Raw genomic sequence first — 72,089 nt, forward strand, 5'->3', positions numbered from 1 at the left:
GTGAATGTCTATTTCCGTGATTCTTCATACAAATACTGACTTGTTTCTTCAGAGTTTAATCATCAGAACTTCCATCAGAACTTGTCCTCAAAATTTATGCAAATGACCCTTAACTGTTTGTCTGAAATAACTTAATCACCATAATAATTTTCATCATTCATATGGAGTGAAAGTGTGTGCATTAGCAAGATATCAGATAAAGATTAAAGTCTGTTTGTGCTCATTTTATGATCTTTTGAAATTCTTTGTCACAGTGGCTCCTCAGTGTAAATGAGTCACAACTGCTATCAGAATTTATGCTATTATCAGTGTATTTCTCCAGTAATCAGAGAATGTGAAAAGTCACCAAGAAAAATTTATTTGCTTTTCTAATGCATATAACTTAATACCAGCAATGCACTTGGGTCTTCCCTTTCACATATTTACTCTAGATCTCAAAGGAGTACCTGACTTTAATTTTCTTTTCTTTTCTTCAGATAAGTGAGGCTTATCAGCATTTAGTTCATCCTTAAGATTTACTGACATCATAATTTGATAGATGAGAAGCAAGAATCTAGTTTTTGACTTAGTAATAAGATACACAAAGTAAATTTGACTATGCTCAATATCAGAATTTGCTTGTGTTAATGAATTTCCACATAAACAACTAATTGAAACATGGGATTTCTAGTATGTTAAAGACTACTAGGTCAGCATCTAGCACAGTAATCCTCATTGGATTGAATAGTCACAGAACATTCAAAACACTAAAAAAGTTTATAGAGTCACATCAGATAACAATCAGTATTTAATTAATATCATAGATTAAGCACAGATTACATAGAGATAATACAATCTGTAAACACTGATCATAAAGTCTGATGCTTGAGAATAAAAACTGAGCAGATTTTGAGAAAGAACCTGAAACCATTCCAAGTTCATTTACCAGTCTTGTAAAAGTAGCTTCATATAGTGATTTTGTGAAGATATCTGCTAGTTGTTGATCTATTGGAACAAAATGCAAATCCACTGTACCTTCCATCATATGTTCCCTTATAAAATGGTACCTAATGCTGATGTGCTTTGTCATTGAGTGTTGAACTGGATTACCTGTCATAGCAATAGCACTTTGATTATCACAGTAAATAGGTATTTTAGAAAATTCTAACCCATAGTCCAGTAACTGATTCTTCATCCAAAGAATCTGTGCACAATAGCTTCCTGCAGTAATATATTCTGCTTCTACAGTTGATGTGGAAATTGATTTCTGTTTCTTGCTAAACCAAAACCAATATGCCTCCAAGAAATTGGCAGCTTCCACTTGTGCTTTTCCTGTCTATTTTGCATCCTAAAAAATCTGCATCTGAGTAACCTATAAGCTTAAAGTCTGATTCTCTAGGATACCACAATCCTAGATCAGTTGTACCCTTGTAGTACTTGAGAATTCTTTTCACAGCTATTAGATGAGGTTCTCTTGGATGAGCCTGAAATCTTGCACAGAGACAGGTAACATACATGATATCAGGTCTACTTGCAGTTAAATAGAGTAAAGAGCCAATCATACCTCTGTAGTTAGTAATATCTACTGATGAACCAGTATCTTTATCTAACTTGGTTGCAGTGGCCATGGGAGTGGATGCAGTTGAACAATCTTGCATTCCAAATTTCTTGAGTAAATTTTTGGTGTACTTAGATTGACAGATAAAAGTACCTTCTTCATTTTGCTTCACTTGAAGTCCCAGAAAATAGCTGAGTTCTCCCATCATACTCATTTGATATCTTGACTGCATTAGCTTTGCAAACCTTTCACTGAGTTTAGCATTTGTAGGACCAAATATGATATCATCAACATATCTCTAGACCAAAAGTAAGTCCTTTCCATGGTTGAGGTAGAACAGTGTTTTATCAATTGTTCCTCTGTGAAGTCCACTTTCCAGAAGGAATTGAGCTAAAGTATCATACCATGCTCTTGGAGCTTGCTTAAGGCCTTAAAGTGCTTTGTCAAGCCTGTAGACATGATTAGGAAATTTTGAATCTACAAAGCCTGGAGGTTGTTCAATATATACCTCTTCTTCCAATTCTCTATTGAGAAAAACACTTTTCACATCCATTTGAAAGACTTAAAACTTCTTGTGAGCAGCATAAGCCAAAAAGATCCTTATGGCTTCCAATCTAGCAACTGGTGCAAATGTTTCATCATAATCAATTCCCTCATGTTGAGAGTAACCTTTAGCAACCAGCCTTGCTTGTTCCTTGTAATTATGCCATCACTGTCAGTTTTGTTTCTGAACACCCATTTTCTACCAACAACTGATCTGTTCTTTGGTCTTGGCACTAGGGTCCAGACTTTATTTCTTTCAAATTCATTTAACTCTTCTTGCATTACTTGCACCCAATATGTATCTTGAAGAGCTTCTTCCACTTTCTTTGGTTCAGTCTGAGATAGAAAAGAATGATAGAGACATTCATTTGATGTTGTTGTTCTAGTTTTGACACCTGCTTCAGGATCTCCAGTGATTAAGTCAGGTGTGTGTGCTTTAGTCCACTTTCTTGCAGATGGAAGTTGTTCTCTAGAACTGGATTCTCCCCCATGATCCATGTTGTCTCCATCAACATTTTCTGATGCTCCCCCTGTAGTTATGCTCTCTGAGACTTCAGAATTTGAGTTGGATCCTTCAGGATTTGAAGAATCAGAGTTTCCAGAATTATCAGAACTTGGCTCATCAGAACTTGAAGAGCCAGTGACAGGTTCCAATGCTTCTTGAGAGTCTTGAGTTGTGGTAGGATCATTAGCTTGCTCCCCCGGGATATGTGCATTTTCCCTTTCAGTAGTTACCACAGTTTCAATGACATCAGAACTTAACCCGTCAGAACTTACAGGATCAGAGTTTAAGTCATCAAAATTTACAGAATCGGAATTTAAATCTTCATTTTCAAATCTCAGCTGATCATGATCATTGAAATCTTCAAGTCCATTAATCTTCTTATCATCAAAAGATACATTGATAGATTCCATGACAACCCTTGTTCTTAAATTGTAGACTCTGAAGGCTTTTGTGGAAAGTGGATATCCAATAAAATTCCTTCATCAGCTTTTAAATCAAATTTTGACAGCTGTTTAGGATGAGTTTTAAGAACAAAATACTTGCATCCAAATACATGAAAGTATTTCAGATTTGGCTTCTTTTTCTTCACCATCTCATATGGTGTCTTTCCATGCATGTTTATGAGTGTATCATTCTGTGTAAAACAAGTAGTCTGCACAGCTTCAGCCCAAAAATAGGTTGGCAGCTTTGCTTCATCAAGCATAGTTCATGCGGCTTCAATGAGAGTCCTGTTCTTTATTTCTACAACTCCATTTTGTTGTGGAGTCCCAGGTGCCTGCTTAATTCCATGCTCTTTGTAGAACTCTTCCATGATTGAATTCTTGAATTCAGTGCCATTATCACTTCTTATAATTTTCAAAGAGTCTTTGACCAATTTATCCAGCTGTCTGACATGACCAATTAAAGTAGATGCAGTTTCACTCTTCTTGTGTAAGAAATACACCCAAGTGTACCTTGTGAATTCATCCACTATAACCATAGCATACTTCTTCCTTGCAATATACATGACATTGACTGGACCAAATAGATCAACATGCAGTAGGTGATAAGGTTCAAGAATTGAAGATTCAGTTTTGCTCTTGAATAAAGATTTTCTTTGTTTTGCCTTTTGACAAGAATCACAAAGACCATCAGGAGCAAATACTGATTTTGGCAGTCCTCTCCCAAGATCTTTCTTTACAAGCTCATTTATGTTGTTGAAATTTAAATGAGAGAGTTTCTTGTGCCAATCCCAGCTTTCTTCAATTGATGCTCTACTTAACAGACAGATTGCAGAACCATCAGAACTTGTTGAAAGTCTGGCTTCATATATGTTACCATCCCTGTATCCTTTTAGAACCACTTTTCCTGTAGAATTGCTTACAACTTCACTGTGTTCTTCAAAGAAATCCACATGATAACCTCTATCACAGATTTGACTCACACTTAGCAGATTGTGTTTAAGTCCTGAGACAAGAGCTACTGTTTCAATGATGACAGTCCCAAGATTGATATTGCCATATCCCAGAGTTTTCCCCATGTTTCCATCTCCATAAGAAACTCCTGGGCCAGCTTTCTCCACAAAGTCTGATAACAGGGCTTTATTTCCAGTCATATGTCCTGAACATCCACTGTCCAGAACTAGGATGTTTTTCCTGTTGCCCTGCAATCACAAAGACCACTATTGGTTAGTTTTAAGGACCCAGACTTGCTTGGATCCTTTATCCTTTTTAAGTTTGTTAGCATTTGCAGCGGATTTAATTTCAGAGTTTATGCTAACATGCTGTTTATCAGAATTTATATCAGACTTTACACTAGAAGGAATAATACTAACTTTCTTCGAAGAAGGTTTTATTTAATAATAATCATAATACAAACTATGATATTCCTTACAAGTATAAATGGAATGCCATAAATTACCACAATGAAAACAAGGATTTTGTGGCTTAAACCTAACAGACTGACTCTTAACTCCTGATTTAGGAGGTAAAGAGTTTATATCTTTATTCTTCTTGCAAAAAGAAGCAAGATGGTTAGAGTTTCCACAGTTATAACATTTCTTTCTAGGAGCATTAGGAACAGGCATATAATTATTGCTTTTATTCACACTTTCCTTTCCATTCCTATTTTTCCTAGCTTCCTTAACCTTGTTGACATTTCTAATCTCTTTCCGCTTATGCTTAAGCTGTTTCTTAGTCATTAAGCCTATGTTAACTTCAGCTGGTTTATCCTGTTTTAATCTGTCAGAAGTTGATTCTTCTTTTACTTCTGTCTTAGAATCTTTCATCTTTTCAGAATCAGACTTTACAGTTTTTGCTACAAACTTAACATGATTTACCTTTGGCTTAGCAGTCTGTTGAACAACAGTTGGCTCAATTTGAACGGTTTCTTTCTCACTTTTATCATCTCCATAACCTAAGCCCTCTTTCCAGTTTCCACTATTTAGTAAATTCTCAGTTGTTCTGCCAGAGTTAGTCCAAGTTTTGATAATCTCTCTTTCCTTTTCTAACTCAGTTTTTAAAGATTCATTCAATTTTAGCACTTCATCTCTAACATAAAAATCATCATCTCTTTCTTTCTGAGTTTGATGGAACATAACTAACTCTTTTTCTAAACAGTCATTCCTTTTCTTAAAAGAAAGATTTTTAGAAGTTAATCTTTCGCATGTTAAAGTCTGATCTCTATAACTAATGAACATGGTTTTAAGATATAATCTCAATTCAGTAATATCATCAGTATGAAAAGCATAAGTTGTTTGAGGTACCTTTAATTCAGCAGCATCAGAACTGGTATCAGCATTTGCCATCAAGGCATAGTTCACCTAATCTTCAGAATCTGAAGTGTCTGTCCAGCTTTTCTTCTTTGTGACAAGTGCCTTGACTTTATTACCTTTTCCTTTCTTGTAGTCAGGATATATGTGGTCTTTCTCACCACAATTGTAGCATTTGACATTTGGGTTATCTCCTATGTTAGACTTTCCCCCTTTGCCTTCAGACTTTCTGAAACCCTTCTTATCAGAACTTCCACCTTTCCTGGGAAACTTCTTGCCTTTTCTGAATTTCCTGTAGGCAATCTTTGTGATACCCTTCACCATAAGAGCACACAGTTTCATCATCTCTTCATCAGCATCCATTTCAGGTTGACTTTCAGTTTCTGAATCATCATCATCAGAATATGATGACTCTGAATCAGACTTTATGATGAGAGCCTTTCCTTTGCCCCTCTTTGAGGCATCCAATTTAGGAGATTCCTCCTCAGCTTTAAGAGCAACTGTCCTTGACTTTCTCCCATGCCTCTTGCTCCTTTGATCCATCTCAAGTTCACGAGTCTTGAGCATACCATAGATTTCATCAAGAGTAGTCTCAGAAAGGTCATAGTTGTCCCTTATGGTAGTTGACTTCAAATAACAATTTTCAGGAAGAGCTAAAAGGAATTTCAGATTTGAATCTTCAAGATCATATTCCTTGTCCACCAGTGACAGATCATTCAAAAGTTTGACAAACCTGTCATATAGACCGGTTAATGACTCATCAGCTTTTAAGTCAAAGTGCTTATACTCTTGTGTGAGTATTGTCCTCATGTTCTTCTTGATCGCATCAGTTCCCTGGAATCTTATTTCCAAATCATCCCATATCTCCTTTGCAGTTTTGCAGTGAATTACCCTGTTTGACATGACATTATCAATGGCACTATGCAGCAAATACCTTACCCTTGCATCCTTGGAAATAGATGAGATGTCTTCAACTGTGTAATCACCTTTCTCCTTTGGTATGGACTTTGCTGGTTAATCAGCAACTGTAACAGAGAGCTTGGTAGGCTTGTATGGTCCTTCATTAATTCTGTCAAGGTATTCTGGGTCTGTAGCTTCCAGAAACATAGCCATCTTTACTTTCCATATGGGATACTCAGAAGGTCTCAGTATGGGAACCCTAATAGTCTCATATTGATTGTGGGTTTGAGTGTTTTGAGTTTCTTGAGTCTTGGTGGGCTTAGTTGGGGTTTGTGTTTCTTCAGACATGATTGTTTGGATCTTTACTATATGTGTGTTAACAGAAAAGCTCTGATACAAATTGTTAGGTGATAAGTGGCATTTTATACCACTTAGAACGTCTTATAATGGCTTGAATTGACGTCTTTAAATCAGGTATTTTGTGTATTTGATACGTTTTTCTAGTGTTTGTGCATTTTAGGGTATAACTTGCATTTGTGGGGAGATTTTATTAGGAATAAGCCTAGGGGAGTGCTTGGCATTGGATGTGGGAAGTTAGGAGCAGAACGCAGTAGAATCGGGAGCAGAATAAGGAATTTTCTAGTAACCTGCTGGGCGCTCGCTCAGGAAAGCTGGGCGCCCGCTCAAGATGCTGGGCGCCCGCTCAGGATTGTTGGGCTGCCGCTCAGGGGCAAGAAATTTAATATTAATTTTTTATAATCCTTGTTCTGTTGGACTTCTGAGACGGCTGGTTCTTGTGGGCTTCTATATAAGTAGTTTTCAGAGACGTTTCACAATGTGTGGTATCAAGCAAGGAGCGAGGAGAGAAGGAAGAAGACCGTTTTAGCACATAGCAACGAAGAAGAGGAAGCATACGTTTTCTTGTGATTCTTTTATTCTTTGTATCAGTGGTGCTAGTTTTCTTTACTTTAAACCTTATTACTCTTGTGACGTACTCTGGTTTTAATAAGTATTTTTATTACTTTATCTTGCGTGTTATCATCATGTTTTCATATGAACCCATGGTGATGATGAGTTCTATCATGGGCTAATCATGATCATGGGATCGTAACGGATTTACTATGGAATTCTTTAGTTAGTTGTTTAATACCTTAGTGTGTGATGATTGTATGATATCTAGCATAGGTTGCGCTTATTCGTCTTATGTGTGTCGCGAACATGTAAGATAGGCTGTTAATCTCTTGTGAAGCGACAGTGGATCTTGAGGTTTAGAACTTTCCATGCTAGCATAGGTTCATGTGTGTGTATGTATGATTAGTGGGTAACTCTAACTGTTTTACTTGCCCTGTGTAATCATAAAGAATAACTTGTGCTTAAATTGTTATATTGTCAAATTCTGTAGACATATAGGGTCTCAACATAATTGATGCCTATTCAACTTCTATCTTAATTGTGGATGTTTGGTAGAATGGTATTGGTACAATGAAAGTTGGCTTTTATCAGTTTTGTGTTGTTCAATTAATATCATCATCGTTACATGCTAAGGGTAATAACAATAACTATTGAAGGAAGTAGTAATGAAGTTATGATCTCATGTGTGTTTAATATTGTTAATTCAAGTGTCAATTAAGTGTTTAATTCTCGTAGTTAATTATAATTAATAATTAGTTAATCAAATCTAAGTGTTATTGTCTTGACATTGAGAAGTAATCATACATTGGTGAGTAAGTGTTAATTGAACATAATTAGTCTGAGTCTCTGTGGGAACGAACTAGAAATTATTCTATATTACTTGCGAACGCGTATACTTGCGTGAATTATTAGCGCTTGTTTTGTGCCTAACAACTTTTTGGCGCCGCTGTCGGGGACTCGGCGTATTTGTTTAGTTTATGTACTTACCATCAGTGGTTATTAGGACTCATTGATTAAGACATGTTACTTATTGTTTTCGGTTGTGTTTCAGGTACTTTAGCGAGCGTTTATGCAAACACATTCTCGTACTCGCAAGAGGACTTTAGATACGACTGAGGAGACAGACTCGGTTCTTGATATTCCGGAGAAGATAGATTTTGAAGATTCGGATAAAGAGAGTGAGTAGAAAGAACCAATAATCATGGGTGATCGTATAGTTCCGACAGATCCAGCTCTTATGGACTTTTCTCGGCCTAAAATTGATGACATTCAGTCAAGCATCCTTCATCCGGCTATTCAGGCTAACACTTTTGAAATCAAGCCGGGCACTATTCAGATGGTGTAGAATTCTGTTTCTTTCGGAGGTGCTGCGACTGAAGACCCCAACATGCATATCAGGAATTTTGTCGAGATCTGTAGTACTTTCAAATATAATGGTGTGACTGATGAGGCTATCAAGCTGAGGCTTTTCCCATTCTCTCTGAGGGATAAAGCTGAGGACTGGTTATATTCTGAACCAGATGGGTCCATCACTACTTGGAAAGATCTTGCGCAAAAGTTTATGGTGAAGTTCTATCCAATGGTGAAGAATGCAGCTATGAGGAGTGCTCTTACTCAGTTTGCGCAGCAACCAACAAAATCTATGTGCGAAGCTTGGGAGCACTACAAGGAGATGTTGAGAAAGTGTCCACATCATGGTATGCCTGACTGGATGGTGATCGTTGGTTTCTATAATGGTTTGGGGGCCCAATCTCGGCCCATGCTCGATGCAGCAGCTGGAGGTGCCTTGTGGGCCAAAAGCTATACTGAGGCTTATAATCTTATTGAAACTATGGCTGCAAATGAGCATCAAAACCCAACTCAAAGGATGATGCCTGGGAAGGTAGCAGGTATTCTGGAAGTTGATGCAGCTACAACTATTGCAGCGCAGCTCCAAGCGCTGTCTTTGAAGGTTGATTCTTTATCCAACTATGGAGTCAATCAGATAGCTATAGTCTGTGAGCTTTGTGCGGATTCTCATGCTACGGAGCAGTGTTCTCTTATAAATGAAACTGTGCAATATGTGAACAATTATCAGCGACCGCATCAGCCTGTGCCAGCTACTTATCATCCTAACAATAGAAATCATCCCAATTTCAGCTGGAGCAATAATCAGAATGCTATTCAGCAACCATATCAGCAAGGCATAAGTAAATATTTTAATCCACCTAGATTCCAGCAACCACATCATTACATTCGAAGGAAATCATATCCTCAACAAGGAGGTGCTGCTCCACCTTCTAGTGCTGATTTCGAGGAGCTCAAGCTGTTGTGCAAAAGTCAGGCTATTTTCATTAAGACCTTGGAAAATCAAATCGATCAAATAGCCAATGCAGTGCTCAATCGTTAACCTGGCACACTTCCCAGCGATACTAAAGTGCCAGGCAGGAAGGAAGCTAAAGAGCAAGTCAAAGCTATTACCTTAAGATCTGGAAAAGTTGTTGATGCTGAAAAAGTGAAAGACGGAGAAGCTGAAGTTGTTGATGAAGAAGAGAAGCAAAAGGAGAAAGCGGCGGAATCAAGGAAGACTATTGTTGAACACACTCTGCCTGAGGGTAATACAGGGGAGAAACAACTCTATCCTCCACCAGCTTTCCCTAAGAGATTGCAACAACAAAAGCTCGATAAGCAGTTCGGTAAGTTTCTGGATGTGTTCAAGAAACTTCACATCAACATACCTTTCGCTGAGGCTCTGGAGTAAATGCCTAGTTATGCAAAATTCATGAAGAGTATTCTTTCAAGGAAGGTGAAACTGGATGACCTTGAGATCGTTGCTCTAACGGAAGAGTGCAGTGTTGTGCTGCAACAAAAATTACCTCCAAAGCTTAAAGATCCAGGTAGCTTCACCATTCCTTGCACCATCGGCAAGTTGTCTTTCGACAAATGCCTGTGCGATTTGGGAGCAAGCATCAATCTGATGCCATTGTCTATCTTCAAAAAGTTGAATTTGCCTGATCCAAAACCCACCTACATGTCTCTACAATTGGCTGATCATTCTATTACATACCCACGAGGCATCGTGGAGGACGTGTTAGTAAAGGTGGATAAGCTCTTCTTCCCTGCAGACTTTGTCATTTTGGATTTCGAGGAAGATAAGAAGATTCCCATAATCTTAGGAATACCTTTTTTGGCTACAGGCCGTACCTTGATAGATGTGCAGAAAGGTGAACTTACTATGAGGGTGCAGGATGAGGATGTGACATTCAATGTATTCAAAGCAATAAAATTCCCTAGAGAAGACGAGGAGTGCTTAAAGGTGGATTTGATTGATTCTGCGGTAACTTCAGAATTTGATCATATGCTAATATCTGATGCCTTAGAGAAAGCCTTGGTGGGGGACTTTGACAGTGACGATGAGGATGGCAATGAGCAACTACAATATCTAAATGTTTCTCCTTGGAGGCGAAAGCTAGACATGCCATTTGAATCTCTTGGTACTACTGATCTCAAAAATACTGAAGGAAAGCTCAAACCATCTATTGAGGAAGCACCTACTTTGGAGCTTAAACCATTGCCTGAACACTTGAGGTATGCTTTTTTAGGTGATGTATCTACTTTACCTATTATTATTGCATCTGACCTTTCAGGTAGTGAGGAGGACAAGCTCTTGAGGATCTTGAGAGAATTCAAATCGGTGATCGGATGGACTATAGCAGATTTTAAAGGGATCAGCCCTTCGTATTACATGCATAAAATTCTGCTAGAGGAAGGTAGTAAGCCGACTGTTGAGCAACAACGATGACTTAATCCTATCCTGAAAGAAGTGGTGAAGAAAGAAATTCTGAAGTGGCTGGATGCAGGAATCATATATCCTATTTCTGACAGTTCTTGGGTGAGCCCCGTGCAATGTGTACCTAAGAAAGGAGGTATAACTGTGGTAGCAAATGAGAAGAACGAGCTCATCCCCACTCGAACAATCACAGGATGGAGGGTATGCATGGATTATAGAAAGTTGAACAAAGCCACAGGAAAGGATCACTTCCCTCTTCCATTTATTGATCAGATGCTTGACAGGTTGGCTGGTCATGAGTATTATTGTCTTCTGGATGGCTATTCGGGGTATAATCAGATTTGCATTGCACCAAAAGATCAAGAAAAGACTACCTTCACTTATCCATTTGGCACGTTTACTTTTCGCAGAGTATCGTTGGCTTCTATGGTGCACCTGCCGCTTTTCAGAGATGTATGATGGCTATATTCTCTGATATGATTGGAAACAATATTGAAGTGTTCATGGACGACTTCTCCGTCTTTGGACATTCGTATGATGAATGTTTAAATAATCTTCGTCTGGTGCTCAAAAAGTGTGTGGAAACTAATTTGGTGCTCAATTGGGAGAAATGTCACTTTATGGTGCGTGAAGGCATTATTCTTGGGCATAAAGTCTCTAGCAAGGGTCTTGAGGTGGATAAAGCCAAGGTGGAAGTCATTGAAAATCTTCCACCACCTATTTCTGTGAAAGGAATACGTAGTTTTCTTGGTCATGCGGGTTTTTATCGGCGTTTCATTAAGGACTTCTCGAAGATATATAAGCCGTTGTGCAACTTGCTCGAGAAAGATGTGCCTTTCAAATTTGATGATGAATGTTTGGCGACATTCGAGACTCTCAAGAAGAGTTTGATAACTGCACCAGTTATTACGACACCTGATTGGGCAGAACCTTTTGAGATGATGTGTGATGCGAGTGATTATGCAGTGGGAGCAGTTCTTGGGCAGCGCAAGAATAATCTTTTTCATGTGGTCTACTATGCTAGTAAGACTCTAAATGGAGCTCAAATGAACTACACCACTACTGAGAAGGAGCTCTTAGCTATAGTCTTTGGTTTTGAAAAATTTTGATCTTATCTACTTGAGACAAAGGTGACAGTATTCACTAATCATGCTACCATTCGCTATCTAGTCTCAAAGAAGGATTTGAAGCCTAGACTTATTCATTTGGTGCTCTTGCTACAAGAATTTAAGTTCGAGATCAAGGATCGAAAAGGTACTGAGAATCAAGTAACTGACCATCTCTCTAGATTGGACAATCCCGATTCTACTTCACATGATAAGACATTGATCAACGAATCTTTTCCGAATGAGCAGTTGTTCGCAGTTCAGGAGGAAGAGCCATGGTTCGCAGATATTGTGAACTATCTTGTCAGCAATATAATGCCTCCTAATATGAATGCAGCTCAAAAGAAGAAGTTTCTGCATGAGGTGAAGTGGTACATGTGGGATGAACCGTATTTGTTTAGACAAGGAGCTGACCAGATCATCAGGAGATGTATCCCATTCTGTGAGACGGAGGGGATATTACGAGACTACCATTCCACGGTTTATGGTGGACATTATGGTGGTGAAAAGACAGAAGCTCGTATTCTGCAAGCAGGTTTTTTCTGGCCTACTTTGTTTAAGGATGCACATCAGTTCGTTTTAAGGTGTGATCGTTGCCAAAGAGTGGGGAATCTTACGAGGAAGGATGAGATGCCGTTAAATGTGATGTTTGAAGTCGAGGTCTTTGATGTTTGGGGAATCGATTTCATGGGACCATTTGTCTCGTCCTGCAATAATCAGTACATCTTGCTGGCAGTCATTTATCTCTCAAAATGGGTAGAAGTCAAGGCTCTACCGACGAATGATGCAAAGGTAGTGTTGAATTTTCTTCATAAGCAGATTTTCACAAGGTTTGGAACGCCACGAGTAATCATAAGTGATGAAGGGTCGCATTTCTGCAACCGTAAGTTCACTTCTATGATACAGCGCTACAACGTGAATCATCGTATTGCTACTGCCTATCATCCGCAAACTAATGGTCAAGCTGAAGTGTCTAATAGAGAGATCAAGCGTATTCTAGAGAAAGTTGTTTGTCTGTTAAGGAAGGATTGGGCTTTAAAGCTCGATGAAGCTGTTTGGGCTTATAGAACAGCATACAAGACTCCACTTGGGATGTCCCCGTTTCAACTTGTTTATGGTAAGGGGTGTCATTTACCTGCGGAGCTTGAGCATAAGGCTTATTGGGCGTTGAAGAAGTTGAACCTTGATCTAGATGCAGCTGGGAAGAAGCGAATGCTTCAGTTAAATGAACTTGATGAATTTCAACTTCAAGCGTGCGAGAACAACAAAATGTACAAGGAAAAAGTGAAAAGGTGGCACGACAGGAAGCTATCTCCTAAGTCATTCGTGCCGGGGAAACAATTTCTGTTATTCAACTGTCGTCTCCGACTTTTTCCGGGGAAGTTGAAATCAAGGTGGTCTGGACCTTTTATTATCAAAAATGTGTTTCCACATGGAGCGGTGGAGATTTTTGAGAATGATCTGGGCCAAGCATTCAAGGTTAATGGTCAGCGATTGAAGCATTACTATGGGGACACAGAAAACCGGGAAGTGGTTAGTGCCGTTTTATTGTCAACTTGATTGAAGTACTCTACGTCAAGCTAATGACGTAAAAGAAGCGCTTCTTGGGAGGCAACCCAAGATTTGTGACTATAGGAACCCTTAGAAGTTAGTAACCTATCCAAAACCACAAAAAAAATGAGAAAAAAATTGGGCAGGAAAAATAGTTTTCCAGAGACCCCTTGGGCGCCCACTCAGGATTGCTGAGCGGCCACTCAGGAGGCTAGGCGCCCGCTCAGCAATGCTGGGCTGTCGCTCAGGACCCGACTGTCAGAAAATTTTTTTGCCTTATAAAGAAATTCAAAAAAATCAGAAAAACCCAGAAACAAAATATAAACCCACAACCCACGATTTCTTTTACATAACCCATATTTTATCTCCCACAAACCCCACTCCCACTCTAATTTTAACCCTAATTTCTACCCTATATATACATACAACTCCTCCATATACACTCCCATATACTTTCAACCTTAAAACTCTCTCCTATACTTAAAACACAACTCTTAAACACTTTTTCTCAGTTTCAATGGCACCTAAGAGATCCCGAACTATTGATAGTAGCAACACCGTTCCTACTGCTGATTCTTTGAGGGGAACTGCTGCGAGACCTCGTTTGATGGATAGGGCTGCTGAGGAGGAGTATACTAGGCTTCTGGCTAAGCCGATTTTGAAGGAGAGGGGATTTTTACCATCGGGGAGGGATGGTGAGTTATTACCGATAATTGCGGAGAAAGGGTAGATTTCTTTTTGTGAGTCGCCGGAGGCAGTTCCAATGAGTGTGGTTCGTGAGTTTTTTGCGAACGCGAAGGCGGACAAGAATGGGTTTACTGTTGTTCGTGGGCTTATAGTTGATTATCAGCCCGCGGCAATTCGTCATGTGATTGGACATCAACAGCGGAAGCCCACGGAGGAGAATTGGAAAGAGAAGACCTCCGAGGATTTTGATTTGGATTTGATTTGTGCTACTCTCTGTCAGCCGGGCACGGTTTGGAAGTTCAAGACGGGAACTAACGAGTATCGTTCTTTTCCGGCGATTGCGATGAATAGGTATGCCCGTGTATGGAATGCCTTTATTTTTGCTAATATTTTACCTACTTCACATGCACATGAGGTTACAGTTGAGCGATCAAGGTTGTTATGGGGGATCTTGAATGAGGAGTATTATGTGGACCTTGGTGAGTTCATCTACCAAGGGATTTTAAAGTTTTTAAGGGGAGCGAAGCACATGAACATCCCTTATGCATCTACTGTCACGAAGTTGTACAGAGCAGTGGGAGTTCATTGGCCTTCTCACGAGCAGCTGCAGATGTCGGCCGCTCCTATTGACTCAGCGACTCTGAATGCGATGCAGAAGTGGACGGGTGGAGAGCCTGAGGAGCATGGTTTGTGATATCGTCTTCCAGGAGGACGTCCAGCAGCTGGTGCTACCATGGCTAGGCCCAATCAGGGTCGTGATGAGGCAGGCTCTTCTAGAGCTCAGGAAGGTGCTGGGATGGCTGATGCCCAGTATAGGAGGCTGTCGAGGAGGATGGATGTGATGTATGAGTCGCAGAGTAGGTTCGCTCAGGAGCTCACCCTTGCGCTTGGGACTACTTTCAGAGGCCTTGGAGCTGACATCCAGTGGCCCATTTTTGGTGAGGACTCTGCTTATCCGCCTCCTGACACTCCACCCTATGAGGGTGATGATGATGATTTCTCCGAGTAGGTATACCCTGTGTTCCTTTCTACTACCTTCACTGGGGACAGTGAAGATTTTAAGTTTGGGGGTGGTAGTTAAGGAATATTTTTTTGTGTGTGTCATGTAGTTGCATATTCATGATAGTTTAGTTCATATAATTGCATATTTTTGTCATATATAGTTTTTTTATATTTTATTTTATAGCTTTATCATGTTATTTAGCTCATGCATATACCATGATCCCTTTTGCGTTACTTTACCGATTGATTTGTGATATTGATGCAAGTGTAGTGATAGCGTTAGAGTGATGATTGAGTCTTGTAGGTTGACATGCATGCTAGAAACACTTGTAATTTCACTAAGTCTTAGAGTATGCTTAAGGTTTAGATGGTTGTCATAGTTTGATGGTTGTTGAGGTTAATCTATTGATTATGCTTAGAATTTGTGATAGGCTCTTAAAGATAAAAGACATGAAAGAAGAAAAATGGAGTAAAATTTGGAATTCATTGTTAATTGTGACTAGGCATCAAATGGCTAGTAGCCGGCTCATATTTTTATGCGAGTAGTCTAGGGTTGAGCAAGATGGAGCGAAACGCACTTGCTCAGAAATTTGAAAAAAAAAGAGAAAAAAAATAGAAAACAAAAGAAAAAAAGAAAAAAAAAAGTAAAGAGTTAATGCATAATTGATCACGAGTGGGCTCTTTGGTATTCGAGTTATTAAGTTCTTAGGGGACTTTGTGCCTAGTGACCTAAGGCTTATATAGTCTGGGATCTGCTAACCTAACGCTCACTAAATGGATGCCATTGCATAAGTCTTTTGTTGACCTCACTCATTGCACGGTCAAATAAGCATTTGTTCTTGTGTTGAATAAAATCATGATTCCGTAATAAGCTTCAGTGAGCTTGAAGTGTTATAAGTCATTTTGTGCCTAGAATTTATTCTTCGTATAATCATGTGATTGCCTTGAGGATAATCGAGTTATGATAATTGATCTAGTTTCGAAGCATATTTGTTAAACATCCGCACACACCATGTTTCTAGTTGTAAGTTAGTCTGCATGATTTGATTGATCTTTATTCGCCTAATTACATTTATTGAGATGTTTTGAGTTGGTTGGTTTAGTCATTGTCAGGGGGATCGCTGCATTTCATGTAGATTGCATTCATGCATGTTTTTTTTACTTTTGAGTCTGTGACGCTTGAGGTCAAGCATTGATTTAAGTTTGGGGGTGAGATAAGTGGCATTTTATACCACTTAGAACGTCTTATAATTGCTTGAATTGACGTCTTGAAATCATGTATTTTGTGTATTTGATGCATTTTTCCAGTGTTTGTGCATTTCAGGGTATAACTTGCGTTTGTGGGGAGATTTCATTAGGAATAAGCCTAGGGGAGTGCTTGACATTGGATGTGGGAAGTTAGGAGCAGAACACAGCAGAAATCGGGAGCAGAATAAGGAATTTTCCAGTAACCTGTTGGGCGCTCGCTCAGGAAAGCTGGGCGGCTGCTCAGGATGCTGGGCGGCCGCTCAGGATTGCTGGGCGGCCGCTCAGGGGCGAGAAATTTAATATTGATTTTTTATAATCCTTATTCTGTTGGACTTCTGAGACGACTGGTTCTTGTGGGTTTCTATATAAGTAGTTTTCAGAGACGTTTCATAGTGTGTGGTATCAAGCAAGGAGCGAGGAGAGAAGGAAGAAGATCGTTTTAGCACATAGCAACGAAGAAGAGGAAGCATACGTTTTCTTGTGATTCTTTTATTCGTTGTATCAGTGGATGCTAGTTTTCTTTACTTTAAACCTTATTACTCTTGTGACGTACTCTGGTTTTAATTAGTATTTTTATTAGTTTATCTTGTGTGTTATCATCATATTTTCATATGAACCCATGGTGACGATGAGTTCTATCATGGGCTAATCGTGATCATGGGATCGTAACAGATTTACTATGGAATTCTTTAGTTAGTTGTTTAATACCTTAGTGTGTGATGATTGCATGATATCTAGCATAGGTTGCGCTTATTCGTCTTATGTGCGTCACGAACATGTAAGATAGGCTGTTAATCTCTTGTGAAGCGACGGTGGATCTTGAGGTTTAGAACTTGCCATGCTAGCATAGGTTCATGTGTGTGTATGCATGATTAGTGGGTAACTCTAACCGTTTTACTTGCCCTGTGTAATCATAAAGAATAACTTGTGCTTAAATCGTTATGTTGTCAAATTTTGTATACATATAGGGTCTCAACATAATTGATGCATATTCAACTTCTATCTTAATTGTGGATGTTTGGTATAATGGTATTGGTACAACGAAAGTTGGCTTTATCAGTTTCGTGTTGGATTAATATCACCATCGTTACATGCTAAGGGTAATAACAATAACTATTGAAGGAAGTAGTAATAAAGTTATGATCTCATGTGTGTTTAATATTGTTAATTCAAGTGTCAATTAAGTGTTTAATTCTCGTAGTTAATTATAGTTAATAATTAGTTAATCAAATCTAAGTGTTATTGTCTTGACATTGAGAAATAATCATACATTGGTGAGTAAGTGTTAATTGAACATAATTAGTCTGAGTCTCTGTGGGAACGAACTAGAAATTATTCTATATTACTTGCGAACGCGTATACTTGCGTGAATTATTAGCGCGTGTTTTGTGCCTAACATTATGTCACATAATACTGTAGAAGGGGGTTGAATACAGTGTTTATACAATCAAATCGATTTAACACAAGTATGTAACAAAGATCAAGTATATTTAATAAACTCTGTTACAATATGAACTGCTGTTCTCTCTCAGTGATGAACAAATATCACTAAGAGCTGCTATGTTACAATGTATAATTTTCTCGATAATGATAAGACATATAGTGTAAATCCTAAGTATGTGTTTATATAGTACACAGTTACAAGATAACTTCTAATTGATATGGAATATAATTATGTCTCCTAAAATATATCAATCAGATATCTTATACAAGTCTTCTAGTCTTCTAACTCTTTCCATGCATATCTTCTCTTGTTTTAGTCCAGATCTTATTTCCTGTAAATCAGCCGCATTCCTTATCTGAAAGTCTTCCCGCACTTAAGTTCTGATATGTATCTTCTGACAACTTAAGTTTTGATATTAAGTTCTGACTTCAGTAAGTTCTGATTTCCAGTAAGTCCTGATTTGTCCTGCTGTTAAGTTCTGAAAAACTAAACACAAATCATATTAGACATGACATCTCAAATATATCTAACATGTATCACATACTGCATAAATCTCTATTCTATCTTACATGCTGAAGCTGGTGATGAAGTTCAGCAGATAGTTCAAGATCCAGTTGCAAAGGAAGAATCTAATGATGGTGAAGAAGCTGATATTTCAAATGCTCTTATAGATCCTGAGGATGATCTTTTCTTCCCTAAAGATATGTCAATATAAAATGAAGGAGTTAGATGCCAGATGTTATGTGTTTGTGCCATTGGTTTTAGAATAAATTGAGATGAAACTGGAAAACGTGAGATACTTGGACTAGAGTTGGTATAACAGATGAAAGAAGTTGTCAAGATTATTTAGAAAAGATTAAGTGTAGCACAGGATCGTCAAAGAAAATATGCAGATCAAGCTAGAAAGAACATGAAGTTTGAAGAAAAAGATTTATTATTGTTAAAAGTGTCACCGTGAAAGGGATTATCCAGGCTCGAAAAGAAAGGAAAGCTGAGTCCTAGATACGTTGGACCTTAGAAATTTTGAAAACTTGTCGTTAAGGTCGCATACGAATTGGCGTTACCCCCGAATATGGAACATATTCTTAATATTTTTCATGTGGCAATGTTTAAAAAGTATAGTCCAGAATTCTAGGCATGTGATAGAATATGAGTCGATAGAACTTCAGGCATAGTGGTCATATGTTGAGAATCCAATAGAGATCATAGAAGAAAGAAGGAGAGAAAATGTTAAGGAATAAAGTTGTAAAGTTAGTAAGAGTATTGTGGAGAAACTTAAAAGTTGAAAAGTCAACTTGGGAGTGAGAAAGTGATATGCGTGAAATAGTACCCTTCGTCATTGCTTAAGTGATTCTGGGGACATAATTCTTTTAAGGGGGAAAGATGTAATATTCGGGATATGACGTGTAATTTTTTTTATCAATAAATAGTTATTATGTGATTATTATATGATTTTTAATGAATTATCTGTTAATTGGTATCTGTGTTTGGATGTTTATATGTGATAAAATTTGAGTATTTCAATTTTTATATGTCCAGAATAAAGTATAGATAATTGTGATATTTTTCTATTAATTTTTATGTTGTAATATGATTTTATAAAGGATTTATGGATTTAATAAATTATTTTTCCGAGTATTTATAAACTATTTTGTATAATCGGGAACCATCCGACTTCAACCGTTTTTATGTTTTTACAACCCGGAAGTCTCGGGAAAACTCATTTCTAATCTAATTTGATTATTTCAAGCATTTTCCGTGTTATAAATTTTTCGATCCGGAGTACGGTTTTACCCGTGCAGGACCCGACGCAAATTATACGATACAATATTCGTTTTGGTAAATCGATAAAGCTCGTTTTTTCGAGAAACATGATATTTTGATTAAACTATTATATTATCTTCTCGTAATTCGTGTAACCAAAGCATTGAGACCAAGACTGTATTTACAAAAAAGCCTGATTTTGATAATTATCCTAAAACCGGTACCGAATTGGATCAGTTTTGTTAATACTTAGCTATTAAGTAATCTATTTTTATATCCGATATAATCCAAAAGGATACCAATATTCTGTAAATATAAATAGCCTAAACAGTATTGTATTTTGTACAGGTAAACATAATAATACAGTAAAATTCGTAATTATCCAGAGAACCGAACCGCGTTCTTCGCGTTCTTGATAATCAAACTCAAATTTGTAGGTGATTCTGGTGTCCAAATCGCAAGTATGAGTAATCAAATTGAAGGCGTTGATTTGTTCTATCTATATCCACCATCAAATCATCCCGAGGATGGGTAAATCTTATTTCAAAATTTTAGGATTCTTATATAAATTAGGGTTTTTAATTTATTGATTATTTACTTGTTTTGATCATTTGTATAGTTTTATAACGTTGTTTACAATAGATTCGTGTATATAATTGAGGTGTTGAGTTCCTAGAATAGCTAAGTCGAGTTCATTATTGTTATCATTTTTAGTGTTCGATTTTCCAGAGTATCCAAGTTATGGCTGCTAGTTTGGATTATATGAATAGTTTGGGTATGATTTAAGCTTCATTTTTACATATAATACGTCGAATTTGGTTGAGTATTCTGGAAAATCGAGTTATCGCCAAAAAACTTGAAACTTTTGGCCGAATTTTTCATGTTGTATTTGATTCCGGCATGGACGGTTGTGGTTGGCGTGTTTTACGGATTTCTGGGAGTTTAAGGAGTGATTTGGAGCAAAAATACGGTTCAAACCGTATCATTTTGTGTTAATATAACCTCAGCCGAAATTATTCCCGGCGATCGGAATCCGGGTTCCCCAAAAACCGGCGACCTTTTCTTGGTCCCGCCGGCCAGCCACCTAACCCAGCCGCCTGTAAAATTCTTTTTAAAATTAATTCAAAAATTATAATTTTTTTAATTACTAAAATTCATTTTTTTAATTTCAAAAATCAATTTTAATTATATATAAATTCAGAAATAAATTCGAATTACTTAATTAATTAATTTAAATTAATAATTAATTATTTACTTGGTCAATTAATTTAAATATTGATTGATTAATTACTTTAATTAGATATTAATTAATTTTAGTTGATTATTTAATTGAATTTAATTATTTCTTTTGATTTAAAAATCTCGAAAAATAGTTTCGAACTTTAAAATATTTTTCTAAATTATGTTCAAGACTCGATAATTATTATTAAATAATTTTAAAGTTAGATTCGGGTATTCGAACCCTGTTATTTATTTATAAATGATTCGGTTACCCATTTTAATTCCGAAAAATATTCAAAAATTCATATTAAATACCAGAAAAATCATTTTAACCCTGAACCTTATTTGAAAAATCATTGTTTATCGAATACCTTGCGTGCTATGTTCTATGTGCTATCTGATTAAAGTGATATAAGCCTATGTGTCTATTATTTGACTGTTTTAGTCATAACTTTTAATACATAAATCGGATTTGGGTGAAACAAAAGATAGATAAAAGTTTATGACGTTTATGTGACGATTAGAATAATATAATATTGAATATTGATATATACTTATGATGCCTAATAGAGTAAATGAGACATAGAAAAGGAAAGCAGGTGATCAGAAAATAGAACCTATGTGTAAAAAAGAAAGCAAGTGATCAGTGAATAGAGGCAAAGCATAGAAAAGGTAGACAAATGGTTGTTAAATAGAATCGTTAGACGAGTGCAAGTGAAGTTGAAATCATTTGTGATAAGGCAAGTACTTCTGAACCTTTCTCGAGATATATTGCAAGTATTTTTGAACTTTCTCGTAACATGTTGCTAGAATTCAAAATAGTTTTGTTTTATATTGTAACTGCTTCAAAACATACAATTTTGAACCCTGATCACACCATTTGATCTCTGGGCTGTAAGTCGTATTCCTTGTAAACCACCGACTATTGATTTCCCAGATATTATACCAAACAAATACGATACCACCCCACAAATACATATACACTATATATCAAACACTGGAACAAAATTACTTGAAAAATACCTAAATTTATATATCTTATCATACCTTGGAATATTAAAGATCACATCTTATATAATCACCCATTCACCATTGTATATGATATTCGTCAATAATCACCCCTTATATGTGATAACCACCCATTCATAATGTTATTTCATATATGTGATAACCACCCATTCATAATGTTATTTGATTCTAAATTACGATGCAAGTTTATATTCAATTGTATGTTGGGAGGAATTGAACCCGAGTATACAGGTTCACAAGCACATCACCTGTACCACTACGCCACACTGTTACTTAAGTTTTTTATCATACACATAATATGTGAGTGTCGTAAATAACGATAATTTATTTAACTTTAAACATGATTACTAATATATTTGTAGAGTTAGTTTTGAACAATTGAATTTGAGATATAAAGTTAAGTACAATATATAAACGGATCATTACCTTATTTATTAGATAATTTAGTTTGAAAAGTATGTCTCATATATTTTTAATATATATTTTTAATAAAAAAATAAATTGTACATATAATTAATTTTTTATATGTTAAAAAGAGATATAGTTATATAAATAATATATATATATACTACATATTTAGATAAGTTATAATTAGCGTATTTTGATTTATTTCGAATTCAAAATTAGAATTTAATCTATTTTTCAAAAAATACTCGAAATCTGACTAAATGGTCTGCCCGTAAATACCATGTCACTACATAGGTTTAATTTGAATTACGAGTTTGACAAGAAAATCTTACCAACAAAATTAATATCTTTGGGATCTTTTTATAAAATCAAGTCAATTGATTTATATATCAAAATTACTAGATTCAAAATCAGAATTTTACCCATTTTGAAAAATACTCGAAATTTGAATATATGACCTAGCCGAAAATACATCATCACTATCTAGATTTAATAAATTTTAATTACGAGCTCGACGAGAATATCTTACCAATAAGGATAAATTTTATAATATCTTATATTAATTAAAATTAATATTTTTTAGCTCTTTATACGATCAAGTCAATTGATATAATGTATCAAAATTACTATTTTTATACTATTTTATTTGCAGAACATATATGGACTCCCGTACTGAACTAAAAACAAGGACTCTCATATATATATATATATAAGAAACTTGTAAAATTATATAATTCAATATTTTGAAAAATAAAAATTAAATTAGCAATAATAAATTTACAAAAAAAATATTTAGTGTTGGAAAATATTGTACAACTATTTTAAATTATTTGAAAAAAGGTTAAAACTATAATATATTGTACTATTTAATTTAATCCATGTTATACTATCTAAATAAAATAATTAATATTAGTCGAAATTTTGAAATTATTAACAAGTTTAACTAATATTTAAAAAAATTATCAAATTGAAAATATTTAATTTTAGAAAAATAGTATACAATGTTATCAAATTACTATAAAAAGAAATATTAGTATCATAAATGAAAGAAACTTTAAAATGATTTGAATGATGATATTAATACAAATTCATCTTCAGATTCTTGAAAAAAAAAACTTCTATATCAGTAGTTACTCTTGAGGATATATGAATTATTTTTATGTCAGATCATGACTTGAGTAAAAATAGATTTTGTTTGATTTTCAGTGCTACTACGACTACCATAGATAAATAATTGTAATTTATTTATTAGATAATTATGATTTTTGAATAATCATAAATACATGTTATTTGAGTAATTTACTGAATAACAATTAGATATATACATGACCAAAATATCTAGAATATAAATAAACGAGACCAACATAATTTACTGAAATATATAATAAATAATAATTTACATCATACACACACATGTGACTTTATCTTAACTAATATTAAAATATTCAATTTTGATGTTGTATTTTAGAGTTATTGATATATATACTAGAAGAAAATGACAAAAGTTTTTTATGTTCTGAAAATAAGAATGATCAATTAAATTTAAGTTTTTTTTCAATGTGTTAAAAACTAGATAGATTATGTCAATTTTAATTTATGAATTGATAATAATCTGACATCTTATAAAATTAACTTTGTATAATGGAGATGATTAAAGGCTAAATACATGGCCGATATCAACTTTAGTTAATGAATTAAGACATTTGCAATGATATTAAATTAACATAAATGTTGAATTAAAGAAATAATGTTTTTCTTAAAAAATAAACTTATATTAATTGAACTGTAAATTCTACTTTGTTGAATATTACGATTACAGTTTTTTACCACGCATTACTGATCCTTTTAAATTAAGCAAGATAATTGTAAATTAGTAATGACTTTAGTAATAAAACACCTTATTAATCCGGGTTTATTTGACCAAAACTCAAAAAATTTACTCGACTCTGCAGTATACATATATGTTAATTTTTAGTTTTTTTTTTATAAACATATTAACAATATTTGATGGATTAACTACAATTTTTTTACACGTACACTATAGTGACTACCCTGCTTGTATTTATTTAATAAATATAAATTACACGACACAAATAAGAAAATATGTATTATAATTAATGAGATATATTTAAAAAGTTATTAATGTTTTACATGAAATCATACACATTGATGCATAGGATAATTTGGTTGGTTGGTTAACATCTTCTAAAACAACTTTATAATACTTCCAAAAAAATTAAAATATAAAATACAAATTTCCTAAAAAGTATGTTAATAACTTCCAAAATAAAATTTAAAAATATAACATATAAATTAATAAAGTACATACATGTTCAAACATATCAAAACTACAAAAAATTATGAAAAATACATACATAGGATAATTTGGTTGGTTGGTTGATTAATATTTTCTAAAACAACTTTATAATACTTCCAAAAATATTAAAATATAAAATATAAATTTCCTAAAAAGTATGTTAATAACTTCTAAAATAAAATTTAAATTATTTGATATATTTTAGACGTTATACAACATTTATCAATAAAAAATGATTAAAAATTTATTAATATAATTATATGATGTAAAAAAATCTAGAAAATTAACTATGGTTAAAAGAAAACCTTAAAAATGGTTTGTTATGTTGCGCTACCTTTATAAAATTACACATCAAAGTTATTTCAGTCCAATTGGTGAATATGAATGTAAAATAGAAAATTGAGAAAATTCTTATCAACTAGTGATATGTGAATTGTATGGTCCTCCTCCTTTTAATCATCTTCTTCTTCTCCATATTAGTAAAAATATACAATTGTAAGGCCTTGTTGAGTGATGTCCATGTCCATGGCATTCTCCTCATTTCCTTCATCACAACCTCACACATTTCCAAAAGCTACAACTACTAGTACCAAAATTCACACTCACTTTCTTAACCACTCTTTCTCTAACCTTCCATTTCGTCCATCTTGCATTACATCTTCTCCTCCTTTCTCGAAACTTCCATTTAATCTTTCAATCAATTGCTCAAAAAGTGAAGCTCCGGCTGAAGTTGAACGTGCTCGTGGTGTCGCTGTTTATAACCCAAAATCATACCAAGTTATTGCAGATGATGCAGCTAATTCCCTCTTTGCTGCTCTTAGTGATGGTAAAACCCGTCTCGAGATCGATTTCCCGTAAGCCTACTTCCCGTTAACTCTATCTACTTGATCCTGCATAATTACAACAACACCAATTTTTACATTTATTAAGATATCTATTTAATACTTTTAGTTTTACAGAACTGCTCCTAGCAAAGTTCATTGTTATGTTAATTCATTTTGTATTTTATTACTGATTGCTAAACAATGCGCGAAAACGAGAAAATGACAATTATTTTGGATCAACAATCAAATTCTAGAAAAACAATTAAAACGGGACGGAGAGAGTATTCACTATGTTTAACAAAATTTAGAACGTTGAGCCGTCATGTCATTATTGATTTAATGCCATAATTTTTGTCATGGTTTAGCATTCCTAACCTAGTCTGGACATCTTTAGGGCCGCCAAGGAACTTATGGAGCGAAATTTTTCTCTAAAACTATAAGCTACAAATCAAGTTTATATACTTCCAAGAATCGAGTTTATCGGGTCAACTCGATTCATTAATGCTAGAATACTAATATAAGATCTTGGAAAGGCCTTTCTTTAACACCTTGAACCTTGAGGTTTTAGAGGAAGACCCTTTACAGGATCTTATATTAGTATTTTAACAATTAATCTTACTGGAGAATTTTTTCATTTCACTTAAAGTTTGTTTTCTTATTAAATCAAGTCAAGTTTTCCGAGTTCTAGACTTGACTTGTACAACTCAGTACAACTATAGTCTTCTTGGAACATTTGAAACCTACTATGGTCTGTTCAGAAGTAAGGTGGGGCCTTAGGAACTAGGAAGAGAGAAATTTATGCACACCTTACCCCTAATCCATAGTAGGTGTTAGAGCGACTTTTTCTATTAAGACTCCTGGCTTTTAAGAAAACTGTTGACAAGTATGGAGTAGTTCTTTCTGTCAATTTAACTTCATAACTGTCATAATTTCCCTTGAGGTTTTACCGTTCCTGGCCTATATATGTACTTTTTACTAAGGATTGATTGGAGAATCATGTTGAACCTTGTTAATATCTATGCAAGTCCTTTTTTGTTGCTAAATTTCTGTGGTAGTTTTTTTTTTTTTTTTAAATTTGCAAGTCCTCAGCCACAGACAATCCAGTTCATGCATTTAAGCTACCATTTACATACTGACTTACCTTTTACATTTCTTTTCATTTGTATCACAAGGCCCTTGCCCAGCGATATCTCATCTTATAAGGTACCTTCTATGCTTTAATGTTTTTTTGGCTGGCTAATGGCATGGCAACAAGTGGTTGTATTGGCTCTAGCACATATCAATATTGCACACACCAATTTTTGCAAAGCTATTAGTTGTATAAGATACAATCCCCTACTTTCCCCCGTTATTCCTCTTTCCTTTCCCGCATCTAGTAGTTTTTGTCCACATCTACCTTTGGTTGGTAGACATATTTTCACTAGATGCATGATTTTGTCATATTAATGATTATGTGAAGGGATCTTCAGATGAGTTCAGTGATGCCAACATTCAGCTGGCGTTAGCTGTCGTTCAAAAGCTTCAAGAGAAGAAGGAAACAAAAGCTTGTATTGTTAGTTTTGGCACTTTTTCATATTAATGCAGATGCTATGACTTTTGATAGTATAGAAGAAATATTTTATCTGATAGAAATATGTATTTTAGGTTTTCCCTGACAAGCCAGAAAAGCGTAGGGCCTCCGAGCTCTTTAAAGCAGCTTTTGACTTGGTAATGTGAATTTCCTTTTATAGATTAGGTCAGGTGTGTTATTAAGGGGCGGTTCTTGTGAATTTACGGCTAACTATTTTCTTTCAGATTGGTGGCATCTCATTAGGTTCATTAGATGATGTTCCTGCTGGTGCAGTGACCACATTCTTCAGGTCTATAACGAAAACACTGGATTTTGATTTTGAGGACGATGATGAAGGTTGGTTTACTTCTGATTTTTTTTACATAAAAGACATTTTATTAGGTAGAAGAGAAGAATGGAAACAGACATATGTATAGCTGAGGAAACATTCGAAATCCCAGTAATTCAACAACCTTCTCAAGGCCAATTAATAATTCAGTACCTTCTGTCAAGTAATTATTAGTCTCTATAGTACCTCCAACATGGTTCTGTAAATTTGTATGACAAATTTAAGGATTTCTATAACTTGCATGAGCCCTAGGCTTGTTTGTTTAATTCAGATAATTCATTTATCAGCGCATACCATGCTGACTGAATGTTTTCCCCCATCCCTTTCCTTCAAAAAAGAAGAAGATTATATTGATTATAGACATGCCTATCATTCTTGCAGTTTTATCTTGTAGATTTTGTTTCCTATCCTCTGCACTTACATCCTTCTTATTTGAAGAATGCAGACAGTTGGAAGTCTGATGAACCTCCTTCGTTGTATATATTCTTAAATTGCAGCACACGTGAACTACCTTATGTGGAGAAGTATGTGGTATGATGCTCCCTTACCTAATCCTCCTTAAATTTGACATGAAACACAGAATCCATTATGAACACCCAACTACGCTCACTTGCATACATGTTTCAATATAAATTTCATCTAAAATATTAAAAACGCTTAGACATCTTGTAGTCAAAGACTTGAAAATGTTGGTGTTTTTGTGAGTATCCTCCTTGCAAGTACTTAATTTCAAAGAACGGCATTACCATATGAATTCTACCTGCACATTACGTCATTTTATCACTTAGTTTTATCGGGGGTATCTTGAAACTTTTGCTTATTGAGAAGCTAGGGGGTATAATAGTAAATGCTTTCATCAATCTTATCTAGACAACTTTTTAAATTTTAAATAGTAAATAATTTCTTCTATCTTGTCAAACCAGACCAACATGGCAACATGTCTACATATTATGTCCTTTATGCTGCTACGTTCACCAATGAGTTTATTACTATCCAAATCTCCTTGCTGCATAAGCTAAGGGAGGTCAACTAAACATTTTAAATTAGTCCTCCATTAGCGACTTGCGTTTTTCTTCAAGTGTATACATTTCCTGTGCTCAGAGAAATATTCATGTATGTGTTATTACTTCGACCTATACAAATGATTTTTGCATCATTTAATGTTTTATTGGATCAAATTTGCTCAAATGATGTTAGTTAAACTAGACTCAGGAACGGAGCTAGAAAATGGGATTTCTGGAGCTAGAAAAGTATAACAATTTTATTACTAGTTACATAAATGTTATGGATTTGGGGTTGCGCTCGTCCCCGTCCCTGGTTAGTCTAGCATGTAACTTGTTCCTCTAATATGTTTATTAATAAATTCATAGAAAGGATTATTTAAATAACACTTTCTAATGCAACCAATTTCAACCTATTTGAAAATAGCAATTTTGAAAAACTGCCAAAAATGGGTGGTAGAAACAGTAAAAGAACACAATCAATGAAGAGTAGTTTATGGGGTCAATATATATTTTTTTACCTTTATTTTTTAATATCAGGACCCCTTTGCTAGTTCTTATTGGATACGCTTGGCTTTTGCAGAATTATTTTGCTTCATCAACTCCCGCACTTCTTTTCAATCTGGAACTGGACACATTACGGTATGTGGCTGTCACCGGACAGGCTAATGGTATTACTTGTTTTGATTGTAAATGGCTAACATTTTCATATTTTCAGTGCTGACCTGGGAATCATTGGGTTTCCACCAAAAGAGTTGCAATATCGATTTCTATCTCAGTTCACGCCCATATTTTACATTCGAAGAAGGGAGTACTCGAAGGTACCGGTTTTGTGCTTGCACTTATTATCCTAATAGTTTTTAATGTTATTTGTTTGCAGCATAGGTTTTTGAATAATGTGCTTTGTCTATCTAATTTGGAAGACAGTTGCAGTGGCACCATATATTGTAAATTATACCGGAGCATTGTTTCGTCAATACCCAGGTAAGATGAATTCTTATTGTCAAGCTGTAGAGTGCGGAGTAACACAAACTATACTTTTATTTGAGAAGTAACAAAAGCATATGACATCAAGGGGGTGTTTAATGTTGTAAAATAAAATCTGGGCAAAAGTTCCCCGTGTAAAACCTAATCCTTCAAATGCAATAGATAAACTCTGTTTTTTTCAATGTATCAGTTAATTTAAGAGAAAATTAGTGGCAGCAGATTTGTTTCTCCCTCGTTCTTCTCTCTTTTTTTAGTTTACTAATGCCCTGTTTTCTTCTATTAAGTCACTGATACCTCTACATCCTAAGCAACAACATACATATGTTGACATTTTCTATATTACTTAAGGATATAGTTTAGATTGTACAAGTCTATATTGATGGGGGTATTTGACTTAATATTTTGGGATACATGCAGAAGGATGCAATAGGATATAGTAAGAATCAATGAATATAATGTGTGCATACAATGTTACTTTTTTTAGTCAAACAATATATGTTAAGGTTTCCATATGTAAACCTGTTCACGAATTATATAAAATGAAAATGTTCACGGACATTATAATCGATCTTATTCACAAACTTTCGAGCCAAACTATATTCTGCTCAAGTTCTGCTCATTTATAAATCGATCTTTAAAATCATGTTCATGTTCAACTCGTGAACAAATCGAACCGAACTTGATCCAAACTATTTTCGAGCCGAACACCGAACTATTCGTGATCGTATCGACTCATTTACATCCCGATCAATATGTGAGCCATCAAGGGCATGTACACATCTTACATGAAATAGATATGTCAACCTCAATATGGGTAGGAGTAAAATTCATATTTGCCGATAGGATTATATCTAATCTGTTATACTTTACATGTGAACTATCAGTCATCGTTAAATTGAATTAACTTACCACGATATTGTAGTCCAAATTTTGTGCTTGCTAGGTGTCAACCAGTAGTCTTAATTGTACAGTATTAACAGCTTCACTTGTATATGTAACGGAAACAAAGTTACTATATCCTAATTGTATTCTGTTGCAGTGAACAATTTTGCATGTGTTGGGAAAGTGCGCTTTTAACAACTTTTCTGACCTGCATATATATGTGTGTGTTTTATGTAACATGGTGTTCAATTTTTATATCTCCTGCTCAATTACCAAGCATTTTTGCAGGACCTTGGCAGGTGATGCTGAGACAAACAGATAATTCGTATGCTTGCGTGGCTGAAAGTGCTACTCGATTTACTCTGGGTGAAGTAAGTACAATTTTTCTGAATCTAAATCCTCATTGCATCACTATCACGAGTGATTGTTGTATCTTTTATTAAGTTTGATATTTATTGCCAAAATTAAACACTATCTTGTATATGCAGACCAAGGAAGAACTACTGAGGGTCCTGGGACTTCAGGAGGAACAAGGAAGCTCACTTGAATTCTTGCGTAGAGGCTACAGGGTCTGCTCTCTTATGTATTGAAGAGTTTGATTATCTTTAGTTTAACATGACGTCTTTGCCCATATATATCAGCGCTTTGTCATGTCCCAACCCTCTTTTGTACTTTGGGAGGGTTTCTAGGCTAAGATTCCTAATCTAAAAAAAAGAGTTATGCTTTTAATTAAATTAGAGCAACTCCAATGGTGGGTGCCAAGAGGGGTGTACTTTGGAGATGCTCTTAGATGACCAAAACAAACATTCTCCAATCCTGAATCAAATGTATATATTTTTTAATTATTAACATACTTATTTTGCAGAGTTCGACTTGGTGGGAAGAAGATGTAGATAAGGAACTTCATTCAGCTTGGCGTAGCTGAGCTGCAGCGGAAGAACAGAACAAGAATTACTTACATTCAAGTCCAAAGAAATGCACTATTATATATCATTAGAATTCGTGGACTCTGGCCAACTAATGTGTCTTGTAATGGATGAAACAAGAGGAATAATCGTCAACATCGTTCTAAAGGGTCTGATTACAAGGTTGTATAGATAACTCATTCTTTACTTTGTTAGGGAGTATAACAATGAAGTCTTGGATCAAGTTGGCATCAGAAAATAAATTTGAGCTGCTTTGTAAAATTTCAGTCAAGACAAGATATATATACAGTATATTACCTTTTCTACTGCTGTAATCTTATTGAATTTCCGGGAAAGGTTGATGTGAAATTGCCAACTGGTGTAGCATTTCGGAGGTTAAGTAGTGTGCACAAAGAGAACAGTTGCAAAGAGAAAGTTTTCTTAGGGGAGCAGTAAAGTAGTACTTTTTATCATCCTAAAATCTGGATTTGATTCTTGCTTACCTCGATAATTATCAAAGAAAGTATATAATTCTCTAAGCTACTCTAAGAAACTATTATGTTCATTTTGTTATAAACATTTACTCAGGAAAAATTAATCGGGGAAGACCTATAGGTATACTTGAACTTGATTGTCGTGGAGTAGTGAAATTCGAGTGATAGGTTTGGCAGATTTTGTTTGTTTGCTAAAACAATATATGTGTTTGTATATGTATTATTTATACCTTGGACTGGAGTCTAGAGGGAGCTATGGCCCGTGGGTCTGTTATTAAGAGAAAACATGACATGTGAGATTCTATTCTCTATCTTCTTCTACTTGTTGGCTAGGCCAGTGGAGTACTAAAAAAAGCTACAAAATGTTGAAGTTTTCTTTGCAAGATGTTTGAACATAATCTTGAATGATCATTTCAAACAACTTGTGAAAGTTCAAAATTTTCTTACAACTATTTTTCAAAGCTTTTGAGTTGAACAAAATCCGTGAATCAATGAAAGATTCATTGTAGTACAAAATAAGTGGAGACACATCTAAAGCCCTAGTGCTAAATTTCCCCCTTTAAGATTCAAAGGCTACAAAAGTGATTTTTATCATGTCAATGAAAGTGAATATTAATGGCTCTTCTTTCCATACCTTGCAATGGAGTACCATATGACTTATATAAACTTGAAAAAGGAAATTGGACAATGATTCTACATGAAAAAGTTCAAACATACGAGAAACCTTGGGCAACATGGCAATAACTATTCAACTAAAGAAGTTCCTCGTTTCTCGAAGCTCATCGTACTCCATTTGAATACTCGTACGTTCTATGATTTTAACACTTCCGCGTCTTCAATTAATTTATTACATAAAAGATATCGGCTAAGAAAAAACACATTTTTACCTGTGCTCTCTTAATCCTCTCAGCAGAGAGTGAAGCAAAGTACTTGGGGGGAGAATATCAAAATAGAGGAAAAGAGGGATGCAAATGAAAACTCATTTTGTTAATGAACAAGATGAGCAAAGCAACAAGAGGAACTTTGCAAATGGTGTCAGCACTAATATTCCCAAACCTGCAACAGTTAAAACGACTAGATATGGATCAAGTCACAACTGTACATTCATACATCATGATTTATCCTTTGATCCCATGCAGACTAGGGGAATCTGCTTCTGCTAGCTATTGCTCCATCCTAATCAAAAGTGACACAACAAGTACAAACAAATAAGGATACACAGACTTTATTTAAAAATTTATATGTACACTGCACCCTTTTTCTTTACAAGAATTCCCAACTCTCGACCTCTTATTATTAATAAGCACTAGCCTTAACTGTATTTCGAGATTTATATCTGAAGAAAAAGGAAGTGACATAAGCTCATAATTATGTTCTTAATTTCGGCTATGTGGAGTCCCATATAATTTAATCATTGACTAGGGTGGGTATTTACCAAATGCATAATCTCCTTAAATCACAGTAAAATGTGTTAATGTAGGGTCAGAAGGTTTGGTTCCACTAATTACATGCAATAATCACAGAGTAAATTTTTTGTGCTTAAAAGGCATCAAACCACCACTGTCATCCACCTTATTCCCTCCAAAATTTCTTCCATTAAACCTGCAAATTCTCTTTTCCTTTAGTCAAAAGGATCCTCAATTATGGGTCCCATCACTTTTATCTTAATCCTAATCTCATAATCTTCAACTCAGTTATCTATATTTTAACTAAACTCAAACAACAATTTCAAGAACACCCCACTAAACAACCATTAAACAAACAATAATCAATCAATATAATCATCCCAACTGTAAAGCAAAACTCAAACTTTCTTGGTTCTTGAATCCCCCACCTTCCCATTTCTTGATTACCACCTTTCTTTCTTCTACTCCATTGTTAACAAGAACCAGAAACTCAGAAAAAAGAAACCTACAAAACCAACAAAACACAATGCCTTCAAGGCAGAATTTACCACAAAATCATCACCAAGATGCTAAAATAAGTTCCCTTTTTCTCACCATTGTCATCTTTGCTTCACTTGTTATATTTTTCTCATTCATTTACTTCATATATTACCTTTGGTACTCTCTAGTCCATCATTCAAAAACTAGCCCATATGACTCTCCAAACTTACTCGTAAAACTCCAAAAGTTCACTTTCAAGGAACTTAAAGAAGCTACAAATGGTTTTAGCAGCTCAAATTCTATTGGAAGAGGAGGCTCTGGCACTGTTTACAGAGGAATTCTCAAAGATGGTAAGTTAGTTGCTATCAAGTTTCTTGATTCAGTGTCGTTTGAAGGAGACCCTGAGTTTCGAAATGAGTTGCATGTATTAGGAGGCTTGAAATCTCCTTTTATTGTATTGCTTTTAGGATATTGTGTTGAGAAAAATAAGAGATTAGTTGTTTATGAGTACTTGCCTAATAAAAGTTTGCAAGAATCACTTTTTTCTGATGCTGGTTTATGTTTGAGTTGGGTGAGAAGATATGATATTATATTAGATATTGTTAGAGCTATTCAATTCTTGCATTTGGAATGTGATCCTCCTGTGATTCATGGGGATATTAAGCCAAGTAATGTGCTGTTAGATTCTGAGTTTAGAGCTAAACTTTCCGATTTCGGCCTGTCAAGGTTTAAGATTGAGGAAGGTGAATTTGGAGTTGACTTGTTTAGCCAAGATTTTGGAAAGAGTCAAGAACTTTCAGGGAATTTAGGTTTTGCAGGTGGAGAAACTCCGCCAAATGGGACACCAGAGGATAGTGTCAATGAGGTAGATTTTTCTTTAGCTTTACAAGCTTCTTCCTCTACGAAAAATGGGATTCGGAGTAGTTATAATGCAAGTGGTGTGAGATCAAGTTCTTTTGATTGTAATGATATTGGTAGGAATTTTAATGATGCTAAGAATAAGAATGTTAAAGGGAAGGAGGTTATGAATTTTGATAATGCTGGTAAGGATTCAAACAAAGTTGTGGATTATGATTGTGAGGCTTGTAGTGTTGATTATAGTAAAGAATTGAATTCGAGTGGTGCTATGGATGTTGAAGACAATGTTGTTAGTAAGAAACAATGGGGGAGGGATTGGTGGTGGAGACAGGAGGGGACTGCTGAGTTGTGTAGTAAAGATTATGTAACTGAGTGGATTGGGAGTCAAATTTGCCCTTCATCAGATCAGGACTGGGAAGAAGAGAAGAAGAGCTATCACAATAAAACTAACTTGGATTGTTCTAAGCAGGTTGACAAGTATGAACTCGAGGACGTGAAGGAATCCGAATTTCAAGTACAAAGAACTGAGTGTCCTAAAAAGAATATTGAGAAGGAAGGATCAAGGGACAAGAAAGTTTTGGGCGCTAGAAAGCACAAGAAAATGAAGGAATGGTGGAAAGAAGAACACTTAGATGAGCTCAAGAAGAAGAGTAAACGGGGCAACAAGCTTGAAACCAAGTCCAAGAAACGGATGAAAATGCCACATCTTGATTTTGCTAAATGCATTCATTTTTGCAAGAGAAGGAGACTGATGCATCAAGGTCAAACCGAGAGTGATCCCCACACAGAGTTCAGTTTTAGGAAAGGTGTAAAGAAAAATAATGATCATTCTATGGGAAGTGAAATGTGGAGTGGAGAAATATTTAGTAGGGAATTAAGCAGCACGACGAGTATGAGAGGTACTCTGTGTTATGTTGCACCGGAGTATGGGGGAGCTAACTACCTAATGGAGAAGGGGGATATCTACAGTATTGGAGTCCTAATACTTGTGATTGTTTCTGGAAGAAGGCCATTACATGTTCTTTCTTCGCCAATGAAGTTAGAGAAAGCAAACTTGCTTAACTGGTGTCGACATTTAGCCCAAGTAGGAAATGTTTTGGAACTTGTTGATGAGAGATTGAATGATGAGTACAACAAGGATGAAGCCAGTTTGTGCATAAACTTGGCTCTTGCTTGCCTACAGAAAATGCCCGAGTTGAGGCCAGAGATAGGGGACATTGTTAGGATATTGAGAGGAGAAATGGAGCTTCTTTCACTTCCATATCAGTTCTCTCCATCTCCGCCATCCAAATTGTACAGCGGCTCAAGGAGAAAACACAAGAGTAATGCAGAGTAGGTCTTGTAATCAGCAGCATTGATGATGCAAATAAATTGTATCTTGCTCATCATCCAGTTGTTAAGGGGACAGAAGTTGTGCTTAAATATTGCATATAAACTGAGTTGATTTGAAATTGTAAGAATCAAGTTCATTTTAACAATATTAAGGAAGCTTTGGTTCCACAAAGGACTTCAGTGTGATTTAGATACTAGAAATACAAAAGTCATTAGATGTGGGCTATAATTGTATAATTTGTACTGGAATGATTACAGTTCAAAAAGACCAAGGAAACAATATTCGTCTGCACACTGCAGCATAATGTATATATTTAACGACAAGGGAGCTCATAATAATAATCATATATGTAATTAATACGATAAGGGAGCTCATGTAATTTGATCCTAAGATAAAAAATAATAGAAATAATATTATTGAGTGAAAGAATTACGGTCGAGTTGGTATGGATACCAATATTAACTATTGGTGAAGAAAATTAATAACTTATTTCTTGAGTGTAGTGTTAGGCAACTAGCAGAGATGGAGATGGAGATGGTGTTGGCCCTTGGTTGGGGGATTACAATTTTTATGGTGTCCTTGTCTTGGTTATCGAATGTCAATGAAAATACAGGCATCACACAGTTTCTGACATCTAGTTTTGTTTTGAGTTGACATATATAATTCCTCCTGTGACATACTCCTACCTATCTATTATACACATTTTTATAGCGTTTAAATAAATCAGGCTCCGCCATGAAACATGACGAAACGAGATACACCTTCTTGCCATTATCCAATTTTGCATCCTTGTATTTCCAGCTGACAACAAGCACCAACCATGGACTGTTTTTTTTAATGATTTTTTAAGGACTAATGCTAGGTAACCCCATTTTTCTATTAAAATAATTATAAAATGACATGATATAACAATTTGTGTACGCATATAAATACACGTGGTATCTCATATTATTATCAAGAAAGTTATTATTTATAAATCATTTAAAAAAATTCTAATAAAATTTGAGGTCGGGCCAAACAAGCGGACCGAACGCACCGTGCCAAGTTAGCGACAGACCGATTTGATTACCACTAAACTCGTGAACGATACATAAAGATGAACGATCCGTGCCGAATCCGACTGATTCTACAAAACGTTAATTTATGAACAACTCGTGAGTTAGAGGCGAGTTAGGTGGTTTAACATAGGCAATACATTGAATAAATATTAGCCGATTTGCAGTTTGCATTAACCAGCAGTGCAAATTAGTACTACCATAGTGACATGTCAATTCATATTTATATGAATATTTTAATTGTCTCCCATCACTAATTTCACTATTTTATTTTTAAATGTAATTTGTGATTAAAGGTGCAGACTACGGAAGACGTTTGGGGTGCCAAAAAATATTTTTCCATCGTTTTTTATTTTCTAGAGTTATGTTAAAATATTTTTCTGAATTTAGAAAACTAACACGTGTTAGAATAAGCAAAAGAGTGGGGGAGCCATGCTGAGCCCTGCAACCAAGTGGCGAATCAGACGGGCCGGTCCGAGCTGGCACGTGCCGCTTCGAGTTGCCGTGCCGGTTTCGGACCGGTTCTGAATACTCCAATTTGTGCTCGCCTCGTTATACTATATGGTCAGTGTCGAATTTTGAACAGGCACATTACGATCCGAGTTATACGAGTTTTTGGCGAGCCGATTCACGATTGTGTCGAGCTAAACTGCTCGTTGGGCCACCTCTAATCGCTTTAATAACCTTTATTAATACGCGAAACCCATTTTTAAATACTACTATTAATTTTGGTTTCACCAATTTTTGGTACCACCAATTTTTGGTACCACCAATTTTTGATTTCACTTATTTATTCATGTATATCTTATAATACTACTTTTTTATGTCTTTAATTCTACTATATTTTTTTTGGAAAATACTTGGTGTACAGAATTATGTACAAAAATTTGTACATAATGACATGTGGTAGATTTTAATTGGAATGGACCCCTGTATTTACATCAACAACACCAATTAAACACCCCACATCAATTGCCATGTCATTCTGTACAATTTTTTTATACAAAATTCTGTACACCTAGCACTCCTCAAATTTTTTATTACATCATTTATTTATGTTATACTTCTACATGTATAATGATTCTACTAAGTTTAGTTTTATTTTTGTTATTTTATACTTCTACATGTCGTATGATTCTATTAAATTTAGTTTTATTTTTGTTTTCTTATACTTCTACCTATTAAGTTTGGTTTTATTTTTGTTTCAACCCCTTTAACTTTAATCTTTGTGTTCTTAATTCCCTTATATATTGCTAATTCAATATATTAGACGTGTTTGGTTTCATCAATTTCTGATTTCACCCTTTTTAAATTTCATTATAACTTTAAATGTATAATTTTTATTCTTCTTTTACTTGTATATAACTTATAATATTATATGTATTATTTTACCCATTTTTTAGTTTCAATTTCTTTTTCGATTTCCAGTAGTTCAAAGGAATGTCATCGATTGAAGAATCACTCGAATACTCTGACATTATTGATTTATCCTTGAAATCTCTGACAAGGCACGCCTCTTGCTCTAAAAAGAAGGGAGTTTTATGTGCGTGCGAAAAGTCAGGTTTGATATGAGTGATTGAGGAGAGTAGATCCCCAACATTATGCAGAATTCTTCAAATGGATGGAAGGGCGAAGAAGGGGACGCACCCTTGTCTTTCAGCTGTCAAAACAAATGAAAAATTCTATTAAGGGCGTGTCCATAAAAAAAGGAAAAAGAGATGCGGAAATAATGGGAAGTATAAAAGAGACAAAAAGGAGACCGAGGTAAATACACGTCCTAGAGCATCTCCAACCATATAGAACCCTTAGCTAAAAATCATTAATACATACTAAAAATAAAAAATATAGAGATTATGTAAAAAAAAATCCATCTCCAATGGTACACTCCCCTTATTTATAAATATAGCCAATCTCTTGATGTTGGCTATATTTGTTGAACCACTATAGACCTGTAAGAAATCTGTAAAAAAAATTCTAATCATTTATTATCATATTGAAGTAATATATTCTATTTATAACAACATAAATTTTAATAACATACTATTTTTAAAATATAGCTAACCAATATAACCAATACCATCGAAGTACAATGTCTTACAAGTTCAACAAATTTTACATATTGTCCTACAGATCCAATTTAGCCAACCAGTTATAGCTAATACCATTGAAGATGCTCTATTCTAACTTCAAACTGATGACAAGGCGCACCAATAACAATACATGATTTATACAAATGAAAGGGCGCACCCTTTAATCGAAGTTATGTGTGTTAAACTATGGAGTAACAGTTGAAATTCCTAAAAACAAGTTTCAAATTAACAATCCCTAAAAATATGGATCAAATTATGTATACATACACTATACATACATACCTAAAACAAGGTGTTGAAGAACTCACAATGGACACGAATAATCAATATCATATTCTGGACAATCTATTAAGCTAAATCGAGAGAGAGGAAAAGTATGTTGTACCTTCGAACTTCTTGAGCAGATTGAACGGAACGGAAATGAAGAATGACGGTGAGAACACCGGTCTCCAGTGGCCGAAAGCTCTAGTCGCCGATATAATTGATTTTAAGAGAGAGATGAAAAGAGTAAAGTAAAAAAGTGACAGTGACATTTTCTAAGATATTTAAAGGGAAAAAGATCACGGGGACATGTGTCCACCACATCACCCCTGACGTTCGACCCCGATATTTCGACTTCTGAGGCCACACCCAAACATCATGGCGCGTACTTTGTATAATTTTTTTGATGATTAGGGTGTTGAAAATTTTAATCCCATTTTCGATGATATATGGAATTTAGGGGTAGTTGTTATGCCCAAAATTTGTTATAGTAATTATCTGGGTCAAAATCGGGTCAATTGGATGAAATTAGAGCAAAGATACCAAGATCCAAATAAGATAGGGCTCGCCCTCTTTCCTAAAAAGGAAAGGGCGCGCCTCATCAAAATACAGATTAGTGTCGCCCTAAGCTTCTGGGCCTGCCCTCGTGATAGGGACATAAGTAACCTGGGGATTGATGACCTGAGTGGCACCAACCTACAGGAACACTTAGGCACACCCTCACCTTCAGCTTGGCAACGAATACGAACTTGGACGAACTCTTTGGATACTTCGGGAAGAAGATGAAGATTAATTACTAAGTTATCTTTTGCAGGTACTCAATTGAAAAACTCCTTCATGTAATGCAAATATAGGAAGGCGGTCTCCGGGGTCAGAGACCTCCAGAGATATGCCTGGACGGAAGGCCTCATCTTGTAGTCAATGAGTGTCCTCATTGGGGATTTGGGGTGAATTATGGTGTGTGCTTTGGGAGCTCTGTCTATTAACGTGTGTCCTCGTTGGGAGATTTCAGAGTATTCCGCACTTTGCACCCAAAAGTTTGGGATCACTTATCATGTTATCTGGTAGGGGCTTGTTATTCGGAGGACAAGGATGCGTCCAACATTTGGGGTAAACCATGGCTATACACGCATCCGCAGATTAGAGAAATAACTGATAACTGAGACTTATCCTCGACCGGGGAGATGCGTTATCCGCGAAGTTTTGAAGCCGCGCACGAGCCTTGGGCCTTTGTGGTTAGGCCTCATCGGCGGACATTCCTAAAGCTAGTAGAAGACGATTTTTAGTAGGTTTCCTGCTGAGTCTCGGGATGAGAAATCTAAGCCCATTAGGTTTCTTGTTTCTTAAGAACTACGTTGGCTTAATTCCCTGTAAATAGGGATACGTAGGTGTTAGGTCACACACACTGTAGAGGGGGGTGAATACAGTGTATAGTACAATCAAATCGAACTTTAATATATTAAGTAACATAAAACAAACATTATTAAAACAATAAACTCTGTTACAGTATGGAACTGTTACCTCTCAGTGATGAACAAATATCACAAGAGCTGCTAGGGTTACAATGAATAATCTTCTCGAATATAATAACACTTATAGTGTAAACCCTATGTCTGTGTTTATATACTACACAGTTACAAGATAATCGCTAATTGATATGGAATATAATTCTGCTTCCTAAAATATATCAATCAGATATCTTTTCTTCCAAGTATTTCATTCTTCACGGAACTCCTTCTTCATGCATATCTCTTCTTATGTTTATCTCGATCTTCTTTCCTTTAATCAGCTACTGTCCTTATCTGATCGTCCTTCAGCACTTAAGTTCTGATATCTAACTTCTGATGATTATCTCCTGATAATATAAGTACTGATATCCTTAAGTCTTGACTTCCAGTATAAGTACTGATTAATGGTTAAGTACTGACTTGTCCTGTTAAGTAAGATCTGAAATCTAAACATAAATTATATTAGCCATGACATTATCAAATATATCTAACAATCTCCCCCAACTTGTAAATTAGCATAATATACAAGTTTAACAGATATTTGATGCTGTCAAAAATATTAAGTACAAATGCATGAGAATTAGACTAGATAACTACAACTTACAGTCCTTAAAGCTTTACCAATATTCAACTTCTGATAACAACTTCAGTCTGTACAAATATCAGAATTTAAGCAGTTGTAGATCTTCGACTTGGCTTCATCATCTGATCTCTCTGATGTCAGGAGTTGTTCTGAGATAGTTCTTCAACAAACATCTCTCAACATATTTGAGTTCATCAATCATTCTCCTTTTGGCATCTTTAAGTTCTGCAGTATCTTCACCAATTTGAAAGATTGCAGCTCTGAGATCATTGATCTTTGCTTTTCTTATATCCTGATCCAGTCTAATCAAATAAGCTTTATCAGACTCAAGATTGAATTCAACAGTCCTGTACCCCAGAAAGGTAGTTATAATCTTAGCAATGTTGGGCTTCATTTCAACTATATCACCATTGTGATCTCTGTACTTTGGAATGTATGTGCTGTCAGACTTAACAGAATAAAGCCTTTTCTGTCTCTGAATCTGTTCTTTCAAATAGTTTGCAGCAGTTCCTGTTATTCTGTCATCCACTTGAAGTAAGAATAGTACATGCTCCAATTCTTCAAAATACTTCAATGGAATGGCATTTTGTCTTATATGATAAACCCTACCATCTGTCATGAAATACAACATGATGTATTCTTTCAAGTAGGTATGGTAAACCATCTGTACAGATTCCAGTTGATTCAATCTCTCAGGAGTTGCTCCAATACCTAGTTCACTCAAGGAAGTTGGATCATTGGTAGTGTTATGTATTCTCCTTTCATCAGCACTTCCCAATCCAGTTTTATCTCTTGCTTCCTTTCCATTAACTACTCTTGCTTCAAAACCACTTGCAGTAGTCTTCAAAGGTTGAGTCTATTTTGCTTTAGTGAATCCTAGTAGGAGTGTCTTTGGTCTATCTTCTGATATCAAGTTAACTTGAGCTATGTCAGAGGTTACTTGCTTCTTTTGAATATCAGGACTTACAATTACTTGACTCTGAACAACTTGAGCCATGTCAGAGGTTGTTTTAAGAACTTTTCTTGAAGTCAGAGCAAGATTATCCTTTTCATTAGTAATTTCTTCATCCTCAGGAGGCACATAAACCTTGATAGGTTCACCAATCTTTTCTTTACCCTTGGATCTTGGATCTATCTGTGGTTGTGATCTAGCCAATGTTGCTTCAGTATGTGTCCTTTCTTTAATCACAATGCCTTTGAGTTTTGGAAGTGGCTTTTTACCAGAAGCTTCAGATTTAGATATGACTTTCTCTGATTTAAGCCTGGCTTCTTCTTTCATTAAACTCTCCAAGTCCATTCCTGGATTTTCCTGAAGAAATAATTTTCTTGACATTTCCTCATCAAGATCTAAAAGTTCATCAGAACTTATCCTTTTACCAGTAGCAGAACTTATTCTTTTCCCAGTATCAGAACTTGTCCTGTGACTAGCTTGTCTTGATGTGAATCCTCTACCTTGACTATGACCTCTACCCATTCCAGGGTTTCCTTGATCATCTTTTTCATCATCCTTTCCTGTCAGTGTCTTGTCAGTCTTGCATTTGGACTTAATTACTTTCTCCCCCTTTTTGGCATCAGCAGGTAGTAGAAGAGAGATAAGCAATTCCACTGAGGATTGGATTTCAGTCAGTTGTGATTGCTGAGAAGCTTGATTTTTTCAGAATATCATCAATCTGAGCTTGTTGATGATCTTGAATCTTCTCAATATAAGCAATCCTGTCAATGGTAGGTTGGAAGAACTTTTTCTTATCAATTTTCCAAACTTGTTCCTGTTTGATAAAGTTTTCCTGAATCTTGTGTAGCTCTGCATGAGTAGTTGAGTGAAGACCTTGTAGATGTTTAGTACTCAATGCAGTGACTCTAAGCTGGGTTTTGAAATCATCAGAATTTAACATTTCATCAGCTTTAGTCAAGTGCTCAGCAAGATGCTTTTCAGTTGGAACACATGAAACTGAGTTCCATTCCTTAGTCCACTCCTGACCTGTAGGAGTTTCACTCCAAGGTACTGGTGCTTCTCTGGTAACAAACTTCTTAACCAGTTCAGACTTTAGAATAGTCTATTGAGGAGCATGTCCTGAAGGACCTGCTGCATCAGCATCTGCAGTTGGAGAAGCATCACCAGTATCTCCAGCATTTGCAGCATCAGAACTTAAAGAATCAGTATCTTCTGATAAGACAACAGTGTGAGTAGCAATGGAGGTTTCAGCATCCTCTAATTGCTGATCTGGTTCTAAGTTCTGATCAACAGCCAAATCCTGATGCTCACCTAAAGTCTGATCATCAGCATCATGATGCAGAGAAGGTGTTGTTGATAACTCTGGAGTTTGAACAACATCAGTAACAGGTGTTGTAGAAGGATTAATTGCTGTTGGAGCTTCTAAGAGAATTACTTCAGGCATAACCAAGTTTTGAACATCAATATCAGCACTTGTGCCTGGATCAACATGAGACACAGATGGTGTGTTAGCCTTTTCAGAAACAGCTTTCTGAGATGGAGTTGATGGAGAAGAAGTGACTGAAGCAAATTCCTTGTCTTGTGAGATCAGAGATTCCTGATCCCCTTCCTTAGCTGCTTCCTCTTCATCATCTGAAACTGGCCTTTTTGCCCTCTGTTTGTTGTATCTCTTTGTTGATTTGGATTCCTTGGGAGTTTCAGGAACTGTCATTCTTCTAAGCCTTTTGAGAAGCCTAGATCCCCCAATTCCAGAATCCTTCTGAGAAGTCTCTTTCTCAGCTTCACCTACAACATGTTCTGAAGAAGGAACCTGTTCCTCAGTATCAGATTCATCTCTCAAGGCAATCCTCCTTCTCTTTTGAGGTGTTTGAGGAACAGTCTTTGTCCTCTTTGGCTTGGAGGATGAAGGCTTCACAGTAGGTGCTGAGAATGAGGGTTGAACAGTCTGTGAAGTGGAGATATAGGATTTGAGATATGTCCTGAGGGTAGGTTGAGTAGAATGAGTGGTAGGTGCTGAGGATGATGGTTTTTGGGTGTTTGTTGTTGGTTGGACATCAGAGTAAACAGATCTATAAGTATCAGGATCAGCATTTACTAGGATCTGTTTTACAGACTGAGGAATCTGTAATGGTCTAACTACTGATTTCTTAGTGTCAACATTTACCAGGTCATTAAAGTAGCGTTTTGCAACTTTAAAAGGTGGGGTTGAGGAACTGACTAATTGAGGTTCATCAGTACAAAAAGTATAAATAAGTTGACAGAATCTAGCAAAATAGACAACATTCCTATCCTCTGTCATCCTATCCCCAATAAAACCAATTATACCAGTTGCAAAATCAAAATGAGTTTGATTGATAATAGCATACCCGATGTGCTGACTCAGAATTGGGATAACATCAAAATTCGAACATTTGTTCCCAAAAGCTTTGGTGATGCAGTCGAAGAAGAAGCTCCATTCTCTTCTGATATGAGCCCATTTCAACTGCCCAAGTTTTGCCAAACTCTTTTCATACCCCAAATTTGCCATTAACTCCTGAAGAGCTGATTCTTCTGGAATTGAAAAGGTACAATCTTCTGGGAGATGTAGAGCTTTGCGTATTGTACCAGGAGTGACTGCATAAGATGAATCACCCACTTCGAAAACAATACTGGGAGTGCCATGTTTACCACCATCATCAAAGTGCCCAGTCTGCCAAAACGTCAGAACTTGTTGGCTCGAAAAGACTGAAGGCTGGGTCAGTGCATACCCAATCTCACTGTGTGCAAGAAGATCTTGCACAAAATACAATTCAGATGGAGCTTCAGCATGATCAAGAATTGTAGCATAGTTGTTTGGAACAAACTTAGCTCCATCAATGATTATATCCTTAGGTGTCATGTGAAAAATTGAGATTTAAGAGTGCCTGTTAGGTGTTTGGTAAAATATCTGTATGAAAAACCAACGTGAGAAGAAGAAGGAGAGTAAAAGCAAGTAGAGAGAAAAAGTATGAAGGAAATAAAAGATTAAAGAAATCCTTTCTCTGTCGTACTTATACTCTGAAAAAAAAATGTTACCGTTGGACACCTGTCAGACATGCAGTAATAACGGATAGTTACTGGGCGCGAGAAAACAGTAATCATTACTTGCCCACTTGCCTGTTTTCAAGGAAAAACCGTTCCATTTACCCAGATATTCCATTAATCAAGGTGAAACAGTTTTAATTCAAAATTGAAACCGTTCCCACTGATTTAATTATTTTTCACTGCATCATTAATATTCTGAAAAGAAATCAAGTGAAAATGACCAAGATAAATCATATGAGTAAGTACTGATAAAGGAAAATCAGAACTTAAATTAAAACAGAATTATATGGTCATCAGAATATCAATCAGGATTTATCAATGCATTACAAAATAACTTAGAGACAAAATCTTGAAACAAAAACAAATTTCATTAATATATCAAGAGAATACATTCATGAAATTGAAATTACATCAGTACTTATACAAGATTTCCCTAAGCTACTAAACCTAACATCAACAACCTTAGTCCTTGCTCAAGAAGCAGGGCAAGGCTGATGATGAAGAAAAACAGGAAGAAGACGAGATTAAATCATTTCTTCTTCCTACTCTCGATAAACAGAATGGCGAGTCGGATGATACGCTCTTGCTGGCGGAGAGCTTCCAGCCTTTCCTCCTCCAATCGCTCCAGATGGCGATGGTTGTCCATATAGAAGAACAGGAGGTGGGTCAGTACCTCCTGTGGGATAGAGTCCCATATCTCCTCAGGAATGGCCGTGATGTGCCATTCCTGCTGCCAGTCGGCACAGCTTAGCTCCATATTGAAGTTTTGGTAGTTCAAAAACATGTTGTATCTGACCATTGTGTTTTTGAAAGAAAAAGTATGAAGGTAAGTTTGTGAGAAAGAATTTGATGGGAAGGCTGATGTGAAGTGGCTGTTTATATAGGCAAGAGAATGCCAGGAGACGTAAAGGTTTTTAATGCTGACAGGTAGAATTAATTCTACCTCGTCTCCCCAGACTTGGAAAAAGAATAACATTCATTGGAAGGAGAAAACATGGTTTAATGCGCACAAGTAACAAGTAAAAGTAGATTGTTCAAGTACGAATACCATTAACCCTAACCATAGTGACTATTAATCTTCCACTTCAACATATTCTAGTTTGAACCGAGACGGTTATCAAATTTTATCCACAGATAAGCCAAGTAAAGAATTTAGACTGTAATTTCAGAACTTAGACTTATTTCAGAACTTAACAGTCATCAGAACATAATTTCTTAACTCGGAAAAAAATGCTTATCTGAGTAAATCCTTATACAAGTTCTGAGTTATACTCTTCAGAACTTACTCTTCAGAATATGCAACCAGAACTTGTCCTCAGAATTAGTGCAAGGTGACACAATGACTGTTTATCTAAAACAACATAGACCACCACAGTAATTTTAATCATTCAGATGGAGTGATTAGTGTGTGCATCAAGCTAAATAGCAGACAAAGAGTAAAGTCTGATTCACTTCAGGACATCTTAGAAATAAGGCATAACTAAAATTTTGCTAAAGAGCTGTCATTATCCTGAAACCTACTGATGAATGAGTTCATGCTTAAGTCCACCTCAACTGATTTGTGCTAATTTTATGCATCTTTTTAAATTCTATTTTACAGTGGCTCCTCAGTGTAAGTGAGTCACGACTGCTTATCAGAATTTATGATATTATCAGAGTATTTCTCCAGTAATCATAGAGTGTGAAAAGTCACCAAGAAAATATTTTGCTTTTCTAATGCATATTTACTTAATACCAGCAATGCACTTGGGTCTTCCCTTCCACATTTTTACTCTAGATCTCAAAGGAGTACCTGATTTTATTCTTTGATCCTTTTGATTTTTCTTTTTATAAGTGAGGTTTATCAGCACTTAGTACATTCAGCAGTTTTACTAGTATCAGAACTTAACAGATGAGTAGCATTATTCTAATTTATGACTTAGTAATAAGATAAACAAAGTAAACTCAACTAAGCTCAATTATCAGAATTTGCTTGTGTCATAAAAGTTCCACAGAAATAATTACTTCTTACATGGGATCATTTGTTTATTGAAGACTACTAGGTCAGTAAATAACACAATTATCCTCATAGGATTGAATGGTTACTTAGACAGACATATCACTTATCAGAGTTTAGAAACATATATCAGACAACAGTCAGTACTTAAAAATATTTATCAATTAATCACAGAATACACAAAGAGATTAAATTCTGTAAATACTGATCATAAAGTCTGATAATACAGAACAAGACCAAGCAGATTTAGAGAAAGAACCTGAAATCATTCCAAGTTCATTTACCAATCTTGTAAAAATGGCTTCACACAGTGGTTTTGTGAAGATATCTGCTAGTTGTTGATCTGTTGGAACAAAGTGCAATTCCACTGTACCTTCATCCACATGTTCCCTTATGAAGTGGTACCTGATGCTGATGTGCTTTGTCATAGAGTGTTGAACTGGATTACCTGTCATAGCAATAGCACTTTGATTATCACAGTAAATAGGGATTTTGAAATATGTTAACCCATAATCCAGTAACTGATTCTTCATCCAAAGAATCTGTGCACAACAGCTTCCTGCAGCAATATACTCTGCTTCTGCAGTTGATGTGGAAATTGACTTTTGTTTCTTGCTGAACCAAGAAACCAATCTGCCTCCAAGGAATTGGCAGCTTCCACTTGTGCTTTTCCTGTCAATTTTGCAACCTGCAAAATCTGCATCTGAGTAACCTATTAGTTTAAAATTTGATTCTCTAGGATACCACAATCCCAGATCAGCTGTTCCTTTAAGATACTTAAAAATTCTTTTCACAGCTGTTAAGTGAGGTTCTCTTGGATCTGCTTGAAATCTTGCACAAAGACAGGTAGCATACATGATAACAGGTCTATTAGCAGTTAGATAGAGTAGAGAGCCAATCATACCTCTGTAATTAGTAATATCTACTGATTTACCAGTATCCTTATCCAGTTTTGTTGCAGTGGCCATGGGAGTGGATGTACTTGAACAATCTTGCATTCCAAATTTCTTCAGCAAGTTTTTGGTGTACTTAGTTTGACAAATAAAAGTGCCTTCTTCATTCTGCTTGAATTGAAGGCCCAAAAAATAGCTAAGTTCCCCCATCATACTCATCTGATATTTTGACTGCATTAGTTTGGCAAACTTCTTGCAAAGTCTGTCATTTGTAGACCCAAAAATGATATCATCAACATAAATCTGGACCAGAAGTAAGTCCTTTCCATGGTTGAGGTAGAACAGTGTTTTGTCTATTGTTCCTCTGTTGAATCCACTTTCCAGAAGAAACTGAGCTAAAGTCTCATACCATGCCCTAGGAGCTTGCTTAAGTCCATAAAGTGCTTTATCAAGCCTGTAGACATAATCTGGATGTTTGGAATCTACAAAGCCTGGAGGTTGTTCAACATATACCTCCTCCTCCAATTTTCCATTGAGAAAAGCACTTTTCACATCCATTTGAAAGACAGTAAACTTTTTGTGAGCAGCATAAGCCAAAAATATCCTTATGGCTTCTAACCTAGCAACTTGTGCAAATGTTTCATCATAATCAATTCCCTCCTGTTGAGAATATCCTTTTGCAACCAGCCTTGCCTTATTCCTTGTAATTATGCCATCACTTTCAGTTTTGTTTATGAACACCCACTTTGTACCAACAATAGATCTATTCTTTGGTCTTGGCACTAGGGTCCAGACTTTGTTTCTTTCAAATTCATTTAACTCTTCCTGCATTGCTTGCACCCAATCAGCATCTTGAAGAGCTTCTTCCACTTTCTTTGGCTCAGTCTGAGAAAGAAAAGAATTGTAAAGACATTCATTTGAAGTACCTATTCTAGTTATGACACCTACATCAGGATTTCCAATTATCAAATCAGGTGTATGTGACTTTGTCCACTTCCTTGCAGATGGAAGGTTTTCTCTAGAACTGGATGCTCCCCCATGATCCATGCTGTCTTCATTTTCATTTTCTGATGCTCCCCCTGAAACTATGCTCTCTGAGTTGGATTCTTCAGAATTTAGATTTTCAGCACTATCAGAATTTGGCTTTTCAGAACTTGACGAATCAGAACTTGAAGAGCCAGATGTATGTTCTGATGTTTCTTGAAATATGGTAGGATCTTGAGTATGCTCCCCCTGCATAGGTGCATCTTCCTTTGACGTAGTCACTACAGTTTCAATAACATCAGAATTTAATCCATCAGAGTTTACAGTATCAGGACTTAGACTGGCAGGATTTTCAGTATCAGAATTTGAGTCTTCATTTTCAAATCTCAACTGATCATGGTCAATAAAATCTTCAAGACCAGTAATCTTCTTGTCATCAAAAGAGACATTGATAGATTCCATGACCACTTTTGTTCTCAAATTATAGACTCTGAAGGCTTTTGTGGAAAGTGGATATCCAACAAAGATTCCTTCATCAGCTTTTAGATCAAACTTGGATAGCTGTTCAGGATGAGTCTTGAGAACAAAACACTTGCATCCAAATACATGAAAGTATTTCAGATTTGGCTTCTTTTTCTTCACCATCTCATATGGTGTTCTTCCATGCTTGTTAATAAGTGTTGCGTTTTGAGTAAAACAAGCAGTCTGCACAGCTTCAGCCCAGAAATAGGTTGGAAGCTTTGCTTCTTCAAGCATTGTACGTGCAACTTCAATGAGAGTTCTATTCTTCCTTTCAACAACTCCATTTTGCTGTGGAGTTCCAGGAGCAGAAAATTCCTGCTTTATTCCATGGTTTTTGCAGAACTCTTCCATTATCAAATTCTTGAACTCAGTGCCATTATCACTCCTTAAGATTTTCACAGAATCTTTGACCAATTTATCCAGATGTTTGACATGTTCAATCAAGATAGATGCAGTTTCACTTTTTGTGTGCAAGAAATACACCCATGTGTATCTGGTGAACTCATCCACTATGACCAACGCATACTTCTTCTTTGCAATAGACATGGCATTCACTAGACCAAATAGATCAACATGTAGTAGATGATAAGGCTCAAGAATTGATGATTCAGTCTTGCTCTTGAAGGAAGATTTTCTTTGTTTGGCCTTCTGACATGAATCACAAAGACCATCAGGAGCAAATACTGACTTTGGCAATCCTCTCACAAGATCTTTCTTGACCAGTTCATTTATATTGTTGAAATTTAAATGAGAGAGTTTCTTGTGCCAATTCCATCTTTCTTCACTTGATGCTCTACTCATCAGACAAATTGCAGAACCATCAGTACTTGTTGAAATCTTAGCTTCATAAATGTTACCACGCCTGTATCCTTTCAGAACAACTTTGTCTTTAGATTTACTCACAATTTCACAGTGTTCTTCAAAGAAATCAACATGATAACCTCTGTCACAGATTTGACTTATACTCAGTAGATTGTGTTTAAGTCCTGAGACCAGAGCTACTTCTTTAATTATGACATTTCCAAGATTGATATTGCCATATCCCAATGTTTTTCCAATGTTGCCATCTCCATAAGAAACACTTGGGCCAGCTTTCTCCACAAAGTCTGATAGCAGGGTCTTATTTCCAGTCATATGTCCTGAATATCCACTGTCCAGAACTAGAATATACTTCCTGTTGCCCTGCAATCACAAAGACCACTAATTATTAGTTTTAAGGACCCAGACTTGCTTGGATCCTTTGGCCTTATTAAGTTTGTTAACATTTGCAGCGGATTTAGCATCAGAGTTTATGTTAACATTTTTCTTATCAGAACTTACACTATCAGACTTTGAATCAGAATTTACACTCAAAGGAACAATGGAAACTTTCTTCAAAGAAGGTTTTATTTGATAATAATCATAGTATAAACTATGATATTCCTTACAAGTATAAATGGAATACCATAAACTACCATAATGAAAACAAGGATTTTGTGGTTTGTATCTAACAGACTGACTCTTAACTCCTGATTTGGAAAGTAAGAAGTTAATATTTTTATTCTTCCTGCAAAAAGAAGCCAGATGGTTAGAACTTCCACAGTTATGACATATTTTCCTAGGAGCATCAGGAACAGGTTTATAATCATTGCTTTTATTCACACCTTCCTTTCCATTCCTATTTTTCCTAGGTGATTTAACCTTGTTTGCATTCTTAACATCTTTCAGCTTATGCTTAAGCTGCTTCTTTGTCATTAAGCCTATGTTCACTTCAGCTGTCTTTTCCTGTTTTAGTTTGTCAGAAGTTAATTCCTCTTTAACTTCTGATTTCTCATTTTCAGGCTTTACAGTTACAAACTTAACAGGTTTTAACTTTGGCTTTTGCTTAACAATAGGCTTAATTTCTTCAGTTCCTTTATCATTCTTATCTTCTCCATAACCTAAGCCCTCTTTCCAGTTTCCACTACTTAGCAAATTTTGAGTTGTTTTGCCAGAGTTAGTCCATGTCCTGATAATCTCTCTTTCCTTTTCTAACTCAGTTTTTAGAGATTCATTCATTTTTAGCACTTCATCCTTAACATAAAAAGCATCATCTCTATCCTTCTGAGTTTGATGGAACATGACTAACTCTTTTTCTAAGAAATCATTTCTTTTCTTAAAAGCAAGATTTTCAGAAGTTAATCTTTCACATGTTAAAGTTTGATCTCTATAACTAACAAACATGGTTTTAAGATATCTTCTCAACTCATTAATATCATCAGTATGAAAAGCATAAGTAGTCTGAGGTACCTTTGTTTCAGCAGCTTCAGAACTGCTCTCAGCACTTTCTTTATCAGCATTTGCCATCAATGCATAGTTCTCCTCACTTTCAGAGTCTGAGGTGTCTGTCCAGCTTTTCTGCTTTGTGACAAGAGCCTTGCCTTTGTCACCCTTTGCCTTCTTACAATCAGGAGATATGTGGCCTTTCTCACCACAGTTATAACATTTAACATTGGTATAATCTCCTCTGTCAGACTTTCCTCCTTTGCCTTCAGATCTTCTGAAATTCTTCTTATCAGAACTTATGCCTTTCCTGGAAAACTTCTTTCCCTTCCTGAACTTCCTGTATGCAATCTTTGTGATTCCTTTCACCATAAGAGCACACAGCTTCATCATCTCCTCATCAGCATCAGTCTCAGGCAAGCTTTCAGAATCTGAGTCATCATTACTTTCAGAACTTGATGACTCAGTTTCAGACTTTATGAAAAGAGCTTTACCCTTGTCTTTCCTTGAGGAAGCTGCTTTGAGGGATTCTTCTTCAGCCTTAAGAGCAACTGTCCTTGACTTTCCTCCTTTCCTCTTGCTTCTTTGTTCCATCTCAAGTTCATGAGTCTTGAGCATTCCATAGATTTCATCAAGAGTTGTTTCATCAAGATTGTAGTTGTCTCTTATTGTCGTTGCCTTCAAATCCCAGCATTCAGGAAGAGCTAACAGGAATTTAAGGTTTGAATCTTCAAGATCATACTCTTTATCAACCAATGACAAATCATTCAAAAGTTTGACAAATCTATCATATAAATCATTCAATGACTCATTAGTCTTTGAGTCAAAATGTTCATACTCTTGAGTGAGTATTGTCTTCCTGTTCTTCTTAATTGTGTCAGTTCCCTGATACCTTGTTTCCAGAGCATCCCATATCTCCTTAGCATTCTTGCAGTTGATTACCCTGTTTGACATTACATTATCAATGGCACTATGCAGTAAGTGTCGTACCTTAGCATCCTTAGCAATTGATTCTATATCTTCAGCAGTATAATCACTCTTCTCCTTTGGTACGGTCTTTGCTGCTTCACCTGCAACAGCAACAGCGAGCTTGGTTGGTTTGTGAGGCCCTTCCTTGATTCTATCAAGGTATTTTGGATCTGTTGCTTCCAGGAACATGGTCATCCTTACCTTCCATATGGGATATTCAGATGGTCTCAGTATGGGAACTCTGATAGTCTCATACCGACTTTGAATTTGTGTCTTTGGAGGTTCTTCAGTTTTGGTAGGCTTAGTTGGAGTTTCTGTGTCAGACATGATTGTGTTTGGATCTTTAACTGTATGTGTGTTAACAGATTAGCTCTGATACCACTTGTTAGGTCACACACACTGTAGAGGGGGTGAATACAGTGTATAGTACAATCAAATCGAACTTTAATATATTAAGTAACAGAAAACAAACTTTATTAAAACAATAAACTCTGTTACAGTATGGAACTGTTACCTCTCAGTGATGAACAAATATCACGAGAGCTGCTAGGGTTACAATGAATAATCTTCTCGAATATAATAACACTTAAAGTGTAAACCCTATGTCTGTGTTTATATACTACACAGTTACAAGATAATCGCTAATTGATATGGAATATAATTCTGCTTCCTAAAATATATCAATCAGATATCTTTTCTTCCAAGTATTCCATTCTTCACGGAACTCCTTCTTCATGCATATCTCTTCTTATGTTTATCTCGATCTTCTTTCCTTTAATCAACTACTGTCCTTATCTGATCGTCCTTCAGCACTTAAGTTCTGATATCTAACTTCTGATGATTATCTCCTGATAATATAAGTACTGATATCCTTAAGTCCTGACTTCCAGTATAAGTACTGATTAATGGTTAAGTACTGACTTGTCTTATTAAGTAAGATCTGAAATCTAAACATAAATTATATTAGCCATGACATTATCAAATATATCTAACAGTAGGCAAATTTCAAAGGGTCAGAAGTTGAGAGCGCAAAAGAGCCACCACTAACCCTAAACAATCTCAGCCACCATTAAACACAACCACAATACCCTGTTCAATTTTTCAGCGAAAAACTACCCTCATATATCTTGTTTCCAAAGATGTAGCTTGAATTTTGTTACTACCAAATTCCTCCGTCTACATGTTGTATTTGTAAACTTGCATTTCATTTGAAACGATGGTTTCAAAAAATAGTATTTGAGTTGTCATTTCAAATTCTCATGAATATTTGAATATTTTGGATTTAAATGAAATTCAAATCAAAATTACCAACCATGTTATTGATCAAATCCAAAATTTTAAGTAAAATTCAGGTTTTCAAACGGGGCATAAGCAATTGTTTTGATAACGTTTTACAACTAGCCTCGGAGAGAGAACATAGTAAAAAACAGTTTCTTTTAATAAACAATATTTTAGTACTCAGTATTGCTGTAACTTAGGGAATTCAAGTAATAATATTTTGTTGACTTGGAGATTACTATAATTTAATTGAAACGGAGCAAAGGAGTGTTGAACTTATTAGTTGAGTCAAGGTTGGTTGAATAACAAGCTCGATAAGTAAAAATCAACTAGTAAAAGTACTCTACAGATATTAAGTTTTCAATCCAGGATTTAAGTACAATTTTACAACCTCACATATGTTAGGGCTAAACACGCGCTAATAATTCACGCAAGTATACGCGTTCACAAGTAATATAGAATTGTTTCTAGTTCGTTCCCAGAGACTGGCTTTGGTTAACTAAGTAATTTATGCACTTATGCACCGATGATATGGTTATTATCCAATGGTAAGATGATAACAAATTGGGGTTTTGATTATAACTACGATTTAAACTAGCAATTATAACTAAGAGAGTTGTATATTATATGAGACAAACATGGGATTCTAACTTCATTAAATACTTCATTCAATAGCCTTATTGTTCTTAACCTTAGCATGCAATGGTGATGTCACTAATCATATAACACGAAACTGCTAAACACCAACTTTTATTGCACGAATAACAAACTACCAGACATCCACAAAAGAGATAGAAGCTGAATAGACACCAATTATATTGAGACCCTATATGTCTATAGAATTTGACAATATAAAGGTTTAAAGCACAAGTTATCTATCATGATTACACAGGGCAAGTAAGATGGTTAAAATTACCTACGAATCATGCATAACAATAACGCATGAACCTATGCTAGCATGGCAAGTTCTAAATCCTTAAATTCACTATCGCTTCATTAAGAATTAACATGCTATCTTATAAGTTCGCAACGCTCATAAGACGGATAAGCACAACCAGTACTAGGTTATCATACAATCACCACACACTAAGGTATCGAAACAATTTAACTAAAGAAATCCATAAGTAAATCCACTGAAACCCCACGATAACGATTAGCCCATAACCGAACTCATCATCCACGTGGGTTCCGATGAAAGCATGGTATAATAAATGTAGTCTTTATACTGAATAAATAATAAAACCAAGTACGAAACAAGAGTAAGGTTCACGAATAAGAAAACTAGCATCCAAGTTACAACTTAGAACAAAGATTCACAACTAAAAATAAGATCTTCTTCGTCTTTGTTGAATCGTGCTAACACGGTCTTCTTACGGCTCTCCTTGTGCTCTGGTACGTCCCTTTTTGGAAAACATCCTTTATTTAAGTATATATAGCAGCCCATGCAAGTATAAGTCCTCCCAATTAGAATTTAAATAGAATCAAGAATCAATTCTCCCGACCCGGCGCGGCTGCGCGCTTCATCAGCGCAGGCGCGCTGTCCTCCTGTTGTTTGGGCGCGGCCGCGCGCTAGATTAGCGCGGGCGCGCCGTGCTTCTGGAAAAAACTTCTTCTTTCTTTAATTCTTTGCTGCAACTGAGTTGGCTTCCCGAGCTTTATTCTTTGGACACCATCCTAACACCATATTAGGATCAAAATAATGCTAATTCACCTGATTCTTAGAATAATGCCTGAAATGCAAAAACACTAGAAAACACATTAAAATACCAACAACTCGAGTACAATTGCATCAATTGAAAGCTTAATAGAGCATTATAAAGTGTCATAAATGCCACTCAACATACCCCCAAACTTGAATTGATGCTTGTCCTCAAGCATAAACAAACTAAAATAACAAGAAACAAAAATGCATGAATGCGACTAAATGAATGCAACGATCCCAATAAAATAACTGAACCAATAAACAAGTAACATATCAACAAATGCAGTTACTCGCATAAAGATCAATCAAACCATACAAATCAACTTACAAACTAGAGACGTGCGTGTGTACAAATGCTTACAAATATACTATCACGACTAGATCAATAATCATGACTCACCACTCATCAAGGAAATCGCAAGGTTATAAATAAAATAAAAAGCTAGACTCAAAATAACTTATAATACTTCAATTCTTATATTGGAGTTTATATGGATTCATTCTTTTATTCAAACAAAACAACACAAATATGCTTATTTGATCGTGCAATGAGCGAGGTCCACAAAACACTTATACAATAGTACCCATATAGCGAGCGTTAGGTTAGCAGATCCCAGACTATAAAAGCCTTAGGTCACTAGGCACAAAGTCCCCTAAGAACTTAATAACTCGAGTACTAAAGAGCCCACTCGTGATCAATTATACATAAAACTTATTATTTTATTTTATTTTGCTTTCTTTTTTTTCTTTTTTTTCTTTTTTTTAATGTCTAAACGAGTGTTTTTCGCTCCATCTCATTCAACCCTAGACTACTCATATAGATATGAGCCGACCACTAGCCATTTGACACATAGACACAACAACTAGCAATGAAATTCAATTTTTCTCCAATTTCTAAAAATCCATGTTATTTTATTATTAAGAGAATATCCTAAATTTTAAATATAAATAAGCGATTAAACCTCGACAAACAAAAAAACCCTGATCATGATCTAGCACTTAAGCAACCTCTAAGACTTAGTGAAATACAAGTGTCTCTAGCATGCAAATCAACTTAATACGACTCAACATCACTAAATACGACAACACTACACTAGCATCAATATCACAGGTCAATCGGAAAAATCATCTACGAGATCATGCTATAATGCAAATGCATGAACTATATGAACAAAATATTATAAAAACTACCAAAAATAAAAAAAAACTACATGGCGAAAATGCAACTAGATGAACTAAACTATCATGAATATGCAAACTATATATGACTCACACAAACATATATTCCTTCAACTACCACCCCCAAACTTAAAATATTCACTGTCCTCAGTGAAGGTAATAGTAAGGAATCAGGCATACCTAAATTGAATCAGGATCTTAACCCACAACGGGTGGAGTGTCAGGCGTGTCCGGAGGTGGATACACAGAATCCTCACCAAATACTGGCCACTGGATGTCAACACATGTGGCTCTAAAAGCTGTCTCCAATGCCTGGGTGAGATCACGTGCAAACCTGCTGTGGATGTCATGCATCACATCCATCCCCCTAGCTAGACGCCTATACTGCGCCATGTTCATGCCAGCTCCGATTTCAACTCCTTCCTCCTCCTCATTCGCCTGCTGCGATGGCCCCGCCTCATCTCCTAGCTGAGATCTCTAAGCAGTCCTGCTCGCCTGAGTGGCCCCAGCAGCTGGCCTCCCACTAGGTAGATGATCAAAAGTATAACCAAGCCCCTTTAGATCGGGCTTGCCTCCATCCCACTTTTGCATTATTTCTAAAGTGGTGCTGTCAATAGGAGACTGGGGATCTGTAACTGCTCATGTGCTGGCCAATGAACACCAACTGCCACGCACAACTTCATCACAACAGACGTATACGGTATAGACCCCGTGGTACTCCCCCTCAATAACTTCAGAATATCCTGATAAATCACCATCCCAAGATCGACATAATCGCCCTGAAGAATACCTCACAACAGCCGTGCACGCTCCACAGTAATCTCATTCACATGAGAAGATGGCATAATGTTAGCACAAATAAACGCATTCCATGCATGGTCAAACCTGTTCATGCAAGACGCCGGGAACGTAGAATACTCAGCAGTGCCCCTCTTGATTTTCCAGTGCATATCAGGCATGCATAGTGTATCAACAATAAGATCCAGATCAAAGTCCTCTGGAGTCTTATCGTTCCAAGTGTCCTGCCCAAGCTTCCTCGCGGGCTGCTCAATCACCCTCCTAATAGCATCAACACTGTACTACAGAGTCCTCCCTCTCACCACCATAAAGCCATTCTTCTCAGCCTTCGCATTCGCATAGAACTCTCGAACAACACTCATGGGCACAACAGCGGGTGCTTCGCAAAAAGAAACCCAGCCCATCTCCAGAATCATCTCCAATAGCTTACCATCATTTCCCGATAGCAGAAAACCTCTCTCCTTGATGATAGGCTTCGAGAGAAGCCTCGTATACTCCGCTTCAGCCTCGAGAGTAGAAAACCTCGGCCTCACACCACCCGCACTAGAAGAATCGGTGGTGCTACTGCATACTTGTGTTCTTTGTCTCTTGGGTTCCATTGGACTTGAGTAGAGAGAATAAGAGTGGTGTGTTTGAGTAAAGAATTTGTGTTTGAGAAATTATGAAGTGGTGGAGAAGTTTATGTATAAGTGTATGTATTTATAGGTGGTGAAAAGAGAATTATATATAAAACAGAAGTGGGATTTGATTATGGGAATAATGGGAAAAATGGGTTTGATTTGGAGAGGGAAATTTGGGATGTGGGAGAGTAAAATTCGGGTAGGAATTGATTTTGTGTTAAAAATTCCGATTTTCTCTTCACAAAACTGCCTTTTATTTTTTTCAGAATCGGAACCTAGCGTGCGCGCGCTTGGATAGCACGGGCGCGCCTGGTTTCTGTAATTCCAGCGCGGCCGCACGCTAGATCAGCACGGGCGCGCCTGCCTTCTGAAGTTGCACCTGAATTTTTCTGTTTTTCTGTTTTTTTGTGTTTTTCTCTTTTCTTCTTGCTTCCTCTACCTACTAATGTACAACAAACTTGGGTTGCCTCCTAAAAAGCGCTTGCTTTACGTCGTTAGCTTGACATTGAAACTCGAGATCAAACGGACAACTAACGACACTAACCACCTCGCGGTTTGCCGTGTCACCATAGTAATGCTTCAACCTCTGACCATTTACCTTGAACGCTTGGCCCAGATCATTCTCAAAAATCTCCACTGCTCCATGTGAAAACACAGTTTTGACAACAAACGGCCCTGACCATCTTGTCTTCAACTTTTCAGGAAAAAGACAGAGACGAAAGTTGAACAAAAGAACTTGTTGCCCCGGCACAAATGAGTTGAGCATAAGACCCCGATCATGCCACCTCTTGACTTTCTCCTTATACATTTTGTTATTCTCATAATCTTGAAGTTAAAACTCGTCGAGCTCATTCAATTGAAGCATCCTTTTCTTTCCAGCTGCATCCAAATCCAGATTCAATTTCTTCAAAGCCCAATAAGTTTTATGCTCTAGCTCCACCGGTAAATGACACCCATTACCATAAACCAACTGATACGGTGACATCCCTAGCGGAGTCTTATGTTGTTCGATACGCCCAAACAGCTTCATCAAGCTTCAAAGACCAATTTTTCTCGACGGACACACAACTTTCTCTAGAATGCACTTTGTTAGGTCCCAATGTGTTTGTAGAAGGGGGGGTTGAATACAAACAGTACCGAATAATCGAATTAAATGCGGAATAAAAAATGTGAAACAAAATTCAAGTTAAATAAAAATATAATTAAACTTGAAAGGTGTTACAACAACTGTATCGATTACAAGGAATTAATCTCAAATTAATTATCACAAATCTAGAATAAATTCGACATGAACTTTTTCTATTTTTGTAATAAAAAGATTCAAATGCTAAACGCAATTTGAGATTAAGTTCTAGGGATTTTGATCCGCTAGATTGTTACACAAGAACAAGATAAATAATTCTAGTGGTTTGGATTTAACATTAACAAACTAGAAATTGATCTTGAATTTCTGCAGATAAAAGATGATATTTTTCAGAGGCGGCTGCTTTCTTTTGTTCTTGTCTTTCTGTTTGAATGAATGATTGATATGCTGCTTCTCTGCTTCTATTTAAATCAACAAAACCAATAGAATTGACTTGGCATGACAATCCTATAGCTGGCAAGACTTTCGGTAGGACAATTGAATGAACTAGCAAGACAATCTGAATGAACTAGCATGACAATCAGAATGAACTAGCATGACAATCAGAATGAACTAGCAAGACAATCATCCTCCTAGAGTAACTTTCGGTATGACAATGGAAAATGGCCTAGCATGACAATCGGTATGACAATCCTGATTGTCATGCTAGTTCATTTTCAATTGTCTTGCTGATTTAATGCTTGAATTTAATCCAATTAAGCTTCTGAAAATTCCTAAAATTCCTAGAATTAATTCAGAATTAATTAATCAATTAATTCAATTAATAAATAAATTATTCTTCGCAGATATAATTTATTTTCTTAATTAAATTAGATGACTTAATTAATTAATAGAGAATTAATTCTAGTCTTGAGCAGCAACCATTCTTCTGCAAATCTTCTGAAAATCACTGAAAATTATGAATCAATTCCACCACTTCAACGTTGACACTCGATGTACTGTCTGGTTCATGAGTGACTAACTTCCGTGACGTTTCTTCATGTCTTGACTCTGACACTTTGATTTTCTTCAGATTAAATCCTTGTAATTAATTGATACTCTGACGAGATCTCTGTCACTTGATTAAATCCACGATCTTGATTTATATCACTGAGGCATGATCAACTTCTTGAACTTCTTCCAGTGAATTACCTCCTCAAGTCTGTAGATGAACCTTGTTTCTGAATCCTTTGACATATATTATTTTGCGAGATCTCTCTGACGGTCAATCCACTATTTACTTATTACATTCTTATTTGAGTTGAGTTGAATCCTCGAATATACAAATAGGCTATGACATATGACTTACAATCTCCCCCTATTTGTTTGTTAGACAATAACACACAAATACCTAGAGGATAACTCAACTAACAAATAAGAAAAAGATATAAATATACATGCAAAGTAAATAGTAGAAAAGTTCTGGATGAGATTTAACATTTTCCAGATTCCAAGTAGATGTTCCTCTAGACTGAACATATCTTCAAGTAGTTCCATCTTCATTTGTACAACCACATTTCCTGTTGAGAAGCCCATATCTCTTGCTTCTCCCCCTATGAGAATCAACTGATTAAAGAAGATCACCTTCGTTTTACCAACTCTCCCGTACAATAGGATCCGCAGATAAAAACCAATGGTACTCCCCTAACAGATTCTTCCCTTACTAGGAAATCACCTTGTGTTTACCACCTCTCCCGTACAATAGGATCCGTAGTTACAAACAACAATGGTGTGGTGTAGTGTACATTTTTAGGATCTTTTTCTTCCTCCCTGCTATTTCTCCCCCTTAGTTGAGGAATCCTCCAAACTATTACTTAAGCTTTTATCTCCCCCTTAAAGAAGGAATGTATGCCGTCGTCTGAAGGAGTTCTCATATTTCACTTGGTTGGAAAAGAAATAACAAGTAGTTTCTCTTTCTTCCTCACTGTGAGTGTGTGATTCTGTTTAGTGTACCTCACATGTGTTTCACTCTTCTCTCCACTCGTGTTTACACTCATTCTCACAAGTGTATCACTCTTCTCTCATAGCTCCAAAAATCAGCTGTACCTGCAAGGAAAATCACCTTAGCCATCCTTTAAGGAGGTCACAGGTGGTGCAATGGGAGTTCACAAATCCCCATCCTTGTTAAACTCGTCAGATAAATCTGAGTCATAATCTACAAGTTGCTAGTTTCCCTTTTAGGGTTCCAGATTTGAATTCTGGGAAGGTAAATAATGATCCAACGAATTTAGCATAAAGATCAAAGTTCCCTTCTAATGTCTGTGAAGACATTTCCTTGTGACTCATCAGGTAATATCTGAATCATTGTCAACAAGTTGCCGATCTGCACCTATGTCAGATCCACTATCCGCAGATGCATCCAGGGGATTTAAGCCTGGGGAGGTAGACACTGACCACTGACATATGGCTTTTGGATCAGTATCCTCTCCTAACACCTGTAAAGGCAATTGGTCCACTAACGAACCTTGAACAATCGAATCTGACCTTAAAATGGTCGAAACTCTTGTTTCCGTCAACTCATCCTTTGTGTGTGTAACCTCTCCTTGTGCATCAAGAATTGATTATGTTTGAAGTGGTGACACTACATCGGATACCTTGGCCGACAGGCAAAATTCAATAGACGCACCCTGTTGAGAGAATGAATCTAGTAACTGATTTTGTGCCTTTTCAACCATTACATCTTTTTGAGAAGATGTATGGGGGCTAGCAGTTGTCTCGGTTTAAATACTACTCATCTATGTATGAGACAGAGCTACTGGGTTGACTACAGAACCTTCCTTATGTGGTGCACTAGGCACTATCTCCCTCACGCTCATTCATACTACATTTAGTGGTAAGAGAGTGTTGGTTGGTTCTGTTTTTTTTTTTTTTGTGTTTGTCTTTACAGTCTGGGATAGACGTTGTGGGTTTTCAACCTCATGACTGTCAATGAAAGAAAGTCAATGGAGACTGAACCTGTAACACAGAACATATGGTAATAGAGAGAAAATGATTTACAATAGTGATTTTAAAAGATTTTACATGAAATAAGAAATCACTAATGTAGAAAGAAGTTTGATTTTGTTTTTCAATATGAATGAGTTTTTGATAAAACATTGATCACTTAGGGTAAAGTCTAAGTAATTCTCATTCATGTCAAAAGCTTATAAATATCTGCAACATAATGTTAACAACATATCATTGACCGATACTTGTCAAGTACTTTAGATACTAATTGTTATGTTGCATTATTATGACGACTCTACTAGTTCATATAAAATTATAACTTCTGTTAGAGTGCCATACCATGTCCTTGATGATTGCTTGAGCAGTATACTAGTTCATACCAACCTGAAGTGAGATTGTGAAGAAGAGATTGCATAGTCCAATAGATATGCAGCTGCAAAGTCCATGAACTGTGGTGTACTGACTTCCTCTTTTAACTCACCAACCAGGAGTACACTTGTACACATCTTACTAGAGTCCAATTCCAAGTGTAATGTGCAGCAGGTGCCTGATATGTCGTAATATTCTCAAGTCTCGTCACTGGTGCTATATGTTAGATACTGCTTCCTGATAATAACCTAGCACAATATACAAAATTATAATGATAACATTCCCAGCTTGCAAACAGCCATATCCCTCGGATAAACCTTTGCTGTTATCTCCAAAGGTAACCATGGGGCCAGCTTTCTCAACCACATTTGATAACAGGGCTCTATCTCCGGTCATATGTCTTGATGATCCACTGTCAAGAATCCACACTACCGGTTATACTTATTTAATGCCCTGCACTACAAATGGATTAGACCTTCTTCGGAACCCAAACTTGGTTGGGCCCGGCATACTTGTAGAATTGTCCTTTGTCAGGCAAAACAACATTTTTAATTTTAATTGTCTCAACTTTCTCAATGACTGAACATTTGACCTTGTAAACAGCCTTAACAAATTTCTGTTTATGCTTAGGCACAAATGTCTCCTTTCTAGCCTTAGAAGGACTAGCAGTCTTAGACCTATCATGCTTCATGTTATTCACATGCTGACGAGGAGTAGTCTTATCATTAGACACATGCTTACCATTAAAATAAGCATACATCATATTAAAAGCACAAGACATACAATTAGCAACACCACATGCTTTATGAGAGTGATTAACAGCAGGCAATTTATGCATGGTAGACATGGCATTATTGTTATCCAACTCATGTGTGTCTGAGTTAGTCTCAGTTGCTTTCACAACTTTGACTGGAACTTTCGACTCACTTGACTTGGAAACAATCTTCTCATTAGCATGATCTTCAGCACGTATTTCTTCATGAATAACAGAAGAGGTCGCATCAAATGGTTCAGCAATTGATGCTTTATAGAGGGGTTCATCAACACCCTTAAGCACATGTGGTACTTCCCTCCCTTTAGCACAGACATGGGGAGGGGAGTTTATGCCTAATTCTCCAATAGCAGCATTGTAATCATAACCTATTCCAGATGTTTGATTAACAGCTTGCTTACTGTAGAACTCTTTAGCCTTCGAACAAGAATTGAAGTAGGCTCTAACCTTAGTCTCAAGACCGGTGATCTTGTCTTTGAGAATAGTTTCGAGTTTTCTATAACAGTCAACTCTATTCTCTAGAAAAGATACCTGTTCTTTTAATTTGTCTTGATTAATGTGCACAAGTCTTAATTCATTGACCTCTTTCTCAAGGTCTGTGATCTGTAAACTTAACAGTTCATTATCACGACGTGCACAATCTAAGTTACCTCTTAGATGATAAACCATTTCAGCATCAGAAAGTTTTACCTCTATTCTTGACGATGAAGCTTTTCCATCAATAGCCATAAGAGCAAGATTTCCTTCATCTTCATCTTCACTGTCAGTATCATCCCAGCTTCTTCCTTTTGCCAGATAAGCCCTTTCAGAGTTCTTTCTTACTTGCTTTGGCTTCCTACATTCTGTGGCAAAGTGTCCCAACTCATTGCAGTTATAGCATCTAATGGTGCTCCGATCAACCATTCCTGTTTTGTACCCACCACTGCTGGTGTTAGAGGATGAAGATCCACCTTTCTGGAATTTGTTGTAGTTGGACTTGTACTTAAGCTTGGGATTCCTCCTGAATCTGACATGGGAGAATCTCTTGACAATTTGGGCCATTGATTCATCTTCCAATTGCTCCAGCTCTTCCAAGGAATAAAAATCATCACTTGATTGATTTGTAGTAGGAGGATCATATTCTGCTACTAACTCATTTTCCTCACCCTTGGAAAACTGTACCATTCTTTCTAACTGTTGAGATTGTTGTTGTTGTTGACCTTCAGCTACAAGTGCAGTAGATGTGCTGACCATTCTATCCTTCCCGTAGACTTCCTTCTGTTGAATCTGCTCCAACTCATAGGTTTTTAACACTCCATAGAGCCTGTCCAAAGAAATCTCACTCAGATCTCTAGCTTCTCTAATGGCAGTGATTCTATGTTCAAGATGAGCTGGCAGTGTTAAAAGGAACTTTTTGTTGACCTCCCTGATTGAATAATACTTTCCATTGATGTTCAGGTTGTTGATCAACGCATTGTACCTCTCAAACACTTCAGTAATTCCTTCTCCTGGATTTGATTTGAAATGTTCATATTCAGAGGTTAGGATTTCCAACTTGTTCTCCCTAACTTCCTCTGTGCCTTCATTAATCACCTCAATAGTTTCCCACATGTGTTTGGAATTTTTACAGTTCATCACATGTCTGTTCATCAAGGGATCAAGGGAATCAATTAATATTAATTGAAGGCTGGCATCCAAGGAGGCTTCTTCCTTCTCAGCAGGAGTAAAATCTTCAGGCTCTTTTGGATAGGTTCTAGCTTCAGTAGTCACCACACCATCTATTATTACCTCCGGTTCAATAACCATCGGAGTTTTTATACCCTTCTTTAACAAGTTTGAATATTTGGGATTTGCAACTTGTAAAAATAATAGCATCTTCTTCTTCCACATGATATAATTCTCTTTATCAAATTGTGGAATTTTAACGGTTCCAACTTTATGTGAAGTCATTATGAATTTTTGAATAAATAAAAATTCAAGGAGTTGAAAAATCACAAAAGTCTAGGATCTTGATTTGTTCGTTAATCAGAAGGCTCTGATACCAATTGTTAGGTCCCAATGTGTTTGTAGAAGGGGGGGTTGAATACAAACAGTACCGAATAATCGAATTAAATGCGGAATAAAAAATGTGAAACAAAATTCAAGTTAAATAAAAATATTATTAAACTTGAAAGGTGTTACAACAACTGTATCGATTACAAGGAATTAATCTCAAATTAATTATCACAAATCTAGAATAAATTCGACATGAACTTTTTCTATTTTTGTAATAAAAAGATTCAAATGCTAAACGCAATTTGAGATTAAGTTCTAGGGATTTTGATCCGCTAGATTGTTACACAAGAACAAGATAAATAATTCTAGTGGTTTGGATTTAACATTAACAAACTAGAAATTGATCTTGAATTTCTGCAGATAAAAGATGATATTTTTCAGAGGCGGCTGCTTTCTTTTATTCTTGTCTTTCTGTTTGAATGAATGATTGATATGCTGCTTCTCTGCTTCTATTTAAATCAACAAAACCAATAGAATTGACTTGGCATGACAATCCTATAGCTGGCAAGACTTTCGGTAGGACAATTGAATGAACTAGCAAGACAATCTGAATGAACTAGCATGACAATCAGAATGAACTAGCATGACAATCAGAATGAACTAGCAAGACAATCATCCTCCTAGAGTAACTTTCGGTATGACAATGGAAAATGGCCTAGCATGACAATCGGTATGACAATCCTGATTGTCATGCTAGTTCATTTTCAATTGTCTTGCTGATTTAATGCTTGAATTTAATCCAATTAAGCTTCTGAAAATTCCTAAAATTCCTAGAATTAATTCAGAATTAATTAATCAATTAATTCAATTAATAAATAAATTATTCTTCGCAGATATAATTTATTTTCTTAATTAAATTAGATGACTTAATTAATTAATAGAGAATTAATTCTAGTCTTGAGCAGCAACCATTCTTCTGCAAATCTTCTGAAAATCACTGAAAATTATGAATCAATTCCACCACTTCAACGTTGACACTCGATGTACTGTCTGGTTCATGAGTGACTAACTTCCGTGACGTTTCTTCATGTCTTGACTCTGACACTTTGATTTTCTTCAGATTAAATCCTTGTAATTAATTGATACTCTGACGAGATCTCTGTCACTTGATTAAATCCACGATCTTGATTTATATCACTGAGGCATGATCAACTTCTTGAACTTCTTCCAGTGAATTACCTCCTCAAGTCTGTAGATGAACCTTGTTTCTGAATCCTTTGACATATATTATTTTGCGAGATCTCTCTGACGGTCAATCCACTATTTACTTATTACATTCTTATTTGAGTTGAGTTGAATCCTCGAATATACAAATAGGCTATGACATATGACTTACACACTTGATCTCCCTGTTAGATACCTTGACTTGACCATTAGTCTGAGGATGATAAGATGTATCAATACGATGATTCCCATTATACCTTTGCATCATAGCAGTGAACTTGCGGTTACAAAAATGCGACCCCTCATCACTGATTATGACTCTTGGAGTTCCAAATCTTGTGAATATCTGCTTGTGAAGAAAATTTAGCACTACCTTCATATCGTTCGTTGGAAACGCCTTAACTTCAACCCATTTTGACACATAATCAACCACCAACAAGATATACTGATTGTTACAAGATGAGACAAATGGCCCCATGAAGTCAATTTCCCAAACATCCAAGACTTCGACCTCAAGAAGCACATTGAGAGGCATCTCATCCCTCTTAGACATATTACTCACATGTTGACATCGATCACATTTCAAAATGAACTGATGAGCATCTTTAAACAAAGTTGGCCAAAAGAAACCCGCTTGAAGAATACGAGATGCTGTCTTTTCTCCACCATAATGTCCTTCATAAGCCGTTGAGTGGCAATCTCGCAAGATCCCCCCCCGTTTCGCTATAAAGAATACATCTCTGATGATTTGGTCAGCTCCTTGACGAAAAAGAAATGGCTCATCCCACATATACCACTTCACTTCATGTAGAAACTTCTTCCTTTAAGCGGAAGTCAACCCTGGAGGCATAACGTAACTCACAAGGTAGTTCACTATATCGGTGAACCATGGTTCTTCTGCTTGCACTCCAAATAATTGCTCTTCGGGAAAAGATTCATTAATCAAATACTTATCTTGTGAAGTAGCAATTGGATCCTCTAAACGCAAGAGATGATCGACGACTTGATTTTCAGTCCCTTTTCTGTCCTTGATCTCTAACTCAAACTCCTGAAGTAAAAGAACCCATCGAATCAACCTAGGTTTCAAGTCCTTCTTCGAGACGAGATATCGAATTGCAGCATGATCAGTGAAGACTGTCTCCTTTGTTATACGATCGAAATTTCTCAAAACCATAGACGATAGCCAAAAGTTCTTTTTTAGTAGTGGTGTAATTCCGTTGAGCACCATTAGGAGTCTTACTAGAATAGTAGATACATGAAATATGTTATTCTTGCATTGCCCAAGAACTGCTCCAACTGCATAATCGCTTGCATCGCACATTATTTCAAATAGTTCAAACCAATCAGGTGCAGTTATAACAGGTGCCGTAATCAAACTTTTCTTCAATATTTCAAAAGAAGCAAGGCACTTGTCATCAAAATTGAAAGGAACGACTTTCCCTAGCAAATTGCACAGCGAAGAAAACTACGAATTCCCTTAACAGATATTGGTGGAGGAAGATTTTTTATCACCCCCACCTTGGCTTTGTCCAACTCTAGACCTTTACTAGAAACCTTGTGACCAAGAATGATGCCTTGGCGCACCATAAAATGACATTTCTCCCAATTAAGAACCAAACTGGTCTCAACGCACCTTTTCAGCACTAACCCAAGATTGTGCAAGCATTCGCTATAAGAAGTTCCAAAGACCGAAAAATCGTCCATGAGCACTTCTATGTTATTTCCAATCATATCAGAGAAGATAGCCATCATACATCTCTGAAAAGTGGTTGGCGCTCCATATAGCCCAAAAGAAACTCTTCGAAAAGCAAAAGTGCCAAAAGGACATGTGAATGTAGTCTTCTCTTGATCTTCTAGAGCGATACAAATCTGATTATATCCCGAATAGCCATCCAGAAGACAATAGTTTTCATGCCCAGCCAATCTATCCAGCATCTGATCAATGAAAGGAAGAGGGAAGTGATCCTTCCTTGTAGCTTTGTTTAGCTTCCTATAATCCATACAAGCTCTCCACCCCGTGACTGTTCGCGTAGGAATAAGCTCATTCTTCTCATTTGCTATCACAGTGATACCACCTTTCTTTGGCACACACTGAACTGGGCTCACCGATGAACTGTCAGAAATAGGATAGATGATCCCTGCATCTAGCCACTTGAGGATTTACTTCTTCACAACCTCTTTCATGATCGGATTTAGCCTTCTCTGTTGCTCAAAAGTAGGCTTGCTTTCTGTTAGGAATATGTTGTGAACTTGATGATAACTTAATCAAAACACCTTAGTAGATTTAACTTAGTGAATTTTGTAGCACTCGATGGGTGATCAAATATAGTCCCTACGGATGATTCAATATAGTCCTGATGGATGATTATTTGATATCCATCGAGTGAGTAGCTTATGTAATAATAAGTATTGTAGCATATTTATGGAAACAACTTTGTGTAGATTCTGTAGTAGCATATGAGTCATGTTGACTACTAGTAGATATGCAGAATAGGTTGATTAATTATAAATATAAGATGTCTTGTAATTCTGCATAAGTGAAATGGAGTCAAGTGTTAAATAGCTACCCGACGGATGATCAACAAGCTACCCGACGGATAACAAGCATGTACCCGATGGATGATCAATTCAAATATATGTTGACAGTGACAACACAGTCATATGCGTTGGGTGTTTGCAAAAGGAACGTGGCAACCTGTTTAGCAGGAAATTGAGAACAAAGAAGCATTACCATTTCCATGCTATTATGAAGATATTCAAAGATGCTGGAATAGAGTAATGAAGCAGCATGAAGTTAGACTTGATAGGTTTTATTTTATTATCTTGTCTTATTACCATATAAACTTGGTGATATATAAACCAAGTGTAGCTAGTAGAACAAACTTAACTAAGCAAACATATTTAGAAGAGAAATGGAAAAAACTGTAACTGTCAATAATTTTTCTGTAGTTTGTTTGTTCACTTGTAAAGCAGCTGTGAGTCAATTTGAGCTTCACAGAGTTCTCAAATCAATATATATAAATATATCTCTAGTGGATACTTTTAAATCCACCAGAAACTTTTAAAGACTTGTGTTTTTATTACTTTGCGTTTGATTTACTTAATTCCTTATTCCGCACTTTGCAAATCAAAACACTTATATATATATTGAGTTAGAACATTTTTATAAATCTCGTTAAGAAGCCAGAATTAGATTCAACCCCCTTCTATAATTCTTGATGTATTGTTAGGGAATAACAATTGGTATCAGAGCAAGGTCTTGAAGTACAAAAAGTGTAAAGATCACAACAAACAGCAATATGAACAAGAAGAATGTTGGAGTTAAGATTCATTTTCTGGACAAAGACAATTATCACCACTGGAAGGTGAAAATGCATCTGCATCTTCTTTCTCAAGATGATGCCTATGTGGATTGCATAGAGAGAGGTCCTCATGTACCAATGAGAGCTGCAACAGGCAATGAACCATCTGTTCCCAAGCCTATGCATGAATGGTCAGATCCTGATATTGAGCAAGTCAGGAAAGACAAGAAGGCCATGAATATATTGTTCAATGGAGTTGATGATGATATGTTTGATAACATCATTAACTGCAAAACAACCAAAGAGGTTTGGGACACAATCCAGATTATTTGTGATGGTACTGAGCAAGTATGGGAGAATAAGATGCAGCTGCTAATTCAGAAATATGAGCACTTCCATTATGAAGTTAGTGAGACTCTCACTAAGATTTTTAGTAGATTTCAAGAACTACTAAATGCTCTGAAGTTGCATGGAAGAGTCTATCAGGAAAAAGATTATAACCTCAAGTTCCTTAGATCTCTTCCAAAGGAGTGGAAACCAATGACAGTCTCATTGAGAAATTCTCAGGATTATAAGGGGTTTACCTTGGAGAGACTATATGGCATCTTGAAGACTTATGAGCTTGAAATAGAGCAAGATGAGAGGATGGAGAAAGGAAGGAATAAAGGAGGGTCCATAGCTCTAGTTGCTGAGTTAGAGAAAGAGAAAGAGATGACGGTAGAAGCTGTTGAGTCTACTTCTAAGGTCTGTGAGAACAAGGGAAAAGGGCTGGCAGCTGAAAGTGAAGATCATTTGAGCCAAGATGATATGGATGATATTGATGAGCATTTAGCATTCCTTTCCAGAAGATTTGCCAAGCTTAAGTTCAAAAAGAACTTTGGAGCAACCAAGCCAAGTAGAATCATGGTGGATAAATCCAAATTCAAATGTTTCAAATATGGCTTGGCAGGGCATTTTGCCAGTGAGTGTAGAAAGTCAGATTCCAGCAAAAAGAAGTTTAAGCCTGTTGATTACAAACAAAAATATTTTGAGTTGCTCAAGCAAAAGGAAAGTGCTTTCATTACACAGGAAAATGACTGGGCAGCTGATGGATTGGATGAAGATGAGGATGTAATATATGTCAATCTAGCCCTGATGGCCAAGTCTGATGAAACAGAAATAAGTTCTTCAAGTAATCAGGTAATCACCACTAACCTAGCTCATTTATCTAAAGCTGAGTGTAATGATGCAATCAATGACATGTCTACAAAATTATATCACTTGTGTGTTACACTTAAGTCCCTCACTAAGGAAAATGCTAAAATTAAAGAAAACAATTTGTTTTTAAGTGAGAGGAATAATATGCTAGAGTCTCAGTTTATTGAATTTGAAAAATTGATAATTTAGTGTAAGATTGCTAAGGATGAATTGACTGAGTCCTTGAAGAAAGAAGAGATTTTAAAGAAGCAGCTTGAACGAGAATAGGAAGTGATTAAAGCATGGAAATCATCCAGAGATGTCCATGCTCAAATCACTAAAGTTCAAGGTATTGAGTCCTTTTGTGATGCAGCCTGAAAAAAGAGTAGGGAGAAGCTAGAATCCAATCTGGTTGAAGGATTGCTAACAGATGTGGACTCGACGGATGATGAGAATTATCCGTCGGATAATCAAAAGGATTATCGGTCGAGTGATAAAGAGCCACATCCGTCGCCTGTGAGCAAATCAGTGAGCAAAGATAAGTTTGCCAAGTTAAATGAAAAATATAGATCAGTTTCCAAAAACTTTGTTTCAGGAGAATCAAGTCAAGTGAAGAAGGAAAAGAAAGTTAATGTTGGTCATCTGTCCATCAAGCAATTGAATGATAGATTAGAAAAGATTGAGGTTAAAATAGAAACTAAAAGAAAAACAATAGAAATGGGAAAGTAGGGATTAACAAATATAACAAC

At 36.1% G+C, this 72,089-nt stretch overlaps 2 protein-coding genes across 2 annotated transcripts; both read left to right on the top strand.

The window, feature by feature from the left end:
* Positions 1-25,091: 25,091 nt before the first annotated feature.
* Positions 25,092-31,516, top strand: LOC141683276 (protein LPA3). The gene is made up of 12 exons (XM_074487972.1): positions 25,092-25,546; positions 26,689-26,719; positions 26,976-27,068; positions 27,161-27,223; positions 27,311-27,422; positions 27,860-27,945; positions 28,999-29,057; positions 29,134-29,236; positions 29,339-29,399; positions 30,573-30,655; positions 30,773-30,853; positions 31,150-31,516. Exons 1-12 carry the CDS (start codon positions 25,206-25,208, stop codon positions 31,207-31,209), a joined length of 1,173 nt encoding a protein of 390 aa, XP_074344073.1. The 5' UTR covers positions 25,092-25,205; the 3' UTR covers positions 31,210-31,516.
* A 1,727-nt stretch (positions 31,517-33,243) lies between these two features.
* Positions 33,244-35,931, top strand: LOC141687447 (putative receptor-like protein kinase At1g80870). Its single transcript, XM_074492726.1, has one exon. The coding sequence runs from the start codon at positions 33,616-33,618 to the stop codon at positions 35,761-35,763; it is 2,148 nt and encodes a 715-aa protein (XP_074348827.1). The 5' UTR covers positions 33,244-33,615; the 3' UTR covers positions 35,764-35,931.
* The last annotated feature ends 36,158 nt before the right edge of the window (positions 35,932-72,089 follow it).

Source organism: Apium graveolens, chromosome 9 (assembly GCF_009905375.1).
Source record: "Apium graveolens cultivar Ventura chromosome 9, ASM990537v1, whole genome shotgun sequence".
NCBI lineage: Eukaryota > Viridiplantae > Streptophyta > Magnoliopsida > Apiales > Apiaceae > Apium > Apium graveolens.

Excerpts from the sequence above, each read along its gene's own strand:
- LOC141683276 (XM_074487972.1), top strand. The coding sequence starts at position 25,206 with ATGTCCATGTCCATGGCATTCTCCTCATTTCCTTCATCACAACCTCAC. Across the intron at positions 27,069-27,160 it reads AGGAAACAAAAGCTTGTATT|GTTTTCCCTGACAAGCCAGA; the intron begins GTTAGTTTTGGC and ends TATGTATTTTAG. Across the intron at positions 29,400-30,572 it reads ATTGTTTCGTCAATACCCAG|GACCTTGGCAGGTGATGCTG; the intron begins GTAAGATGAATT and ends GCATTTTTGCAG.
- LOC141687447 (XM_074492726.1), top strand. The coding sequence starts at position 33,616 with ATGCCTTCAAGGCAGAATTTACCACAAAATCATCACCAAGATGCTAAA.